This window comes from Lutjanus erythropterus, chromosome 1 (genome assembly GCF_056507025.1).
Source record: "Lutjanus erythropterus isolate fLutEry1 chromosome 1, fLutEry1.hap2, whole genome shotgun sequence".
Lineage (NCBI taxonomy): Eukaryota > Metazoa > Chordata > Actinopteri > Lutjaniformes > Lutjanidae > Lutjanus > Lutjanus erythropterus.
In genome coordinates this window covers 41314062-41386150 of record NC_139317.1, presented here as the reverse complement: position 1 = coordinate 41386150, position 72089 = coordinate 41314062, and the positions used below count along the sequence as shown (strand labels likewise).

General features: G+C 41.3%; 1 protein-coding gene across 1 annotated transcript; it reads right to left on the bottom strand.

Annotated features, from left to right (window-relative positions):
- Positions 1-28344: 28344 nt before the first annotated feature.
- On the bottom strand, positions 28345-70927 carry mmp15b (matrix metallopeptidase 15b). Its single transcript, XM_084722061.1, has 10 exons — positions 69916-70927; positions 53968-54116; positions 53154-53276; positions 52250-52557; positions 45450-45611; positions 44181-44386; positions 39679-39817; positions 33438-33588; positions 31842-31960; positions 28345-30375 (listed from the first exon to the last, which is right to left on the bottom strand). The coding sequence occupies exons 1-10, from the start codon at positions 70036-70038 to the stop codon at positions 29861-29863; spliced, it is 1995 nt and encodes a 664-aa protein (XP_084578187.1). The 5' UTR covers positions 70039-70927; the 3' UTR covers positions 28345-29860.
- Between the last annotated feature and the right edge of the window lie 1162 nt (positions 70928-72089).

Genomic DNA, 72089 nt, shown 5'->3' with positions numbered 1-72089 from the left:
TGAAGCCATCGCCCTGGGCTGAGATGAGACGGAGGCTGGAATGCATGTAGAGGCGAGAGCCAGGCCACGCTGCGCTCGCTGTGCACAAGAATCCTTTATTCTGAGGCGCACATGAGAGAACGGCACAGTAGTTATTAGGCCAGTGGAACGAGGGGGTGAGTGGAGACTGATAACCAGGCAGAGAATGAGTGAAGCTGCAAACATCAAAAACAGCGAGGGACATCTCTGAAAGAGGGTTAGGCTCAATATGTACTTTGTTCAATTAAAAGTCAGGAAATAGAAATTCAAAAACCAGACTACATTTTTGTTTTATTTCCAATCTATAAAAACATTACTAAAAGAAGAGTTTCCCATTATGTTGTAATTTGCTGTTTTAAATTTAACAATCCAAATCAAGCAAATTGAAACTGAACAGCCAACAGGGACCTGACACTTCGAGTCGCTCTGCGTCAGATGCTCCCTGCGCCTCACTGACTTACAGCCTTTCCTTCTCTCCCTTTCATGTGTGCCAGTGTGCAGGCATATCTTAACTTTGAGGACGCTATCACAGGAATCCTTCTGGCCCCAGGCGGGATCTGACGGAGAAGCTGAAACGTAGACAGAACAGACTCGTCCCGACAGCGCGATGAATGAGCAGGAGTGATAGAGGGAGATGAAGCGAGCCGAGAAGTGATTCTGCCACGGAAAAAAAAAAAAAAATGAAAAAGAGATGAAAATGGGAGAGAATGGGAGCTGAGATGCAGAGACCCAGGCTGAAAAGAGTTCTTATCTTTGTCAGCATGATGATGAGCTCCGTCTTACGATTGCATGTAAGGGCTGAAGAAGCCATTGTTGTAGAATCCCTGACAGTTCATTTGCTAAAAGTAGCATTAAACTTTCCAAATTAATTTAAATACCTTGGTTTAATCACAATAAACAAATGAGGCTGTGGTCTGAATGATAACTATGTCATGGCAGCCAGTGTTGTTCATGCTAATGTCTCTCAAAATAGAATCATATTCTCTGAAACCCATAGCTTGTTATAAACAGGATGTCTGTACTTGGATCTATTTATGCTGAAAGTGCAGTACATCTTCCTGCTTTGTGCCTTCAAGCAATCCTGTGCCATGCAGCAGTAGATATGCTCAACAGTGAAAAATGCCTAAAATGGAATAAGATGACACTCTTCAAGGCTCTTTTTTGTTTTTCGTGAATCCATGTCTCTGTTTGAATGGCACATTATGTAAAAATACTTAATATGGTCCATTATACTGTCAGAGGAGACATAGTTTGATAGTTAAAACTTAATTGTGTAACAGTGCAATATAATATCCAAAAGTATGTTTCCTTCAGTGTATAACTGCCTGAAAATAATGAGCCCTTCATATAAACAGAGGGAGTGGTTTCTCTTCCATGTTGTACCACCATGTTCCTACAGTGGCCCAGAAAGGAGAAGCTATTTGGTTGTAGGTAGGGCCTTTTGTGTTTTTTGCAGATTTTGTGGGCAATGTAAGTCCTCCTACACACTCGGAAGGGGTGGATGAGGCGAGGTGTTTGCACCCCCCACCCCCCCCAAGACTGCTGTTCTCTGATTGGCAGTTTAGCAAGGCAGTTTTTGGCAGATGAATGAATCATAAACAGGACTTTCACTGGTCTTTGTGTCCCATGTGAAGCTAAATGTCACTTAAGCTTTTTTTTAGACTTAGTTATTTTCAGTTTTCAGTCACAGTTTGGTCAGGTTTAGGCACAAAAAGTACTAGGGTAGGTTTAGGCAAGAAAACTATTCAGGTAGGTTTGGGAGTAAAAAGTATGTGGGTTTATGAAACAATCATGGTTTATGCTTAAAATAGTCCCTTTCCCAACATTAGAAAGGCTCTCTTGTAATCACATGAATATGTCGTTGAGGCAACAAGAACTAGCCAATCACAGCACAGTAGGGTGGGACTTGATGGATCTGCCTTGGGGAAAAAAATAACACTTCCCAGTTAGGGAGGGACTTTGTGGACACTTTGTGTCGCGTTATGGACTGAGCGCTCTCAGTGATCATGGCTTAACTGGGATCAACAGAGGCCAGTTTGATGACAGGGAATAAGATATAGTACCAAAGTGATGTTGCTGGGAGCCAAACCCAGTAAGACCACCACCTCAGTGCAACCTCAGTACTGTATTCTCTGACGGTCTCAGAGGCTGTGTTTGTCAAGGTGAATGGTTGTGTTCAGTGGGAAGCTGCTGTACCGGATTCTGTTGCCTGCTAACTGCAGCTAACGGCTAACAGTCACAATGAGCTACATTAGCAGCAATGCTGAAGCTGTATTTGTCTATCAGAAAACTCTATAATTAAGTCACTGAGAGTTGAAGCTGAGCAGCCGGAGGGGATCAGATGGGAAAGCAGAAAGTATTCTCTCCATAAAATGTGATCCAGTTTCACCCAAATCGGTTATAAAGTGGTGTCTTTGTACACTGATGCCTGTTCCCCAGAAACACTCCACTCTTGCTTGAGAGAATGAATATATTTGTCTTCCATGCTCCCCTGTGTCATAAGTGAGAAAGCGTTTCATTAAACAAAAACTGAGTAATGCCCCTGAATGCAGGATGAATCATCAACAGTTTCAGATAGGCAAACCTTGAAATATCTTTACAAAATACCACAGAATATGACTTTTTTTGTCAGTGTTGGAGCAGATACCGGTGTATAGGTAACATATAGATCAGTACATATGTGATAAGAAGAGGTTTTGAGTAATACACTTATTTGCCTTCCTGCTGAGAGTTAGTTGGCTCAGTATCACTCTTGTGTTGGCTGAGGCCTGGGGGCGATTTAGTAACAATAGCATGAAGAGAAGAAAGAGGTAGCCAGTCCTTCTCCAAAGTTGAAAAATGCATGTGCTTCCTCTACAGCTCACTAATTAAAGCAATGTATCTTGTTTGATTCATACACAAAAGAAAATGCACCAATGACAGTTTAGCTTAAACTCACAGTGAAAGGCAAGTTAAAATGTAAAAAAAAAAAAAAAAGGGGGGGGGGGGTGTTTAACGGAAAAATGTATATTTTTAACCTGTAGTACCATTTATCCATCCATCTAAATCAGAGTACTGGGTCTAGTTTTGAAGATGTGCCACGCCCGCGCACGCAAAGCTGAGATCCAGTACCAACCCGTTAGCCACAATTATCTCAAAGTCAAATCCTCGCCCACCCAAAGCCATGAATATAAGTCTTGGGACCCAACCCACACCTGTAATTAAGAAACATAGACTCACTTGTATTCTCAGCTGGCGCAGCATGTATGCTCCTGCAGCTGTCGAGATGTGTTTCCATAGGAACTATGAGCCTAGCTTGCAGCTACTAAAAGCTTTTTTTTTTTAAACAAAGAACTTTTTACAAGCAACAAAGCCACTGACATTATTCTCACACTCTTTTAGCTCACCATAATCATCCCACGTCTAACTTGGACCTTGACGAAGTATTCTCCACAATTTGCTATTCTCCGGTGGCTATTTTTGCCTTTATATCATCCATTTTAGCCAGCATTTTGCCTACATTGCTGCCAGATCAAACACTGATGTCCAACTGTTTGGCAGGAGTCAAAGGTTGTGTCATAGGCTTTCACAATAACATTCTGCTGGCTGCTTAGGCTTGATATTACTGTATTAGCAGATTCAAATGCTCAAAATATTGCACAATCATTTTCATTTCTGATCTCTCCAGGCAAAAAAACCCAACATTTTATTGTATTGCATGTGTTATATTATTGTTCTCACCTGCTGCCTGCTCACAATTATTTCATTCTGACCCATGCACCCATAAATTTATATGAATATATTTTTTTCCCATTATTTTACCCATTACAATGTTTTTGCAGGCCATCCCGCAGCCATAGAGATGTCTGCCTTCTCTCGAATATAATGGAACTAGAAGGCACTCAGCTTGTGGTGCTCAAAGCATCAAAAAAAAAAAAAAAAAACATTTGAAGCACTAAACAGAAACGTCTCTGTCCAGAAACCATGGCATGCTTACTCAAGATAATTCACAGACCTTGTTGTGAGAAGTTTCACGTAGTAACTATCGTGTGCATCTACACATGGATGAGAGGCTCAGGCTTGATTTTGGGGTGAACTGTCCCTTTAGATACAGTGAGTTGTGGAGTTCAGAGTGGTAATGCAAAGATTTTGCCAGCTGACATCCAAACTCTTCCTACTGTTCTGCCAGCTACTATAACCTGAGGCAGGAGTTATTTTACATGATGGGCAAGGTAAGCTAGTCGTTCCCCAAATCACATCAAGATGAGTGATTAAAAACTATTATGATGTTTTATAAGATGAGAGAGGAGAGATAACTTCACCATTGCCACAGGGAGGCAAAATTTGAACTCTGAAAATGTATTTCTTATTTCACTTACATACTTCCTTGAGTCCACAAATTGTTGCTTTTACATTTCTGTTTGTGTGCAGATTAAACTAACTATTTGAATTGTGTGAATTACTGAGCTTTACCGGTGCTGAGAGGTGTATTTGGCTTTCCTAAGCTCTCTGAACTGTAGACGGAGCCAGGATAGATGCTTCTGGTCCTTATGCTAAGTTTACCTCCCTCCTGGCTCGATACTTATGCTTCCTCATATGGATCTTCTTATGTAACTCTTGAGTAATGTGAACAAGTGTATTCCCCCAAACACTGAACTATTATTTTAAATAAAAGTGGATTAAAGTGCAAAGAGAACTCTTGTGCAAAAGTGTTTTTTAACCCAGCTGCAACTGCTTACCATGCTGTAGTACCTTTGATCAAGAGCTCTCAGTGTCATCAGTGATTATTAATGTTTTGTTGATTCTGGATTTAAATGCTTTTTATCCATTATTGGCTACAGTCCAGATTTTTTCCCCCACAGCAGAATTAGGGCAGTGGGACTTGGGAAACCACCTGGTGCATAAAAGTTTCTCATTTCCTCACACAGACACATGCACTTGTGCGACTTCCATTCCATTCTCCATTTGGCATCTGTTTGTTTTCTGCTTTTAGCGAGGTAGTAGCCCGCCTGCCCCAGCTGCCTGGAAAACATGACGGCATCTCCAGAGCCTCTCCATGACCAGGGGCTCCCCTCCTGCTGTGTGGCCCACTAACGCTGCCTCTCGCTGGACTCCACCAGCTCCAGATGTCCCTGCCCTGATGGAGGCAGTTTCTCCACATGAAGGTATTCTGTGTGTGTCTGTCTGTATTTGTGTCTGTGGGTGTGTGTGCAAGCGACAGATGTTTGCCTGCCAGAATTCATGGACAATGTTTGACTAATCTTGCATCCAGATGCTCATTGTGTCTGTTTGTTTTCTGCAATATCAGCTAAATTACCTGCAATAAACACACTCATTACAGACACCGTTTCAACAAACACACAATGCATTTACAGCCCTGACCCTTTAAAAAAAAAAAAACAGTATTTGAAAGTAACCATGGCAGAACAAAGACTAATAAAGAAAGAAAATACCACGGTACAACTTGGCTCTCAACTCAAGTCCAGATACGTTTCTTGATTTTGTTTTCCACCGCAGAAAGGGCCCCCTTTGATAGGTGGGATTCTTAGCTGAGCATCACAGTGACGCCATGTGAAAAGGCCTTGACATCATTTTCAGCACAGCACAAACACAGGAACAATGGAGGACTTCCATGGGATGGCTGTTTGTGACAGCAAGAAGACGAACTTAGTTACACAAAAGGTTGAATGTAGCAAAACAAAAGACGTCTGAAAAATAAAGAGAGCTTGGGAAATCCTACATCAAAGCGCAGACGACAAAGTGATTCTTCTGTCGATTGGAGCCCAAAGTGAGGTGATGCTAAAAAAAAAGTACCTGGTATTATCCATAGTTTTTTACAATGAACTCAGCAGCCCAACCAATATACCCTCACCACCCCACCCGCAAGCATGCACAAGCACAGTCGTGACCTGTTGCTGATCAGCTGGACTGGTGTCATGTGCCACTTTATTGTTTCGCACTTACAGAGTCAGCTAATCTTGTGGTCATGTTTTGGAGAGGGGCCCTGTGACAATTCTGCTCGGACCTTTATTATTTTAGTTTATGGTGTGCTGCATGTGGTTTGTTTTTCTTAATAAAATGTTTAATAAAGCTACCACACAATGTAGGGCCAGGGAGTCTGCCGTGTGCAACGTGATCAATGGGAGCTTGGAGTAACAGGGTACATACTGGGGACGCAACCAAATCTGAATATGTTATTTGGGAAAGCACAAATAATGTGATGGAAACAAGTATTTTATTTATCTATCTTTGCAATTACTGACTTATTGCAGGTGAGGAGGAGGTGGACTTTAGACAATTCATAAAACAAATCAGATAAATAAAAAAGACAGAGATAAAATGTAAAGTATACGGATGTGAAAGTATATTTCATATTTGATCAGAATTAATATGCATGTCAATATGAAAACATTTTGACACTTTGTAGTTACAACCATTGCATTGCCATATCCGGTTACAAAAACATATTGCCCAAACTAATGTGATCTCTGGTATAAACCACGCCCACTTCTGGTCTTCTATCTGAATGCAGAGATAGAAACAGATCACTTTATTGGTTGAATAGATACAGAAGCAGATACTGACACATCTGTGCACTGAGGACTGAAGGTGGGGTGGGGTATTAATAGTGGCCAGTACTAAGTTTTTGCCCAGGGTTGATCTGGCCTTGTACCCCTTGTGACCCCTGAAGTGTTGTCCTCACACACTCCCTGCGTCGTCTAACCCAGTTTTTCTTGAACTTTTTACACCACGTACCACCTCAGAAAATATTGAGCTGTCCAAGTAACACCTAATCCTTTTGTGCAGTTCTATGAGGTGCTGTGGACACTTGTCTTCGCCTCACAGTCATCCACTTCATTTTCAACAAGGCCGCTTGAAATATTCTCTTTTTTATCTGCCCTTTTCTCCTTAATAGTTCCTGTTGCGTGATTGCAGTGTTTTTGAAACAATCATATTCATTTTATGTTTGTTTGCTATTTTCTATTGCTGTTTGGCTCATACCTACCGTTAATCATGGATGATGTAGTGTGCATGCTACATGTGACTACAGCAGGCTGATATTTAAACAAAAAATCCTGAAAAGACAAAACTTATTTTGAATTACATTTCAGTGATCTTATATGTATTTTCATTCAAAGTTTGTAGAATGTTGATATTTTTGTATTTTTAATCTTTTTTTCTTCTTTAAAAATATATTTCTCCATATACCACTAAAGGGAGTTTGTGTACCCCCAGTGGTACACGTACCACAGTTTGCAAATCTAGCATTTGATATACCATGATATACCTCTATAGCCAGCTAAAAAAACATAACAGGTGGAAAAGAAAACTTTTGAACTTACTTCACTTTTATGTACTTTTTTGTATTCAGCTAGAACCTTTGAGCATATTTTGATAATGTGTTTGTGTGTTGTTGTGCAACACTTTAAGTATGGCTCTTCCTTTCTCATGTTGGTCATTAGCCTGATGAGGACCCTGCAGGGCTGAAACATTGCCCAGTGTGCAGATATTCTCCATTTGTTTTCCAAGACAGTAAACAACCCAACCTACCAAACTGTTGAATGAACAAAGCATTATTGGAATAAGAAACTCTAACCACTGCGCACCCCTCTGTTGTGTTGTGAAGCCTGGTCTCTGATAAACAGAGCACATCTTCATACTGCAGCCACTCTCATACACACGCGCACACACACACACACACACACATGCACTGTTAAAAATGCGCGTGCCATTTGTCCCTTGTGATGTTTTGCTCATTAACTTTATTACATCCCATAATTTTATGAGCTTTCTTGCCGGTTGTTATGATAGGTTTAACATCCGTGTGAAACCAGACTGAGCAGGTTCTATCTGCACACATATTCTGATGCATGCGCTTAAGAGTGTAAACACATATTCCTCACACACATCCAGGTTTTATTGTACAGATGGGGGAACTACATATCATAATAAAACACACAGACACAGCAGGTTTGTATTAAAGCTCACCACCTCATCTGGGTTCCCTTTGTAGTGCACATCAATGCACAGAGCTGCACTGCACAGGGTTGATGTAGGATGTAATAAAAGTTTAGAGACAGTAATATAAAGACAGGAGAACATGATGACCAGGTAAGTCTTCCTATTACTGTTGTGCGATTTCTCTGGGGTTTTTGATGTGCGAGCTGAATGTAGAGTTTGACAGCTCTTCTCTTAGGCTGCAAATGTTCCCCCGCAGGGTGAGGGATGTTCTGAATATTTCGGTTCATCAGAGATACAGTGATGTAAGGGTATAATAATAAAGACCTGGGAGAATGGCAATAGATTTTTCCCCTCAAAGTTTCATCAAAACAAAACTAATCTCTTTAATCACGGTTATGTAATTATTATCAAATGAGCCATTTAAAAAGGCTGTGCTACCAAGTTGTAAATTGGCCAACATTTCTTAATTTTCCCAATGCTAAACACATTAGCTTCAGAGATATGAGAGAGAATTGATCTTGAGAAAATGTCTTCTGCTATTGTGCCTCGTGTCTCCTGGGTCTGTGCAGGTCAAGGGTTTTGTAATGCAAGGGGTTGTGGGAAGTGAGGAGCCTGCTTGTCGTTTGGATTCAGCTGCTGTGGAGACGAGGTCACAACTTTCTCTTCGGAAAAGGAGACAGATTAACTGGAAGTTTTGTTGAGACATTTCTGGAGCGACTGCACCAATCAGCCCCACAAATCCACATCAACACACAAACACTTACGTGAGCAGTATCTGTAATGCTGATTGTTTTGAGTTTTTACAGATTTTTTTTCTAATTTTTTCAGATCCTTACCTACATTTCATGTCTCCACACACCTGCTGGATGTTATTTTTCCTGCTCCAAGATGATAATTATCTAAGAATAAAAGAAGAAGCAGAGCTAACTCGCCTAATCTTCTCTGGCATGTTGTTCCAGAGTCGTGCTTTAAAAATAATCAGTACAATTTTAAAATCAATTCTTAAACATTTCTCATTTTGTCCGCATGTGTGAGCTCACTCTTTTGGTCACTCATGACCATATGTCGGGGCTTTGCCTTCCAGCTCAGCTCCCATTTTACCATGACAGCCCAATACAGTGCACACATTACTGCTGATGTTGCACCAACCCCCTGACGATCTCACGTTCCATCCATAACTCATGAACAAGACCTTGAGATACTTAAACTCCTGGGGCAGCAACTCTCTCCCAACCCCGAGTGAGCAATCCACTATTTTCTGGCAGAGAACCATGGCCTCAGGTGAGGTGCTGACTCTCATCCAGGCCCCTTCACACTCGGCTGTAAACTGCCTCGGTCCATGCTGAAGGTCACTGTCTGACAAAGCCAACAGAACCATGTCGTCTGCAAAAAGCAAAGACACCATTATGAGGTTCTGGGAACACTCTCTTCACCGCGGCTGCACCTTAAGATCCTGTCCATGAAGATCACAACCAGGATCAGAGACATGGGGCCACCTTGGTGGAGTCCAGCATGTGCTGTAGCAACAGCCCCGGTACCCCATAATCCTGCAGTACCCTCCACAGTAGTTCCAGTTGTAAGTCCACAAAACACATGTAGACTGGACAGTCAAACTCCCATGACCCCCCCAGGAACCCTGCAAGGGTGAAGAACTGGTATACTGTTCCATGGCCAGGACAGGATCCACATTGATCCTCATGAATCTGCAGTTCGACAATTGACCGGAGCCCCTTTTCCCTGGAGCAAACTGATACCCTGACTGGAGCACACCCTCCGATCCCCCTTTTTATAAATGGGTACGACCAACCAGGTCTGCCACTCTACAGGCACCAAAATGAGTTTCCTCTGTAGGGTGGGCTAAACCTTAGAGACATCTGGAAGGAACTTGGAGTAGAACCACTGCTCTGTGTCAAAAGGAGATACCTCAGGATCCTCCAGGAGGAACTGGAAAGCAACCTAACCCCCAAATAATTGAAAGGATGGATGAATGGAATTCTAAAACATACAGGTAGCCAGTATGGAGATGCTAAATAAACATTATGTGGACTCGTATCGTGACACAGGAATACAGCAAGTTACGTAGTCTAAACAGGATGTAACTGAAGGCTTGGATGACAGTTTCAAGAGTCTGAGTGGATAGCAAAATTGTATTTTTTCGATGTTTCAAAGTTGCAGGAAGGATGAAGAAAACGTCTGACTTCACCTGTTGGTCAAGGTTAAGTTTGTTATCAAAGATAACACCCAGATTTCTGCACTGGGTTTTGATACAGCAGGAAGTGGGAGGAAAAGAGCTCGGTGGAAGGGGTCTGGACATATGCTGATGGCTTCTGATTTATTAAACTGAAGAAAGTTTGCAGAGAGGCAGTTTTTAACATGTGTGAGCCAGGATTGTATTTGGACCAGTTGTGTTGTATTGTTGGAGTCATTGATCTGACTGATGGGCTCACTGATCACCATAATTCAGAGTAAACATTGTCCTTGTGCATTTCTGGCATCTCATAAAATGCCTCTGGTATTAGAAAGTGAAGCAAATTAGCAGTTAATTATACAGCAGAGTCAATTTAAGTAAATAAAAACATGTTAACAGATGGTGAAGCCATTTGTGCTGCAAATATTATTTCACTGTCACTCAGATTTTTGGACTTTTATAGTTTTTTAACTTTAATGTCCAAAATAAACAGTCCTAAGAATCTGTTATTATTTACCACACGATGTATTCTATCAACTCTATCTGAATGTGTATTTAAGTTACTCATGCACCTGCGTGTGTACATGTTAATTCATGAATTCTTTGCAATGTTTGTGTGTCCAGATGGAATTTGTAAGCACTTCCAGGTGGTGTTTGTGGTTGCATGCTGGAGCCCAGCTGGGCTTCCTTTGCAGCTGAGTGGGCTAAACATCTTTGCACAAGGTCAAGCACACAGAGATTTAATCTATAATTTCACACAGGTACATGCAACATGGGTAAGAGTCTCGATGTTGACCAAAGTTACCTTTGGCTAAATGATAATAATTACATAAGAGTGACAAATGGGCCAACTCATCAGAGGAATGACATGAAAACGTGACTTTTCTCTGATTGCTCTAACACATTAGTGATCCAATTTTGTTGCTAACATAATTATCATTGATGCTAGCTGTAAAACTGACCTCCAGGAGGGGAGGCTCTGAACTTTTGAATAAAATAAATTAAGATTTGTTTGGTGCTTTTGCATCCTAGAAATGCTCTGCATGATTTGGGAGTGATTCCACATTTCAGAACTTCAGAACTATTGAGGTTAAAGGTACGGTTCACACTTTACAATTTGATAGCCTACTGTTGATATCTAGCAAATGAAATTATATTAAAGTTAAAAAAAACATATCTGCTTCTAAGATGTCTCTCTTTCTATCTCCCAGAGGGCCTGATGCCTTTCAGGTACCCAACCAAAGTTTTGTTTGGTTTGATCAGATTTAGTTTATCCTACATTCATGCCACATGTAGCCTAGTCTGAGGCTGGTTACAGTTTCATAGCACCAACACCCGCACTTTAACCTGTAGCCTTCATAAATTACTGAATTCAACTGTCACCCTACTTTGCTATGGCCTGAACAAGCTGATAATAACAAGTATCACGATGTTGTAGCTATGACCTCCACAAGGTGCCATGCCATTGTTCCAACATCCCATTATTCCGATGTTCTAACTATTTGTTCCTTCCTGATATTGATTCTGATACCTGAACTTTACATATCGGTACCGATTAGTGGCAATACCAGTTACTGAGTTAAACTGAGATTGAAACCATTTGATATACAGGACATTACCAAGAAGTAGCAGGTTCCCATTTTGAAGCCAATAAATTGTGCAATATTGGATAAGTGCATAGAATCAGATCCTCCCATTTTAGGCTGTATTGGAGGCATTTCCGGTATTGGCATTGGAACAACCTTAGTTCTGAAACCCTAATAGACTGAAGGATTTCCCATTGTACCAAAAGAACCTTTGTCAAACAGCCCATTATCGCAAAAACAAACAACCATTGCCCCAAAGGCCCATTGCTCCTTAAAATACACAGTCTCCCTGCAGTAACGCACTGACCCGAAACCCTAACCCTACCAACTGCAGGGAGAGTGTATTTTCTGAGCAATGGGTGTTTCTTTTTGGAATAACAGGCAGCCAGACAACTGGGCTTTCAGATGGGACATTTCTTGGACTGTTTTGGAAGTTTTGGAGTAATGGGCTATTGGAAAATAGGCAGTTGTTCTACACATCTGCCCCACCAGCATTTTACAAGCATCGGGAGTATCGTGGAACTGACCAAAACACTGGCAATCACGCCAGTAAACCCATCCTGCCCTGCAGCAGTATATCCACACCTTATGCTGTGGTGACGTGCGCCAAAGCTAGCGCCAAAACACACTGAGCTCTATTACAGCTCCAGATGTTCCCTCAATATTAGCTCACTGTGAAACAATAAAAGTGATGAAGCATAGGGGGATGTGAGAGAGAACAGTAAAGGAAATGTGGCAACTATGTTTTTATGGTGAGGAATTTAGACCAGATCACATAAATGTTAACTGTCTGAAACAATACTTGTATAAGGACCCTTAGCACATGGCAATAGATACCACACGTTTTTGTTTTAATTTTCACATGTTCCATCCCACATCTGTCTTAGTTTCTATTCTTCATTATATGGTCGCATGCTGTAATTCTGAACATCCTAGATTATTTTTTCTGTTTTCAGTGTGCTTAAATAGTTTTACTGAATTGATAGACGCTCATCTGCTCTATTCTTATTTTTCTTTGCTGCATCCCATTATCTGCTGCCTCAGATCACCCCCAGCACTCATTAAAGTTTCATCTTATCTAATCAGCTAATCTAAATAAGTTATGTTCCACCTACAGAAAAAGTAAAATAAAAGAACATTGGAGTAATTTGGATTCATAGTACATTCGCTCATGTCTACATCTCTTTTACATTTCTCCAAACTTTTTTACACTGAAAGCTATATTCAATTAAATTTTGACTTTTTACTTTTCAACACTGATTTTGTGAAAACGTGAAAAATTGAGATTGTTGTCCAGGGAGGATGTATTTCAAGAATCTTATAATCATAAGTGCTAGTTAAAGCTCTCTCTCTCTCTCTCTCTCTCTCTCCCTCTCTCTCTCTCTCTCTCTCTGTGTGCGTGTATATATAAATATACCATATAATGTACCACATATGGACATTGAAGACTTTGCCATTTCTCAAGTTGAATTCTAGAGTTCTGCTCCATCATGACAACTTTTGTTTTACTTTACTGACTGAGCAGAGACAGAGTCGACACCGACTTTACACTGACTTTCACTGAGGAAACCACAGAAAAACTACAGCATTGAACATACTTGACTGCACTGCGTTAAGTTATCCAGAGGGATCCTGCCTGTTGTTCATTTTGTCAATGAAAATTTGGACAAGAAAGATTAATCAGTCTTTTTATTTCATGGCTAAATTGTAATGACAAGGTAAATAATATTGGCTACAAAAAATACAGGAATGAGATAAAATAGTTGCCTTTTTTTGGACACACTACCTAAGTTAGATCACAATAGTAGAAGAAAAGACACCTGATGAAACACCGTCCTGCTGTATCTGCCAAGGCAATTATCAATTATGTAAGCTGATTGATCCTTTAAAATTTATATATGTTAATTCCCTTTAAGGGCTGAATTTGGAGTCAGTATGGCTCAAAGTTCTTTGTGCATTCAGGGCATGTCAGTGATTAGCTTGGTTTGATCTACTGCTTCATTAAAGTTCTGTTAGAGTAAAGCTGAATTCATTAGACCTCAGTAATATATAAAAAGTGTGTTTTGTCACCTAATTAGTGTCATCAGTGTTTGACAACCAATAATGACACAGTGCCGCTAAAGGGATGTGTCCTGGTTCGGCCTGGTACCACATCTTTTACACTTGACCTGAGTTCCATTAGTCTGACTCACAGGATGCACACTGCAGGTATAAGCCTGCTATTAGTTGCTTGGTTTCTGTCGGCATGAAAAATAAAGAAAAAAATCAAAACTTTGGTTATAATGATCACCATAGTGATCATTTCGCTCTGGATGGATGTGATCACTGTGAAGACGTTTCCACTGTATAGTGTTTGCCATATTTACCATAGTTTAGCATGTTAGCATGCTCACATTTGTTAATCGGTGCTAAGGACAAAATACAGTATACTGCGGTATTCAGTCAAAAAAATAAAGTATTGCAACATTTCAGTCTAGACCAAAGTGGTGGACGTAGTTTCATTATGTGCCATTATTAGGGCCACATTTACCTTGCAAGGTAGCTGGATTCGCAAGATCTCGCGATCACGTGAGAAGTCATCTTGTCAGGCTCCAAGCTATCCATTTGTATCCACACCAGAGGTACTGCGAACCAGTCAGTGACATTGGAGGGACTATTGGCAGCTACAGGCGTGATTTTAGATGTGACGACAGTGAGAAGCGTCCATGAAAGCAACTCATCTCAAACAAACAATAGTGGCTCCTGAAGGGGTTAGCCTGTGATAGCATCAGCTATATCAGGACCAGAAAGTATTTTTTCACTGAAAGAAGAGCAAAGGACGAAGACTTTTCTCAGTGGAAAAGATGTTTTCACTCTTCTTCTGGCCAGCTTTGGTTAGTGTGAGTTGATCTGATTGGCTGAAGTTACCCCATGTTAGACTTGACAGCTGGTTCATCCAATCACCTGCAAAGTAATTTTTTTTTAAAGTGCCTGCCCTTTTCCAAACAGTTTCTATGGATGGCTTCCCAGATGCCCAGATAACAAATCATCTGCCATGTCAGGTTAGAGCCACACCTCTAGAGATAAAAATTCCACAACCCTGAAGATTTTATTTTATTAAATTTTTTAAACAAGCTACAGAATACTCATTTCTGATGACTTTTAGGGTTACTGTTAGGTTAAAAAAAAGGTTTCATCAGATCTGCAAGAATCATAGTGACCAATGTAGGATTCAAAACATCGACTTTTGCCTGAAGTGCATTCCTGACTACGATAAACGTATTCTTAAACAGGTGGTTCAACTTCACCACATTCAGACATTTGCTGCTCCGTCATTAGTAGCTGCTAGTGATTAACTTCCTCTGTGTGTGTGTGTGTGTGTGTGTGTGTGTGTGTGTGTGTGTGTGTGTGTGTGTGTGTGCATTGTGGGGATAAAAGTGAGTTAATTCTCTACCCAGAGGAGAGACATCACTGTAACTAATTACGGTACTCCGCAGGGTGTACCTGGTGATAACTGTAGCAGATAGATTTAACAAGCAGTGATCCAGGCCAGACTTCACATACACACACATACACAGCAGGAAAACATTAAAAGCATGTAAACACAGCGCAAAGCAGGCCAACACACTCAAACACTGTGTACACACACGACACACACCATTTAGGATGTTTGTTTACGAAGTGCACAGAGGTATGTCCAACTTGTAATGGTTGACAGTGCATCTAAAAGTAGGTCATGGTGGAGGAAAGTTGCACTGGTTGTGCATCCATCCATCCTCCTCCAGTCTTACAACAGACCTGATTCCAGTTATTTGCTCAGCAAAGTCAATATAATCAAGACAAAAACACAGACACTGAAGTTAGCTGTTGGAGGTAACCAGTTATTGTAAAAAATCTTAGTGAAAATAGTACATTTCTCAGCTAGACTAAACTTAGTAGCAGCCATAAAAGGCAGGAAATGATTGTTCCACAGGGTACCAGCAGGATATTTGAAGTATTAAGTTCATTCATTGTCATTCATTGTCCATACCTGCTTAAACTTGATGGGTCACCGGGGGCTGGAGCCAGTTCATCGCAGGGCTGACAGATAGAGACAAACAACCATTAATGGTCACATTCACACCAATGGACAATTTAGAGTCACCAGTTAACCTAATTCATGCATGTCTCTGGACTGTGGGAGGAAGCCGGAGTACCTGGAGAGAACCCACACGGACACAAGGTTGGGGGATTCAAACTCAGGACCTTCTTGCTGTGAGGCAACAGTGCTAACCGCTGTAATATTATAAAAGCCAATACTTTATCAATGCACCTGTTCAATGAGCGTAAACATGGCGGCGATGATGTGTCAGTCTGCTCCAGGGTTTCTTACTATATGTGGACTATACAGTTGCAAAGGGCTCCCAGCCACCAGGGGGCCCCAAGCAATGTAATGTAAGTCCAGAGATCAGTGTGGAAACTGTGTCACATGACACGTCACTATGTCATTCATGTGAGCACACGTTGAGAGAATGATCGCAGCTAACTGTTAACACTGTAGTTATGATAAGTAACCTTAATTAGTTCATGTCAAAGGAAATTTGATTATATTTAGTTATATTTAGTTATAATTATATATAACTTTGCTGACTTTTTCTCATTTTATCCGGTCAGGAAATAGAATGAATGGTTACGTTTGGAACAAATTTGTTCCCAACATTTAAATTCACATTTTAAGGAAAATACAGCATCTGTCTCATTTATGCATGTATGGCAGATGTTAAAATGCAGATTCTGTAAATCCTGCAACTTTTCAAGAGTTTCTAGATGCAGGGGACCCCTGATGTTTCCTATTTATTTGTATTTTCAGTAGGTTAAATTACAAGGGAATGTAATGGAAAATGTTTGATATGAATATGAAAAAAAATATGTGTTCTAGCCTCTTTTCCTCTTAAAGTGCACCAGATTTGGAATTCCCCCATTATAGTTTCACTAAATAGGCCCTGCTAAATAACATTTCACATAGGACTCCCAAAACACTAGGGATGGCCCTGATCTGCTCTGTGCACAGTCTATCATCCTTAAATCTTGTCCAAATTTGTTAAATTACTGTAAACTTTGCTACTGGCTGAGACAAAGCGGCCCCTCCTCTCCCTGCCAAACATACCTGTTAATCACATCAGAGGAGGACAGAGGACATGATGAGGACACTGACTGATCTCTGTGTTCTTCATTCCTAATTAACTTCACTCAGTGTTTCAGGGGAGATTATATAGAGAGAGACTTTGCTGTGGTAAACATTACTATTGCTCCTTTAGAAATAACACTTAGTTGTGTATATTTAAATTATACAATTTATAATCCTGTTCTGAATTTATTATATTTTTTATGTTTTCAGAATAATATATATATATATTGTAAAGTTATTATTTAGTTATGAAAAAGAACCTAAAAGTGCTGTTTTTAAAGTGGCAGCAGCTTCCAAAATACGAGTGGGTGAAACCTGTTCCAGGCAGCATTAATGTGAATATTATAATGATCGACTTAATTCAAGTACTTAATAGATAATTGTTTTCTAGGGCTTAAAATCCATACTGATTTTCCATTATATTTTTAATGCTTTTGTCTGTATTTCTGTGAAGTTAGCATTAAATTACATACTAAGTGGTATTAAAAAGGTCATAAAAAGTTTAAAATTCAACTTTGAGAGCCCTTGGGGGACCCCGATTAAAGCTGTTCTGATCAATGTTTTATATTGACAATGGTTGAAATCAATAAATGCTGGTTAAATCACCAAAATTGTTGGATGAAAAATGGGACGACAGCCTGCTATTGAAAAAAAACTTGATTTTTTGTACTGAACCTTACAGTCCTGTGTGTAGGATTTAGAGGGATCAGGCAGAATATAGCAGGAATGAAATATAATATTTATTAGTGTGTTACCTGAATATAAGACTAGTTTTGTTTTCTTTACCTTAGAATGAGATGTTTATATCTACAGAGGGCTTGGGTCTTCTTCCACAGAGGCCGCCATATTGAATTGCCATGTTTCTGATGTAGCCCAGAACTGACAAATCAAACACTGAGTCTAGAAAGGGTCTTTTGTGTTTTTCATAAGTGTCACAGCCACCACAGGTTGTCCTGCACATGGGGAAGGCAAATCAAGTAGTATTCAGTTAGTTCCAATCTATAAGCTTACCGCTAGATGCCTTTGAAACCTACACACTGGTCATTTAAGTAAACTTAGGCACAGTGATATTCTTTATTTTCCTTCTTTCATCCAGTTCCAAAACATGCAATCTGTGTAAGCCTGATATATCCTATTCGCCTTTCCCACAGAACTCCATTGTTGTCCAGACTGCTACACTGGATGCTCCTTCATTATCCTGAACATGGAAAACTTATTTTAAGTCAGTCCCACATACACATATGTGACCTGTTTTTTAAAATTTATGTCTTCACTAGGAATAAACCAGCATGAATCTAAGTACTGCAGACAGAGCAGGGGAGGAAAGTAGTGAGAAGACGGACTGATGTATGTTTGGTTTTGGTATTTTTATGGGATCTGTTGACATCCTTTACGTTAGGCTTAGTCTACTGGAGACCACTCTTATCTGCATTAACTTTAAAGGAACAATGAATGTGTGTTCTGAGTTTGTGGCATGACAGAAATTACTAACCACCCAGCCAAATATGAATTATTTTTAAAAATCGCTAAGCGTATAAAATTAGGTCTTAAAATCATGAAAAAAAATGACACCACTATGACCTGAAAATGACCTAAAACATGGATGCTCCGTCTAGCGGCTTTATTGGACACGTCCAGACATGTTTGAGCCACCAGAGCCAGAGGACGGTGACAGAATGGTATGTTTTTCTTCTGTGTCGGGTTGTTGGAACTGATGCGAGCTGAAGTGAACTGCTGGGCTGATTTGGACTGAGAGAGTCTCTGAAGATACGTTCGTAATTGACCATTAGGGAGCGTGAGGTGAGTGGGAGGTGGTATCGTTCTTGTGTCGGCTCGTTGGGCTCATATGGTGTTGGGGGACCATGGTTCCAGCACATCAGTGAGCCATGTTTCACCCAAAAAATCCTGAACACAGAAATTGTGAACTAACTCCACAATTCATTTCTACATAGTTATCAGTATTTTCATGATTTCAGCAACTATGTTCTATCATGTATAATGTATATAGAAGAAAAACTTCCTTTTTCCTTTACAGGGACTTAGCTGGGAGATATTTCACTCTGAATCTGTGTCAGATAGACACTGCCACCCTTAAGACATCTCTACCATGTCTTATTCCCTTCCTCTCATCTCAGCACTAAATACATTTTCTTTCTATTTAAAGCTTGCAGTCCTCAGCTGGCCTCCTCCATTCATCGATCACGAGGACTCAGATGACGACAAAATAACTATCATTTGGTGTCAATTTTGGCCAATTACGCCTGCGACGGGATGTGAGTAGGTGTCGCTTCATTTTCAGTCTTGGAAGCAACTTGCTCTCAGTCACAAAAACATCTCATTAAAGCCGTCAATCTCTGCCGTGTAATTTTGGTGTTTGGATAAAAAACCATGACAAGAAAAAGCATTGTGGTGCTGTGAACAATGAATTTCCTCTCAGTGTGATGACACTATCGCCCGCTCGGTTTCTTATAGGCTCTGCAAGCTGCATGCTAACTTCCTCCCCGCTCATGTGGCTTCCTGGCCATCAGCCAGACCTTTCTCTCTCTCTCTCTCTCTCTCTCTCTCTTTCTCTCCCCATCTCCCCATGTCCCATAAAGCCTCTGTGCTGCCTGTCCCGTGTGAGACAGGAAGCAAGGCCCTATGGACAGTGACCTCACCGCAGGAAGAGAGTAGAGGGTGTGTGCACTGTATGTGTACATGTGTGCACAATTGCAGGGTGTCTACATATATCAGCAAGTTAGATTTCAGATTTTAATGCCACTGTTTCCTCAAATTTTAGGCCAATTTTGCAATAAAACCGAACACAAAAAAAATATGAGTAAATACAGAGGCCTATATTATCAGCTCAAAATTATAAGTGAGGCAAAATGACAATAGCTGGTGTAGTTAAGAAACATTTGTCTAACTATGTTCATTACTGGGAAAAAATCTCTGTCCTTAAAGGAGAAATATGTAATACCATAGTGTTCAAAAATGAGTACTGCAGTCCAGATAGTGAGTTGAAGCCATCTGCAGTATATTACACAGGTTAAATCGCTATTCATCTATATACGAGCCATTTATCCTGGAAACAAAAGCCTGCTGCTCTGAAAATATATGTTTACACTCTGGAGTTGGAGTTCAGTGACTTCCTGCCAGACTCCATTAAAATATTGCTCAATTTAGCTGTTATACACATCTACTCCTCCTGACTTATGATTTCTCACAACTCATTATCAGACAGTAACTCATTCGGTGAAAGTTTGACATTAATTAAATTGACTGGGATAAGTGTGAAACAGGCAAAAAACAAAAAAAAAACAAAAAAAAAAACAGATGTTCTGGACCTGAATGGAAATTTCAAAGGAGATCATGCCAGCTGTAGCTTTGTTGTCACAGAAGACAGTATTTCAGCTTAACGTGTTTCCTGTCTGATGACATATGTTGCTCACTTCATGATTTAGTACAGCAAGCATATCACACTTTTATGGAGAAATTGAACAGGTTAATTAATTAGCTAGCTGTTCTGTACCATCCACACTGATGCCATGGTGGTCACCAGGGGACGAAGTTTGAGATCACAAATAGCAAAACTCTAAAAGACTGCAACAGGATAACAGGCATTCAAATTCAATTCTTGTTGATTTCACAAAAGATTAAACAATAAATAAATATTTAAGATTAATACTTGTTAATAGAGATGTTCTGAGACCATTTTTCCCTGCATATTTGGAAAATGATACTAGAACTTTGTTTATAGACTACCAGTTTGTTTAAATATATTTTTTATTATTATTATTTTAAAAAGCTGTATACTAATTACCCCATATGGATATGATACTATTTCTGGCTCAAATTAAACCCTCTGTGAAATAATGTCATACACTGCACTGCTGGCAGGGTCCCATTTCAGGGTTAATAACATGGCATTGGAAGAGTGCATAGACTAGCGTTCTCTTCGATCCCGATACCAACATTTTCAGCAGAATCTCAGGCATTTTCTGATACTGGTATAGGATCAACCCTACTTCATGAGGCTTTTTATTAGTAAATGTACATTTAAAACAATTTAATTGTAATTCTGTAGATAGTCCAGAAAGTGTTCTGCTGCACCCCTCACTTTGTCAGAAGCAAAAAACAACACAACTTTAAATATTTTCAGAGCAATTTTTAATGTGTACATGTCCAGCATGGCTTGTTAACACACTCAACTAGAGGTGAACACACAAAAACACAAATGTATAAAATCTTACGTTTTCTACAGAAAAAAAAGGACTAACAACCAATCAAAAAAACTAATTGGAATGTTATTAACAAAAAATCAAGTTTGGAGAGAAAAAAATGCACAAAATAAATCAAAATAAGACAAATTATCAAAGACAAACAATAATCTCATGTTTTGATCAACTGCTGCTTTTTTTGTATTTTTTTCCCAACTCATCCCAGCCAGGGATGATGGTAATGATTTTTTTTTTTTTTTTTCAGAAAGTAACTGAACCATTACTCAAGTTCAAGTGTGAGATGCTCAGTTCCACTATTGATGGTCAGTGCAGAATCGACTGAATCCAACAGAATCTACCCTCTACTGTAGCTGCAGTTAGTGGCTGAAAACAGTTTTCTTAAGTAGGCTGCTCAACAGTCTGAAGCACAATGAGAGCTGATCCGCTGCAGCGACGGCACAGACGCTGAAAGTCATTTGTCAGCCGTCTTTTCTGCTTCATCCCCCGCGGTGAGTAGTCGAGTTAGTCAAGTGGTGATTTTGAAATGAGTGGTTTCAGAGTGGATGGGCTCAACGAGCAAGGTGAGATGCACTCCAGGAAAAAAAAAAGAGAAGCCGGACGACCCATGATCCTTTGCTTTTCGAGCCGTCATAAGCCACAGAGTTGACCCAAGTGGAACTGAAACAGAACACAGTCTTATATTTTTTTTTTCTTTTTTGCTTTCATCTTTTCAGTCCATTATTTATTGATCAGGTTTTTCCCAGTAGAGTTCGGACTTTGCAGAGGGCTGATGCAATGACTTTTTGAAGCTTGTGGCTTTTAGGCAGTGCAAGGATACAAAGTGACTGCAGGAAACACAAAAAGTGCAGAGGGGAGAGCACAGACACAGCTAGAAAAATACCTTCTGAGTGATTGTTGTGATTTTAAAGGGGCAGTTCATCCCTAAATCAAACATGTATGTTATTATTTTCCCTCCTACATGTAGCATTATTTATCCATCTACATTGTTTTGTTGTGAGCCGCTGACTTTTAGAGACATCAGCCATTTTATTTCTTCATTCTACACAAATAAAAGATAACACTGTTTTTAACTAAATAAATGTGATGCAGCCTTTAAGACAGAAAAAGACAACAATCAAGCTGTTCGGGCTGTAACTAATGATTCAATTTCATTTTAGATTCATCTGCAGATTAAGGAACAAAATGTCAAAGAATTATAGGAAAAGCTCATCACAATTTCCAGGAGACTAAAATGATGTCTTCAGATTGCTTCTTTTGTCCAAACAGCAGTTCAAAATGCAATCATTTGCATCATAAATGACTAAGAAAAGATGTAAATCCTTGCATTTATAAAGCTGTAATTTTCAAATGTTCAACATTTTTGCTTGAAAAATGACTGAAATTATTAATCAATTATTAAAATAGTTGGCAACTAATTTTATTTCAATAGATTAACTGATGCAGCTCTCTATATAACAATATTACTGAAAAGAAAATCTCAGTAGAGTTTCTCAAAACCAACATTCCATAATTTATTTCAGCTCTGATCAGTTGATGAACCTTGCTGTTCTGTCTCGCTAAAGGTTTGGTTCATTCACGTTTGTTCGTTTGTTTTCTATGACTGTTAACTGTAATTTTTGATACATATTACAATCCACAGACCTGGCTGTCAGCAGTTTCATGTAGGAACTATACTATACTGTTCCTATGGTAGAAATACAGTAGTTTTACATGAAACTGCTCACAAGGTCTGTGGATTATCTAGAGTAACCAGGTCATGCTTTCTGGAAAGAGACACTGCTGCTGAGTTGAATTTTTTGGCGCTTTGAGCCCCACAAGCTGAGTGCCATCTAGTTTTATTACATTGGAGAGAAAATCTGAAATCTCTGTGGCTGATATTTCCAAAGTTCTGTGACTCACACCAAAACTAACACCAAAACTAGGCCAGAGGAAAAATGTGATGTTTTGATTTTGGCTTGAACTGTCCCTTTAACAGAGATGTTTATTAAAAAAAACAAAAAAAGAAAAAGTTTAAAGCCCATGCTCCAAGCCAAAACAGCATGGCTGGATGAGGAACGCTGATCATGCAGTGTTTACAGAAACACATCCTGAGTGAGATGAAAGCTCAGACGAGCTCAGCGATGTCCTAACCTCACCTAAACTTTGCATCAAGGCCCCTGCACTTCAAAACGAACAAGGCATTAACATAAAAGGAGCTCTGAAATCTGAATGTGACGTCCCGTTGCCAAGGCTGCGTTCAGCGGACTCGAGCCCTGACAGGTACAGTGTTTTTGAAGTGCGTGTTAAATGTTGCTGAACAAAGGAGGTGGATCTAAAAACAGGCTCTGCTGCGTGAGGCTGGACCTTGGCCTGGACTAGTTTCCTAGGACGGGAGGAGGAGGAGAAAGGGGGGAAGGTGAGGTTTTGGGAAGACAATAATGTGTTTGTGTGTGTATTAGGGAGAGAGAAAATAGGGGGGAGGAGAAAGAGTGTGAGACAGAGAGAGAAGGCCATTGTTGTTGTTATGATCCCCCTGGGCTCGGAGGGCTGGGCTGAGTTGTAGGCGGAGGGGAGGGGAAACAGAGAAGGAGTGTGGGAGATTTACAGTCAGAAAACAGGCCTCGCTTATGGAGAGCAGAGCTGATTAACTGAACACCTCGACACAAACACAAAAACACGCATCAATCAGGCCTTGACAGGTTTTCTTCCCCAACCTTTTCGATATTTCTCTTCCGCTCGGCGTCCAGAGACAACGCACTGTACTAAATTCGATCCCTGTCAGAGCATCCCTCAAACTGCTGAATCACCTGGACTGCGATTTTGAGCGAGACAAAGTCGACTTTTTCAACTTTTGAAGTGGTTACTTTACAGCTTTGAAGTGGTTGACTCCCTGTTGGCTCTGCGCGGAGGTTACAGAGGAGGGAAAAAAGGAGGTTTGATAAAGATGAACCCTGTACACAAGCGCGTTGTCTGGTGCAATGAGTCGGCGTTTTCTGAGCCTGTCCAGACGCTACGCTGTCTCGTTGATGTGCCTGTAGGACTGATGGAAGGAAGAGCAGGACAGGAGAGGAGAGAGAAGAGAGGAGAGGAAGGGAGGAGGGGGTTGGGGGTTGCTTTTAACGCTGATTAGCTGCGTCCGCCAACCGCCAACCCCTCCCCTCCAACCCTGATGATGAGGAGGTGAGAGATGGACACAGGACACCGTTTCCTGGCAACCGCCATCGACTGGCCACAGATCAATCTGCAGACTTCTGGTGACGGCTGATTATGCGCTTCCTTTATCTTCCTTTCAGTGCAGGTGTCCTGTTAACTTTGCCTCCGTCTGCGTAGGTGTCTCACCTCAACCTGTCCTCACACAGCTCAGCAGCAGCGTTATATATCTGCACCGTCTGTCAACATACACTCTGAGTGGCTCGAAAGAAAGACAAACAAAATAATCCTGCTACTGCTTGTGAGGCACAACTGGAATCAATATGCAGGCTTTAAAGGGATAGTTTGGATTATTTGAAGTAGGTTTGTATGAGGTACTTATCGCCAGTCAGTGCATTACCTACAGAAAAATCAATATCACTTTAAGTGTACGCTATATTTACAATATTTTCACAGCTTTATTTTCCTGTCAGACAGCCTTTTCCAATGGGAAGTGGTTGTTATATACGCTAAAAACTCCACAGGCAAAATCACTAATTTTACCTTACAGAATATGGGAGTTGGTGGTCTACCACTGTCTCAATCTGTTGGTATAGTTGGTAATTTAATATTTTCAGTTGCTACCATTCATTTTCAAGTACCTAAATAATGACAAATCGTGTTCACAGCTCATGGTGAACAGTTTGTTTGGCTTTCTAAAACTCAAAGATTTAAGGTCATCTCAAGACGAAAAAATAAATTATCTTGGCGAAATATATATGGATAGGAAAACTTTATTTCAAAATTTTAGAGTTTGTGTTTGATTCAAAACTCAAAAATTTAGTGGAAGCAGTTGCCTTAAGTTATGAGTTTTCTCAACTTTTTTAACAGTACACAATAACACAAACAAACTAACTAATGGAGGCAGTGGTAGACCAACAATCCTGTTTTCTGTGGGGTAAAATGACTGATTTCATCCATGGAGTTTGGCTGGGTTGGAGAGAGTGGTTTTTGCCTCATATAATGTTGGTTTCCTGCCAGAAAAGGCTGTCTGATGACAAAGGCTGTCTTCTGCTGCTGACCCTGTCCGCAGCAGCGCATTGTTTAGCTTCCGTGCTGGCTCTCCTGCTGCTTCTCCAAACTGGCTACATGCAGACCACCATCGACTGCGGGTAATACCATGGCTACGGTTAAGTACCTCATTCAATCCCGCTTTAAATAATCCTAACTCTCCCTTTAAAACAAGCCATGAGGCACTGTATATACACAACTAAAAGCAAAGCACTTGCTGCAAGCATTCCTAAAAAGGGACTGTCACCTACTGTAAGCTAAAGTTTCCTCTTTGGCGAGCACTGCTGTCGAGCTAACGGGAGAATTTGGGTCACATGAACTGTTGCCAGAGGAATAGAGCCATCAAAGTCCACTCTCTCTATTTCTCTCTTCCCACCCCTCCTTATTCCTGAGATCCAAACTTTGCAAGCTCAGGGAGTCGAGGTCAGCCTCCCCTCCCCCTCTTCCTTCCCCCCTTTCCTTGTCTCAGCTGCAGGAAATCTCTCCGTCCACATCTGTGTAACCTGAGCCTGGTGGACCGAGTCCCCTCCGGTCAGTGTGGCAGCTTACTTCTTAATGCCACCTCAGATAAGCCTTCCTCCCATTCATATTTGCAGTCGCACTCTGAAGTCGTCCTCTCCCACAACCTCCCAGTGTATGGCTTAATGCCACTTGACCTAATAAATTCTTGAAAATGTATTCAGAAATGGGTCATGTGATATTATCTTGTTTTTGATGAATTTAGTTTCTCTTCTTTTAAGAAAAAAAGATTTAAGATTTTAGAGATTTTAAAGAACAGCTCCACTGGTTTTGTGCATTTTAGCCCCTTTACTACTATAACAATGTAGCAACCGTTTCATCTCAACCATTTTGCAAAGCAGTGATTTTTTTAGATTGTTCATTTTAAGTTTCAATGGCAGCCACTGGTTCCATTAATTTCAGTTCAATATCAAAATCAGTAAGCAAACTAATAAACTTGTTTGAGTTATATAATCCATTCAAGAATTCATAAAGTCTGCATTAACTTTGGTCAAAGTTTTTGCACTCAAATAGTCTGATAGATACAGAAGCCAAGAACAGCTACGCTTACAATTGTTTTTTTTGCTGTAATCTCAAGATCATGGGTGAATTATTCAGTTATTTTGAGATGATGATGAAAGCACATTTTCTTGTGATAACACATTATGTTGTTATTTCAAAAAAAGTGAAAGGCCGATTTTTCAAGATAAGTAGACAATTCATCACAAGAAAACTGCTTCTGTTCTCACAAGATCATACATTACTGATTTTGTTATCCCGAGATAACACCACTTGTTTTCTCATGATAACATGTTACAGTATCTTATTATTTCAAGAAAACAAGAGCTGATTTCTATTTTCTATCACAACAAAACTGCTTTTGTTTTCATAGACTTGTTCCCGATCTGCGGAGGAGTAAACTGATATGTAGCCAAACTTGTTGTTCTGGACTTGTTCTGGTTTAGCATCAAAAAGTGCAAACACGGCTGTTCTCAGCTTCCATATCTGGGAGATTTTCAACTGTAAGGCTTGCATTTCAAAATGGTTGTCAATGATTGGCATTTAAGTAGCTAAAATGTTCCAAAACACTGGCATAGTTCTTTAACACAGATATCAAAGTATTTAAGGTGGACATCTGACATTTTCCCATCTCTGTTCCTGCAAGATGAAAGGGGAGAGGAGTGTTTTGGTTCGGAGAGTTCAAGGTTTACTTTAGGGGTCGCACGGGGTTAACAGCATTTGGACACACCTGCTGTTTTTTAATGAAGAGGATTAGTGTGTGTTCACATGAGCCTGCACGGACAGAGCCCACCCTGGTGCTTACATCTACACTATATTTACAACAGACAGACCACAGGTCATCGGTGAAGTCTGTCCTTTCAAAAAACACGAGCAGTAAAAAGTCCATTATAAACTGCATGGTACATTAGCTGCACCCTGCCACTGCTGTGTTGCACTTGTGGTGTTACATCCTGTTCTGAAGTTAAAGGCCGCGGCTTTGCTTTGTTTCTCCCTCGTTTTATGTCACCTTCAAACACGCAAAGATGCAATGAATGCTCCCTCTCTTGTGTTATTTCACAGTGAGCTGGCTTTCTACCTTAACTATTAGTCTGCCTCCTCTGTAGCACAAAGAACAGGTCTTATTGTTGACAGAAAGGAGGCTCTCTGAGAATTAGCTACATAAATGAAAGCTAAGGGAAGAGGTCCGCTTTAAAGTCTGTTTACCCTTTCAGCCAAAGAGGTCTTTAAATGGTTTCCAAATAAGGAAAAGAGAGAAGGTAGACCCAACTATGTGAGCACAAGAAAAAGAAGGAAAACAGGGCCATAGTAGTCTGAATTTAACCGGAAATGACAAAGGATAATTTTTTATTACAACTTAGATCTTATTTTCATAGCCATCATTTTTATCTGTTATGATAACACTGTACTCAGAAAGAGTAATTGCTGATATAGAGGAACACAGCAAAATGGCTATAACAACGTCTGATGGGGAAAGACTTATATATATATATATTTTAAAATGTGCTTATTTGGTTATTTGGTGAGAGTTAGATGAGAAGATTGATATCACTTGTGTCTATACACTTCATATAAAGCTAGAGCCAGCAGCTGGTTAGCTTAAAGACTGAAAGCCTATTAGCACCCCAGATTTTTAATAGTTTTTTAGAACATAATAAATTTACAAAAATTTAGAGGTGCTGGTAGAGCCAGGATGATTGTCTTTATGCTAAGGTAAGCTAATTACCTGTTGGCTGTAGTTTATATATATTCAGCATGCAGACATATAAGATCCTGCTTAACTGTCCAACAAACTGTCATCCCTTCAACATTTTTATTTTGAAATGCATATTTTTTGCTACATTTATGCCTCGTGTCCGCAGTTCTTATGTTCTCTTATGTATGTAACCCCTGAATTTTTTGAACCCTATTTTAGTTTGAAAACATGTTAGTTTGGGCAGGCGGAAGTGAAGACTTTTGAGAACAATCATGCTAATACTCATGTTCACTGTCTTATCAGTCATGATATCCTTCTGTCTTTCCCTGATTTGTCACGCACCTATCATGTGAGCCTTTACCAGAAGAAAAAACAAATGGCATCAGCTCTACTACCAGTGGGGATTTTAATGAACATGGATGACGAATTGCAGGTGTTGCTGACCTTGTTGCCTGTGTGTAACTTTCAGTAAAACCACCTCATCAGTGGTCCAAGCTAAGAAATTTCTGTTCTTGCTTGTCGCCGTTTCTGTTCTTTGTTCATATTATTTTCTGCAACTAAGCTTTCAATTACAGAGTAGGCAATCTGGTTCCTGTTTACACCAGCATGCCAATGCTCAGTGTACATCAATGGTCATGTGATATGTGTTTTCAGGTATGTTAATATGGATGGACAAAAACGCTTGTTTCATTTTAAAATGCCATTTTCATATAAGAGCCTTTCAGTGCAGGCGTAGCCTTAGACAGACTATCCAATCTGGAGTTAAGACAAAAGTAAGCATTACATGGGAAATATGTGCACAACTGTGGCATGACAGCACCGGGAATCTTGTCTATAAACTGATTTAGGTTTACAGCAGACAGTTTGACTAATTATTTTTTTATTGCCCTCTTCATTTTCTCTTCCGAAGAAGTTTGGCCAGCGTGGGGGTTTGTTTAAAGCCTGCATGATCCATATCTTTTTAGCAACACCAGACCTCCACAATAAACCTGATGAATACAGTGTTATCATTACGATTAAAATAACCATTAAAAGTAAGATCTAAGTAGTAATAAACTGCAATTATCCTTTATGCATGTAGAACAAACAAACTGAACCCTGATCCAACTTGAGGGAGTTAAAGGGAGGATACTATCTGAACTCAGAGCATGCCTTTAAAATACCTTGTAATGTAAACTACTCTGAAATGTCCGTTGTGACCAAACCCTGTTTCTCAATAATTCATCTCCCACTGCACGTCGCACTGGGGAAGAGATGGTGCAATATGAAGCAGATGATGAGAGGAAGAAGGAACCCTGCTGAACACCACTTGAAACATAGTGGGGTCTGTATATATATCGTTCTTTCTTTTCTAACCCTTTACATTTCTGCCTTTTGTGGTGACTGTGATAGCATAAGCAGATGTCAGGTTATCAGCGAGGAAAAAGCCCCTACTGAGATGAGGGGAAGGAGGCGGGCGGTGTAGAGACGGGAGCGAGAACGGAAGGGCCTTCCTGGTTTAGAAATAATAATAATAACAATAAAAAAGTCACACAAAATGAACCAAAACAAAAACAAAAAACAATGTGCAAACTTCTCTCATATAAATAGACTACAGTCAACGCATTGTAGAGCACCATGGGAGACAGGAGGAGGTTAGGGTGGTGTGTGTGTGTGTATATGTAAGACATAATTTATGCTTGCTTCTCGTGTGTGTGCGTGTGTCAGTACAGTAATGGATCTACTACCATGTGTTCTACTGGTTGCAGGAGCCACTGAGCACAGAGACGTGAGACAGATGGATTATGGGTGGAGGAGGGGTGGATTAGAGAACGGTGGCGTCTAAGGTCCAATTTAAGTTCAAAGTTCAGTGTCCCCTAATGTCTGGGGTCAGACCCAGTCCTGCAGTGAGCGCTTGCAGTGCACCAGCAGCCGCGGTGCCCCTTTGCTCTGCAGTGTGTTGATGATGGCGTAGATCAGTCCCAGGATGCACAGCACCAGGACCAGCGGGATGGTCACCATCAGGATGTTCATGGTCCGTTCCTCGTTGTCGTCCACTTTCAGTACCACGTCCACCTCATTGGTGTCTTCCTCGCGACCCTCGCGGTAGTCTTCGTCCTTGTCGTTGTCCGACCCTCTGCCCGTGTCCTTGTCCGTCCCGCCGCGGTCCGTGCCGTCCCGGTCTTTGCCCTTGTCGCCGTCGCGTCCTGCGTCCGGGTTGAACGGAGGGCGGTTCACGTCGGGGTATTTGCGTCCCGTGTCCGTGTCCGTGTCTCTGTCTGGATCCAGGTCCACACTGCAGCCCATGAAGTCTCTCAGGATGGACTTGGGGTAGCCGGGTTCGCTCTTCATGCGGTGGTTATCAAACTTCCAGTACTTGGATCCCTTGTAGAAGAAGGTGTATGCTGGAGAAGTAAAGGAGAGGAGAAGATGTCAGCCAGCATAACAATTTAAAGGAATAATTCAACATTTTGGGAAATACACCTCTTTGCCCTTTTGCCAACAGTTACAGGGGGAGACTGATACTACTGTCACTATCTGTTATCTATTAGCTTAGCTTAGCATTAAGACAGGAAACATGCATAGACTTAGCTGATAAGATTGATGCCACTCTCATGTCTGTCTATCAGTAGTCAGTTATTTTAGCTTAGCATAAAACAGGAAACAGAGAAATTGGCTAGCCTGGCTCTGTAAGTGACTGTTCCAGACCAAGCAGTTGTCCTGAACATAACACCACATAAAAAACACAGTGTTTCATTTTAAACTTGCTTTGGTCAGATTTAACTACGTATGACTCAGTAAACTATAATTCCGGCTGATTTGTTGCCTTCAGACAGAGCCAAACTAGCTGTTTGCCCCAGTTTTCAGTCTTTATGCTAAGCTAAGCTAACTTACTGCTGAGTGTAGCTGTCTGACAGGCATGAGAGTGGCATCAATATTATCAACTAACTCTCTGCAAGAAATAAATCAGTATTTCCACTGCAAGGTGCGGTTTGGCTTGACTCACTCATTTTTTGTTTTCCATTGTCAAAAGTTGTGGATACTACCTGGTGCTTTTTTTGCTATCACCTCAGTCAAAGCTCCAAGCAAGTTGAGCCAATACTGCAGATCACTGATTGGTCTGAGAATCGCCACTTGTTTGACACGGACATCCTGCACACCGACCGCAAATTGCAACTGCATTTTTTTAAATTCACTTAACCCAGATTTTAAAAAATGGAAGTCTGTAAAATCACAATGTGGTCATTTGATGAAATGCAGATGTTCCTCTCTTTGATTGCTCATGAATGGATCTCAATCGGAAAGGACATCCCATTGTTCCTGTGTTTGTGTTACGTTGAAGATGATGTCATTGCAGTTTCACCAGGCATCACTGTGAAGGTCAGCTAAGAGTCCCGCCTACATTTAGGGAGTGCCAGGTTTAATGGAAAACAAACTGAAGAAAAGTACCTGGTACCAAAAGTGTGCAAGAGCTATTCTGTGCAGTGGAAACACAGCATAAATGGTTTTCCCAAAATGTCATACTATTCCTTTACTAAATTCCTTTTTTTCCCCAAAAAATTGTTTAATTTATCTAAAATAATTTGTTGTGTGAATGGGAAAATGTCCGTCACTTCTATCTGTCACTCTTGTATTTTCACTTGAATCACTGTGCAAAGCAAAATACACTTTACATGTGGGCTCAGATTCCCTTTCTGACAGAAACACACACAGGCCATCCTCTGCTGATGATTGCATGACCACACCCTTATTCTTTGTTTCAGGCGTGTCTGTCTGTCCCAACCCCTCCTTTCCCTTTCACACACACACACACACACACACACACACAGAGGGAGAGAGAGAAAAAAACATTCTTCTTGTCTCAGCTCACCCCCATCATCGCTGAGGAAGGCCCCCTTGGGAGTAGAAGGCACTGACGATCCCCAGACACTGATTGGTTTCGGGTAGCCTCTGTCAGCCAAGCGTGACTGCTCGTTGAAGCGCCAGTACCTGCAGACAGCAGCGGAGAGGATGGTTGTTACTGTTTATCAACTGTCTAAACAAGAAAAGAACAAACTTTTCACACAGCATGGTGAGCCTATATATAAAGCCTATATATAAAACAATCTGTTTTCCACAAAACTGAATCCAAATCTGTTCTGAGTGTAAATTCACCAGTAAACCTGAAGTCACTCTTACCGAGGACTTATTAGGTTTGCAGACCTACAGTGCAATTATTTTTCTGTGAGTGCTTTCATAAATGTGTTATTCTTGCATAAGCGTGTGTTATTTTTGTTCTACAGCAGTGCAAAGTTTGTTCAGTAAGTTTGTATTGTTCACAGAACTTCCTAACTTTGTTAACAAAGAGCTCTACAAATACAGCCACTGCTACACTCAACATTGCTTTATACTTACACGGCAATGCTGGCAAATTCTAACTTGAATTATCTCAGTCATTCCGGTCCATATATTTAATATAAAAACAAAAAACTCCAGATGGACAGACATTCAGACCTTCATAATATTTTGACTTCCTCATGCCAACTTATTTTCTTCCTCTGTTTAGTAAAATGTAAAAATATACATCAGTAAAAATACAAATGAATAAAGGATTATTTGAAGCCAAATTCAGAAATCAATCATAAAGTTAATCCATTTTTTTTATAGTATTTTGAGCAGTGGTTTTCTTTCCATCAAGGAGTTGTGGGACTGGCTACACATGCAGTGCTCGTACGGCATAGGGTCACAGGCAGAAAGGAGCCAAAACAGTGCTTTGAAACTTCAACTTTTTCACTGAGTTTATGTAATATGGGTAAGTTAACATCTACAGAATACAGAAGACTTTATAAGCGATAAGGTTACTAAGCAACTACCAGCTGGTATTTCTTTCCCTTCCTGTATACCAGGAGTCGAATTAAATTAAATATGGACACTTTATGACCACTTTCTGTGTAATGGGGCCTTACATACCTTGCATAAGAAAGATAAATACAAGACTTGCCTATACACCTTTGTTGACCAGATAGATAAGTGCATACACACTACTGGTGCAGCCAGCTTCATTTATTATAATGGTAGGGTAGGGTTGCAGCAGTCGCTCCATGTAACATGTGTTATGTGTTCATTGTTCAGCCACACTAGCTGCTGTGTGAAGCTGTGAGGCACAGTGGTGCTCTGAGCTCAATACTAACATGCTGATGTTTAGCAGGTATAATGTTCACTACATTCACCATCTTATTTTAGCATGTTAGCATGGTAACATACTACAACTGACACAGACATGCATTCTGTATAAATCAATCTGGATCAATATATCGAGAGCTGCACCACTGGAGGTTTATTTCATGGAATGACAAGAGTTGCAATGACGCTCAAAAGGCTGCCTTAAGTTTCAGCACTAATCTCTATATACTGATATATTATACATTAATACACAGGGTAATTAGAGGGGTTTCATGTGATGATGACAGGTTGTAGGCTACGTTACCAGTCTCCCTGAAAGAGGTAAGTGTAGCCGGATGGCTCCCACCAGATGGCTGTGTCTATTCGGTCGTAGGGAATATCTCGACCATAATCAACCAGCTCCAGCGGATAGCCTGACTCCAGGTTAGCCTCCCTGAAGAGCCAGAATCTGTTTCCTGAGGAGAGGAGAGGAGAGGAGAGGAGAGGAGAGGAGAGGAGAGGAGAGGAGAGGAGAGAAGAGGAGAGGAGAGGAACTCTTAATGATCCTTTCTGGTGCATTCATCGGGACATTCCCCATCCACTCCCACTCGTAACCATTCAGGATTCTGGAAAATGTTAACAACACACACAATAATACTGTATATATCATGTACACTTGGTAACACACTCTGCTCCTGCTTTAATTGCTGGCACAGAATATGTTAAATAATTGAAATTGAATGAGGTATAAAAGGAGAACAATAAGAGAATCCAAACCAGCATTTACACACTTGTAAATTATGTGAAGGCAATAATGATTTGTTGGCAAGCAATCAAAACACAGAGAACTGCATCATTGACTGAGGAGTTTGGGTTTTGCTTGTAAGTATCCATTAGGAGTGGCTTGTCTCATGTCAGGCTAAAGCAGGCTTCTTGCTGGTTTTATTGTTTGCACCGTGTCAGACGGGGGGGGGGACTCTGTTCCTCCTGGCACCATTACATCTCTCCTCTTGGCTTCAATACGATTTTCACGCCCTCTTTCACCCACGCCCACCCATCTATCCACCCACCACCGGCCCCTTGCCCCTCATTTAAAATGAGAGCTCTACACTCAGCATCTGGAGAGAACAAGTGGTTGACGCAATGCTTCTCAGGGTTCCTGCGGTGCTCAGCCCTGATGTAAAATCCCATGACTTATTCCATGACTTTCCTTAACTACAGCAGAGCGCTTCAGTGACCTGAAGATCTGATTCCTTCCTGCTGTGTAACTGCTGTTTTTCTACAGGGATAAATGGTGCGGTTTCTGTTACAGTTGGGCTTGTTTGGGATAAAAACAGCTGTGAAACCTCTAGATAATACAACAGCTGTGTAAGAGATGAAGGTGGGTGAATACATTTTTGTATGTTACTGTACTGAGAATTTGTTAGTCTCTGATGTTCCTATACTTTCCCAGTCTGGATTACACCAGTCAAAATCCATATATTCCAGATATTTGATGTCTAATATGTCCACCCATCCATTCATTTATCCTTGTTAAGTATATCCCCCGTAGGCCTTTCTCAGTACATGGTATGCCAAGTTTGAACTTGCTCTCTAGATAGTTGGTAAGTTGAACTCAGGAGTCCCAAGAGGGAGGAACTCCCAAGAACAGAACAGCGCAGTATGCTCAATTTACACTTGACACAACAGTCCTCTTTGTCCTCTTGTTGACACCACCAGCTCAACTATACCTCACTATTATGTACTGTATATTTACAATGCATTGAAATCTGGTATCATACACTACACTGTCAGTTTCCATTTATATGTAATTACTCATTTTTATTGAAGCTTAAAGATCCAGTGTGTAGAATTTAGTGACATCTAGCAGTGAGCTTGCAAACTGCAAACACCTTGTCTTTTTTCTTCCTCCAGTTGTGTAGGAGGATCTAAAGTGGCAGCGAAACTCGAGCAAAGAGCAAAAGGCCATAGAGCCAGTGTTTGGTTTGTCCATTCTGGGCCACTGTAGATACATCAGCAGTGCAACATGGTGGGCTCTATGGAAGAGGAGCCTCGTCCTCTGTAGATATGAAGCACTCATTCTAATGTTATGAACACACAACATTTCTGATGGATGTGGCATGCTGGTGCAGTGGTTAGCACTGCAAAGCGAGAAGGTTCCCAGTTCAAATCCTGGGGACTGGGGAGTTTGTGGCCGAGGCAGGGCATTTCTATGCAGAATCTGCACGTTTCCCATGTCCCTGTCTGGGTACTCCAGTTTTCTCTCACAGTCCAAAGACATGCAGGTTAACAGAAAATTGCCCATAGGCGTGAATGGGAGTGTGAGTGGTTTTCTGTCTCTATGTCTCAGCCCTGTGATGAACTGACGACTTGTTCAGTGTGTGTCCGGCCTCTCGCCCAATGACAGCTGGGATAGGCTCCAACCCGCCCCACGACCCTTCAAGGATAAGCGGTTACGGATAACGAATGACCGAGTGAACAGTTCTTATGTTCAGCTTATCACGCACTAATGAAAACATACTTGTGAATATTATTTTCCATTTCTGCCATAGTCTGCCAATAAAACCTCATAAATCTTACACTCTGGACCTTTAATGAGATAATGATGTTTTCAGTGGAGATCACTGTGGAAAAGACCAGATGGCCTTCCACCACATTTTTAACATTTCTCAAAAATTTCTTAAAAATCCCTAAATTAATTTTCGGAATAACAGTTAAGGGTTGGGTGAATATAGTGGCAACTGGCTGAGTGTCGCAGTTTGTTTTTTGGGTTAGGGTTAGTACTTAGGGACAGGCTATAATTCATGGCACAGTACACATCAACTGAGCTGAGGAAAACAGCCTGTAGACCCAGAATATTTTCACATCTAACTCAGTGAATTGAGGTTTTATTTTGACCAGACTAAATTAAGTTTGTTTTATGACGAGTTAACAAGGCCATTAAACAAGTTATAATTTCTTAAAAGACAGGAACTTGGATTCAGAAAGTCTACGGCCATTTTTTTCCCAATTTAATAAGGAAAACAGGTGCAAGAATAGTTCCTTTCTTGACATTTTGTGAGTCTATTTTGTTAGTTTATTTGATTTACCGTTGTTTATGTGCCATACTTGACGTAGCATACTTTGCATAGCGAACACACTGCTTGCACACATCTCGCAGCTAAAACTCCAGAGGGGTGCACACACACACACACACAAACACACACGCACACATTTGCACAAATATATCAGCAATTGCCAGTCGCTGGGCTGACACGGACGATTGGGAAATTTTAACATATCGCCTAAGTTCAGCCAGCAATCATGCAAGGAAGGGATTATGCTGTCAATGTAAATATGTATAATGTGGTGTCTAAACTCCCCATAACGAAACACTCCCCATTCAGCACAGCAGGGAACAGGGAGTGACCATAATAAGTTCCTCCGTAGGGTACCATAGATTATGATAATTGTGTATTTCATTGTCCATGTTGCATCACCATCCAAGTCCAGGAGAACAGAGAGACAGCAGATTGAGAAAGGAGAGCTGTCCTCATGCTAACAGACAGTGACCTTGTTGACCGATCTGACTGGTCTATCAGCCATTCGGACCCTCAGGTCTACCAGTCCTTCCTACCTTCCTTTTTCCCCCTTCTTCTTCCTTTCTCTTGCTCTTTCTTCACTAATGGCTCACAGCCAAGTGTCACACTGAGAGGTTTGCTGATGACATCATCCTCCTCGCCATCACCAACAGCTGCCCCCAAAGCCTGAAGCTCCCAGAGTCAAGCTGCATGAAGGACTGACTTCTTTCTTTTTCATTCAACAACTTTATCCACCGTTATAAAAGACAAGCTGCTCTCAGTGACTCACAGTATAAATAACGACCTGTGCTAAAAGAGATTTATACTCTGCATGTAGAATACATTATGCACCGCTGCTTTCTTAAGGAGGTGGGGATATGAACAGTATATCTTCAACATTATCTGCAGAAGATGAAGAAAGTCCCAGAATCTCTTTTTATTGTTAAAATATGAAAGTATTAAGACGTGGAGCGGTTTAACTGTATTACGGTTGTAAAGGAGAAACCAGATGGCGGATGGTTTTCTGTGCTGGTGAGCATGTTACAGGGTGTATTTATGTTCCATATGCTCATGATAAGAACCCTGCACGACAGAAAAATTGCAGTATCTTATCTATAGAGATGAAAACCAAAGAATACTTCACCTCAAATGGCTGACATGCTGCTACATACGGAAGACTTATGATAAAACCTCCACAGCATCCTGTGAATCCAGCCATGATTGTGTATCTGCCTGGCAGAGTAAACAGCTCTGCTTCCCTGGAAACTGAATCCAAACACTGGTGTTGTTTGTCATTGTCTCCACTGAAGCACAGCAGTGTTGTGACACAAAGTTTGTGTGTTACTTTCCTGCTTGCTGTAAAGCAGCTACTGCCTTCATATCAAAATTGTGCTCATTCTCAAAGGCTGTTGTCGCTACTGGAGGTCTGTCATGCTCTAAGTGACAGCTAGTAATACCAGAAGAAGATTATTTCGAACAGGGCCTGTTTTTACAGCAACAATAACCAGAAACGAAGATGATATGTGTTCATTCTCTAAAGGAGATGGAGTGGAAAGATTGCTGTTTATGAACAAGAGAAAAGGACTATGGATGAAGAGATGAATTTCTGTTGGTCAGTTTAATGATCTTCCAAAACAACTGACTGCTTTTATGAAAAGTCTTCTGTTATTAAGCTTGTAAAATTATCAAGTACTTTATAATACACACAAAACAATATATAAGAAATGTAGTTTTGACGGTAGATTTTGGCTTAATATGTGTTTCAAAAACATGATTGTAGGTTTATGTTAAATGTGATTCTCCTTTGGGCTGCAAGGTACAAAGTAGCTGATACAGATGATGGGCTTCTCTCCAATCGTTTGCCACTATTAGTTTGCCACTATTAGTCCATCTAGCCAAAGTGGAGATAATATAAACCACAAGTATACCAGAAACATTTGCTCCAAACATAAAACTGGCCAGTTTGGGGCAACCCAGAGGGAAATCTTATTTCACACAATCGTTTTTTCTTCGTCTTTGTCTTTTCTTTATCTTCTTTGTCTTACTCAAGAATCACCTGTTTCTGCCCCCCCCATAGCGGAAAAAAGGAGCAAAACAAAAGAAAAGCAGATCTTTTGTTGAGATCACAGGTGTCTCAGAGGTTGGAGAAACAAGACTTTAATTTGACAAATTTAAGATCTCATTTAAAGACAACTGAGTTGTACTTTTAGATCTCACTGTTATCTCAAGAGCTGATTATTTAAGACAAATTTAAGATCAGCACAGTGAGACAAGAAAAGGAGCATTTTAAGATGTTCAACTGGGCTCAAAGTCGTCTCAGACTCAGACGAAACAAAGGCTATTTCTCAGGAGCCGAATTGTGGTCTTGGTAATGGTCTTATATTGAGCTCATTTATGTCTAGGAGACAAAGGCTAGACAGAGATGAGATCTTATTTTGAATTCTTTCTTTCTTCTTGGAATGTAGGGCTTCTTTAGCTTAGTACATGAATGATTTCTATCTTTGACAATGTACAGTGAGGTGAAGACCAGTGTGAACTTCAGTGTTAATCCAAATCGTACGACACTGCGAACTCTTAGGAACTCTAGGAACCAGGCGAATCTGCAAGCTCATGTTTCATTTCCTCTGGCCGCCCTCCCCTTCAGACAGATTTCCACCTGAGCTGGCTATTGCTGAGCCACTCACAACAGTTTATATAATATGGTGTGGGTTTGATGTGATGACTGACAGTGCACCGTCACCGGTCCTGATTTGAAATGTCACACATTTCAAGCATGATGAAGCTCTAAAACTGTCAAACTAGGCAGTGCTGATCGAATACGAATCACGATCCTGATATGAAATTGCCTATTTCTCACCTCAAGTATTTTCAGAAACATATTTTAAGGTACCGTTTTACTGAAATCTGAAGTATGTGACCAAGACCTACTTTTTTTCCTGATTGAAAATGGGCCAAGCATTGCCTCAACTTGCATGCGCCACTTAGCGCTACATCACATATTTTGTTGCTCTGAGTGGTTGTAGGTCACATTTCATTGCTCTGATTGGTAGGTCTATCTATAAGTCTATCCAGTTGCTACAAACTACAATAAAGAGCAGAGGTTTCAGACTTATTCAGTTCAATATTATTTGTTTAACACCAAATCATAACAGAAGTTATCTCAGGGCACTTTTTAAATAAAACGTCTGGACCATACTCTTCATATACTTTTTTAGAGACACAATAATTTCCACATTGGTGAATAACCCTAATTCACATTTGTAAATTCTGCAGTACACCATTCCTTATTGACCCAACATTTCAGCTGCCTTGCCTTCATCAGAGTGGTAATCAAAACATTTAGTGAATAAAGCATGGTGTGCTGAATTTTCTTGTGTTTAAAACCCACCTTTTATCAATAAGAACATGTCATTTTAGTTTTTGACTGTTGAATACTGAGAAAGTAACCATCTTCTGGGAGTTATGTGTGTTGAGGAGCATGTGTGTGCGTGAGTGTTTGCTGCTTACCTTTAAAGAAGACGAACCTGCCGTCGTGTCTCTCGTAGGCAGCATCTATGTCTCCAGGCAGACCTCTCCAGAAGTGGCTGATGGGCATGGGGTAGTTGTCCAGAACTCTGTTCTTACGAACCCGCCAGAACCAACGACCCTGAGGGGGACGAAATTGGGAAGTGTATTTTGAGTGTGCGTCATTTCTCATCATCAGCTTGAAAAACTGTCTCTTCTTGTTGTCTTTGTAAAATCCTGGCTGAAACTCAAAGCTTGCAAATACATTCAGAGTAAACCAATGCCCAAATGAGTTCAAAACATACAGTTTGTCTTCATCTTATTCTAAGTATATTCTCTGTCCTTACAAAACATTCCTTTGCACAAGAAGGTATTCACTTTTCATTAGTCAACTGATTTAAACTATTTATGCTATTGAGGTCAGACAGCACTTTTGTAATGCTTGATGGTCATTATGTTAAGCAAACTGGGCTCTGCAGGATAACTACACCAGAACGTACAATAAACTAACAATAGTGGAACTCTAGCAGGCTAATAATAGTCAGTGTCCGCTCTAGTGGCTTTATCATGTCCCCTTATTGCACTCTCCCTCACAGAACAACTTTTATAAAGAACTGTTTGATTTCATGGTCAAGACAGCAGCAAAACAAGCCAAATCACTAGCAGCACATGTAGATCCAAGCCCAGAAAGACACTTATGGCTTGTGAACATTCATATCAACTGTATATTCTGTGCACACAGGCCAGTAGACAGATTTACACCAGGAGCCCTCAGACTCATTCATAAGTGGTGAGTCAGTAGCCCTGCCTGTCCTGGATAATGTAACGGTAAAATGCTCAGTGCTGCTTCTTTCTGGCAAGCATGCCTGGTTTTGTCCTTCACGCAGGACACGCTGGCAGACAGGACGGCGCGGCTCGGTACGAAATGGAAAAGACTGGAGACGGTTTGGCTTGAGCTGAGAGAAATGGAACAGGGCCGGAGCGAACAGACCCTTCAATATGTGTGGTCTGACAGCTCCTCACGTTGACCAGATTAAGACTGAATTGACCATATTAGTCCTCAGCAGAACGCAGCAGATCTCGGTGTGGGAGTTTGGATATTGAAAGCAGCTCAGTGGTTGTCTTTACGTCCGGCCCACTGCTGTGAAAAAATACTCTGAGTGAATAAAAGAAAGGAGAAATTTCCCTCCAGAATGACAGCCCCTTTCTTCTTTTAATGGACAAGACTCTGTGGAGAAGAGAGAGTGGTGTTGATGTGCTGCAGAGTACTCCCACTCATACAGTACATAAAGTAAGTCATTTTGCCTATGCAGAGTAATGGCAGAGAAGAACAATGTCTACCCTTAATGACGACAATTTGTGAACAGTGGAGGCGTCACTTCCAAACTGACATGAGGACAATTTGAATATGAACAGCACAGTTGGAAATCAGTCCCAAGCCAACAGTCGATGCTGATAACATTTTGAGACAATAATATCTGATGTGAGCATGTCACTTGTCAATCTGCGTCCTTTTTGACTTATTCTCTGTCCACGAGACTATCAAGGAGTGAAAGAGGACACAAGGCTGCAGCATCTTCAGAACTTTTCTTGTTTCTTTCTTCTATGCATGGTGTTTAAAAAGCCTAAAATTAGATCAAGTTAATGCTACTGGTGTGCAGATATGTGACTAGCAGTCTACAGCCATACTGGTGGCTCTATGAGCTGTACTACACAAATTGGTGTTTTGAACTAAATGCTAACAATGCTAATGCTCACAATGGCAATGCTATCATGCATGTTTAGCAGGTATAATGTTTAGCGTCTTTTTTAGTGTGTTAGCAACCCGCACAATTAATTGCAATATGGCCAAGTGCAACATCCAAATCACAGAACCAGAGCCAAATCGCAATTTTTCGAAAGAGAAAAAATATGTGATTAAACAGTATTATAATTGAGTACTGTGGCGTTGCAGAGATGCCTTGACCTAAAAATCTTGTTCTCCAGATGTTTTTAGTACAGACCCCAACAAATGTCACATCATATAGTTTTTTTTCTAGTAAAAAATAAAGTTCTAATGCAAAAGTGATCACTCTCACCAATCGTATTCATTCATTGTCCATAACTGCTTCTCCTTGAAGGGTCATGGGGGGCTGGAGCCTATCCCAGCTGACATTAGGCGAGAGGCGGGGTACACTAATTGAGGCTGATGGGAATGTCAGTAGGTTTACAGGTGTGCAGTGCTGCAAGAATGATAGATTTTTGTAGGCCAACCTGGAAGTTAGCATGGCACTGGTTCCCAGGACATAAAGCCAGTGGCATTTTCCCACTGGATTTTGGAGCTTCAAAATTCACAAGTGGGGGATTTACTGATGTATTTTATGTTGTGGAACAAAACACGAAAATCTGTTCAGCTGGTGTTAACCACAGACCTTATTTCAGGCATCTAACCAAAAACCCATTCAAAAAAACATTGACTTTGAGACAAGGAAATCAGGTTTTTGGTTCCAGGTTTTAGGATTCACTTCTGCAGCACCATAGTTGGTCATAAACCAAAGTTTTATATAAATGTTGACCTGATGATGGTGCTGGATGAAACACCACATAAGTTATTACAATAAATCCTGAGAGGGCTGTCTGGACCTAATTTCATGGCAATCCATGCGCTAGCTGTTGAGAGAACCCAAAAATGTAAACCTGCTGGTGACACTAGATGAAAAGTCAGGGGAGTTATTATGATTCATCTTCTGAGATAAACGAAAGCCTGAACAAAATTTGATGTTCATCGATCTCATGAAGTTATTTCAGTCTGGACCCCAGACGACTGACCGAGCGACCGGCTGACATTGACACACGGAGGCACACTGCTGGCCTGGCTAAAAGTTAGGAACAGAGCAGTGAATGTTTGAGCACTGTGAACTTGCAATTAACTTCTGAACTCAGCTGCAAGGGGCCAGTAAAAAGACATGTAAATAAATGTTAATTAAATAACATTAAATGTCCTCATTAACCGGGATGCACTTTGCTGTTTGGCACTTAGTGGGTGTCTGTTTTAATTTTTCACACAGCACATGATAAAAGAATATCACAAAACTGAACTGACCACTAAAAGTTTATTAATTGCCTCAGGTCATTCGTATTAGTTTAACACCCACTGGTAGGTCATGGAAAAAGTTAATTTTGGACACTTATTAATATTATCCAGACTAGCTTAATGACTGTGGATGAAACCCGAGACATTACTGACTGAGATGAAACCTGAGACTTGAGATATAACTGTTTGCCCGTGTGCAGCACATGTCCAGGCAGCTGTACAACAACTCTTATAACTGCTGGTCAGTGTCAAACACACTCACAGCCTGAGATAGGAGATATTCATAGACTGATCTTTGTGTGTTTGGAGGGACAGGCCGCTGTCACATTCACTCCAACGATGATAATAACACAAACAGAGCCCAGCAATGTTTCACGTCATATCTTCTTCAGCTTAAAATAGTTTCGTATTCCATCCTTGGCGTGTCAAGAGGTTTACTGGTATCAAGTGAAAGATGTCATTGATCGTTTCATTCTGTTGGATATCTTCAGCTGTTTGAATGCCTACTGCTGCGCGTCACTGGTAAATGTCAAAATTTCAGACATCATGACAGCATTTCTGGAAGTGAAGCCCCCTCTCCTTTACAATAAAGCCTGGGTGTCCTCAGTCCTGCTCTGTCTACTATCAGCAAACTCTTCAGTGCTCAGCAGTGCCAACACCAGCTGCCTCCCCTGACCTCTCCCACTGAAACACATCATTACTTATCTTTGTAAAGCTGCACTATGTATAGAGTATCAGGAAGGAATTGAGTCCTATTTGCTGCTGAAACCTCAGTTAATTTAACTTAGAGAATGACCACATAAGTTTATTACATCAAGGAACCATTACCTCCACCATAGGCAAAACACTTAGCAGATATATGATAACAAATGACCAGAGGGCTGAGTTGCATAATACCAAAAGATCTTAAATATTAAATAAATAATAAAAGCCAGCTGACAGCAACTGCAGCCAACAGCTAAATGATCAGTCCTGGCAGGCAGTTTTCTTCGACATCTTAAAGGTAAAATCCCCACTAATAGCTCACTGCTGCTTCAGCCCTTATGAGTGTTAAGTGTGGGTCCAGAGGCTCTTTAAGGCAAACACCTGACCGCACCCCACCCTTTTAACAGTGCTCTGTCTCATAAAAAAATGCCTGCCCTGTTGGTTTACAATCCACAAAGACCTGATTGAAAACAGACCCCTCGTTGGCCGCGCACACGCCATTTGTCTCAAACTGATTCTACAGAAGGGGAATAACTAATTTATTGACACAGTTAACTTGTAAGGACAGCTCCTCTGCTGGAAGCCGGCTGAATTTCCAAGCAAGGACACATAATAATCCATCGCGAGGGTAAACATATCACTCCTAATTTTTTATGCTCATAACTTAAATCAAGTTAGGAGGCTGCAGTTAAAAATGTCCCTGTTTGCCAATCCTCAAAGCATTTACCTTGAAAACAAACATCTCTCCTCGGAGCATAGCGACCGTGTCAAAGTTCCCTTCACAGATATTGGGTCCGTAGTGATCTGGTCTTTCCGTGGTCCTGGGGCGGTCGGGGCGGTCAGGATGCCGAGGAGGTGACTGAGGTGGCCTGGGCTCTGGGCGACGGGGCGTCACGGTGGGCAGTGCCTGGGTGGGGCCACTGTCTGGTTGACCTTCAGGAAGGAACAAAACAGGGTGGGTTAAATTAAATCAACCTATTGGGATAGGGCAGGGGTTCCCAAAGGAGAAATGTGGTGTCTTCTCAGGACCCAAACGTATAAAAATACATCATGAATTGCAATTACTGTATAACCTACACACACAACAAACACAACATTTGCTGAGTTTAATGTTAAGTTTCTCACCATCTCATAATGAAGTTGTACTGTCCATTAAAATTCCACTAGAGTAGGGCTGCAACAATTAATCAAATGTGACTGATTAATTTGTTGGAATAATAAGACAAAAAAGTCAAAATTCTGTGTACAGTTAACTGAATATTTCTGAGCTGTGGTCAAAAAGAGACATTTGGGGTTTGGGAACAACGATCAACATTTTTCACCATTTTCTGACATTTTATATACCAAACAACTCAATTAAAATAATAGAAAATAATCTACAGATAAATCGACAGCGGAAATAATCCCTGCAGCCCTGCAGTAGATGACTTTTAATCTGAAATGAATACAGGAAGTGTTGAGCTTGTATTAACAGCATAATGCACAAACTTTAATGAGTGTGAGCAGATCAAAACAAGTATTGTTCCTAAAATATTGTAGTGACAGATTTCCCAGCATGCCTGGACTGAGTAGTTTATTCAGTTAGCTGTTTTATGTTCCAAAATGCAAATGTTACTTTTCGTTAGTGTCTATTTTCATAGTCTAATAAATGTCATTAAAGGGCTGACATCGGTGAGAGCTGATTTCTGGCTCTCATTCTGCGCTGCCTGCTGCTATTTAAGGAAATATGGTAGGTATTTTATTCTGCAGACTGGCGATCCAATAAAAAAAGGTCCATGACTCATTCTGAGTCACAATCCTGAAATTGTGAAATGCTAGGATAGGGTTTTAGGATAAAAATGAAAAATTGTCTTCTTTGACAGAACGATCATTTTGTGTTGGGAAAAAATAGTTTTCAGTTTTACAGAAAGTGCAAATCACCATGTCCTCATGATTCAACACACTGTAAAGATTTAACACACTGGACACCAGCAGAGTCATCCAGGAAAAATCCTACCATAGATCTGTTGTATGCCCCGCCGGTCGTCCTCAGGCAACTGGAAGTTGTCAGTCTCCATCCACTGGTAAAAGGGAGCCATAATGGCCAGCGGGTTGTTGGAGTGCTCTAAACCCAAGGCGTGTCCTAACTCGTGGACTGCCACCAGAAAAAGATCATTACCTGAGTAGATATAATGAAGCAAAGACACAAGATAGTGGAGAAAGTTAAGTCAGACAATATGCACTCATTTTCTTTATATATAATCTCTATAAAGGGATTGTTAAATTTCTACAGACAGAAAGAAATAAAACATGTGATTCCCTGTGGTCATTCATGTATGCCTCATGAATAGCACACGAGGACTGCAAAAGCTGCAAGCCACAGAGAGCAGAAAGTCCTAATAAATCAATGCAGTCAATGTATAAGAATGGCTGTTCATTGTTCTCTCCCAGTATTGATGTCAATAAAAATCTCAGAGATCTGTCAGATAAATCACACACAGGCAGGCTAGTGACGGCTGATATGAATCAGCATACATTTCTAACATTTCTAACTAATCAAGGGATGCTGTTGTCCACTGCCACCACGACAATTATACACTGACAAGGCCACGACACAGCTGTGACACACTGACCACCGCATCAACTTCCTCTCTACACAAAGGACCTCTTACAGATCTTTTTTAGAAAAGTAAAGCCAAAGAAAACCGAGTTTAGAATTGACCAACATATTCCTATAAGTTCTCGTCTGAAGCGAAGCCAGGGCACATTTGGGTACTTCCCCTCAGTCAATACCTCTTTGTTGTCCGGCCCTGCTCTCTGTGAACTTTGAACTTGCGAGCTGTTTCGTCTGGCGCGATGGCCCGTGCTGACTGATCAGATTCGTGCCAGTGACATCATGCTGAGGGGGTTTGGGACTTGGTGATGTCACTGCTGTGCATACAAGGGAAGGGGGGTGTGCTCTAGATGTGTGTCCTTGTGCAGCTCCTCATTTCCTCTTTGTAAAACACACACACACACACACACACACACACACACACACACACACACACACAAGGACACAGTTCATCTCCCACACTATCTATAATTTCAGAGTCACATGAATGTCCTCATGGTGTATTAAGCTGCAGCAAACACTGAAGGAGAGAAAACAGCAGAGGGTAAGACTACACTCTTAGAAATAAGGGCTCCAAAGGGGTTCTTCCTGAAGGCCTGAAGTTCTACCCAGAACCATTTGACTCTGAAGAACCCTTTTTTGAAGAAAGCCTCCCGTCAAGGGTTCTTTGTAAGACTAAGGGTTCCAGCAGGATTTGTCAATTGCTGTTTGTATATGCACCAGAAAGATTGTTGAGTCTCACTTCAGGAACATCTAATACCAGTGTTTCGGGTTGGTAAAACGCCCCAAGAGGGGTTAAAATTTTTTCTGCATTTTCCTTAACCGATGAATCAATTAAACATTAATAATTTATAGCATACGAAACATGGTTTCTTTTGCTCATTTTCATGTTTTTCTTGTTCTTTTTTCCCCCTCAAATCTCCAGTGTGAAAAGAGGAGAAAGTACTGCCATTTCTAAACTATCGATTAATTATGGATTGATGCATTTTTAATTCATTAAATTCTTAACATCCATGCATGCATGAAATATGTCAATAAATAAATTTGATTATTATTATTATTTAAAATAAAATAAAATCAATAAATGATTAATCATTAACATCCCCAGCTAAACAAAATAATGAGAAAATAAGAATGTCCTGGCAGAGGGTGGGGTCTCTGCAGATGTGGGCTGCGCCACATTTCTGGTGGGTGATGGGTTAGGATAGAGAGGGATCTTTTATATGAATTTATGCATTGTTTTTGGGAAAATCCTGCATAGTATGGCTTCAAGTCTGATGTGTAAGCCAGGACATCTCTGCAGCATGACACTATTTAATTATATTACTTTAATATCTTTATTTGCCTTGAACAAGTACTACACCTCCTGTGATTTGAAAGTTGCTGTGGGCCATAATGTGATTTGGATAAAAATTCAATTCAATTTCAAATTTAATGTTCAGCCCTACAAAGAACACTTATTGGAAGAAAGAGTTGTTCAAGGATTGTTGAAAGCCTTGAAAAAAGCTTTTGTTGAGGGGTAGTCAAGGGTTCTTTGAACCATTATATAAAATGGTTCTCAGTAGAACCCCCTGAGTGGGTTCTTGTTGGTACCCTTAGAAGGTGGAAAGGTTCTGGATGGAACCCTCAAAGAGAGTTCAGGGTGGAATCATTACACCATGGAAAGGTTTTCTGTAGAACCTCTCATAGGGGGTTCGGGGTGAAACCCTTTATGATGGTTCTAAGTACAGCCCTTCGTGTTGGGTTCTAGTGTCTACAAAGTGTTCTTTTATGGCACGGCTCACAATATAGATTGCCTGCTTGCTCAAGACAAGTAAAATGCCATCTTGGCAAGTAAATCTAGCAACTTGCGCAACTGGGCAAGAAGTAAAACAACAAACTATTTGATAATTGATGAATTAAAGTAATTTTTCATGCAAAAATGGCATTAAAATGTTTTTTTCAGCCTCTCAAATATATACATCATATATATCACACATTTATTATGATATTAAACTGAATATATTTGGACTTTGCACTGTCAAAACAAGACATTTAAAGACATCACCTTAGACTTTGGAAAACAGGGATGGACATTTTTCATTATTTTTGACAGCCCTAGCTTAAACATAACAATTAACTTTAGTCTTTATTGTCATTTGATACAATGACAAACAATTGTTCAGCGGAAAGTAAAAATGGACATGCACGCCCTCACCTGTGTCTTGTTTTCCTCCCCCTCCCTAGTGTATTTAATCCTCTGTCTTGTCCTTCTTAGTTGTTGTCTTTAGTCAGTGTTTCTCGTTGTATTTTGGTGGCATGTGTTTTTTCTTCTGGATGGATTTGTTTGTTTTTTTTCTTTCCTGGACTTTGACTCTTGGATCTCCTGGAATTTTAGTTTCCTTTATTTTACCTGCCCCCTCAGTAAGTTTTTTGTGTTTGTTTTTTTCCCTGCCTTGTTTGATATTCGCTTCCTTACATTGGTGTAAGCTTTTGTATCTTTTTTTTATTTCATTAAATTTCTCGGAACTGCTCTGCTCTCTCTGTTGTCTGCATTTGGGTCCAAACCTGAAAACCCCTGAGTATAACAGGACAAGCCAAAGAACACTTTATGGTTCTAGTTAGCACCCTTATTTATAAAAGTGTGGTGTGCTAAAGAGAGCTGAGGATGAATAAAGAAAGGCAGGGAGCACTGAGAGCAGATAAAGAGGCCTTTGTGAGGTAACTGTGACAACCATTCAGCTCGACAGAGAAAAGGAAGAGTAAACTTCAAAAGTCTTGGCAGAGTTAGAAGTTCAGCCAACACATTTTTTGCTAATTCTGACTGTCCTCTATACACACACGCACACTCACACACACATTTTGTCATTCAAGTCCTATTTCAGCTCTCTGAAGCTTTGTTCGCTTGTTTACCACGTCTCACACCTCATTCATCAGCAGTAAAGGAGACTCCCGGGGAAGAAAAGCCACTGTTGAGCAGCACCCTGACAACCAAAATGCACTGTCCAAGTTTGCTCAGCCTTTCACCAGGGCCACTTATTCACATCACTCTCATCTGACCACAAAAAGGCACAAAAGCTAATGACCCTTTCCCGCTACAAATGCCTACAGCGTTTCATCTGTGTAAGGTGTGTTTGCATGTGGATGTCAGCAAGTTATCTGGATAAAGAGCTGGATCTGTTTTTGTTTGAGCATCTGAGCCAGAAAGGCTGATTAATCACATTGTGTGTCACAAGGTTTATACCAAAACTATTTACTGACAGATGAAACAGAGGTCACACAAAGGGGAAGAAAACACTGTCCCTGCAAGGAATGGATGGAACGGATTTCTGCTTTTACCATCAGTGGCTGTCATTAATTTTTTATGTGTAACTATTGATCCATTTGCTTAAGTCTGTTTTTGCTTGACCCCAGCCAAAAGGAGGTCAGAGGTCAGAGCTGATTCTCTCTCGGGACACTTCAGCAGGGCGGATGCTAACCGAGGCTTCAGAGTGGCTCTTCAAGTCTCACTTCTTATTTTATGCAATTCTGCTGCTTCACATTAGTTTCGGGTACAGTTTCCTGGAGCTGTTACAATACCCGAAATTTAAACTTCAGAAAAAAACTGGTCTAAAAAAAAAGCATACTTGACACCTCTTCCGATACCACGGCAAATAGAAAAAATGTCCTGGGCACACAAAATAGGATACTTTTATTCATTTTTTGATTAAGAACCTGGACACAGAGCTGGTACTGAAAAAAGTCTCTGAACTCTGCCAAATCTGAGGCAGGACAATAAAGACTGAACTGTCAAAGAAGCACTTGGGTCCTTTTTGACACAATATTGAAAAACTATTGATATTTTGACAAACTTACTGTTGTTTTCAAGATGCTATTAAGACGGCAACTAAGACTTCTTCCCATATTTCAGCAATAAACTGCTTATTTTTTTATTCACTGATTAGTCAGTTAGTCGGTTATTAGTCGGTTATTTTCAAATAGTTTGTTTAGTTCAACTGACACTGTAAAACCTGTTATAAAAGATATTTAATTTGTAATGATATATAACTGAGAAAACCAGAAAATTGTTATGTAAGAGAGGCATGGATAGGGCTGCACGATATGGTAAAACAGATATTGCAATTATGATATGATTCATGATTAGCTTGATAATTGACTTAAATAATTAACCGAATGAAATAAAATTGTTATTGTGCCAGCTCTGAATGCTATCTAACAGAAAAAAAGATCTGAATGAGTTTTGCCAACTGAAAAAAAATATTTCATCCAAATTTCACAAAAGGCTGGGGCCTCGTTCAGCATGAGCGTAATTGGAAGGCAGTAAAAATGCCACAGTTAAATGAAGACTACATCTGTGAAAAGTCAAACTAATTGGACATGTGTCTAACTGAAGACAGCCAGTATTGTAATTTGTTTGTACTTTGCTTTTAAGCTGTGTAAGTAGCGTGGTGCAACAAAGGGACCAGTCTACAGATCTCCCCGAGTGGAACACACTCCCACTTACTGTGGCATTTCCACCGTCCCTGTGATCTGTCCTGCGACACATCCCACACACAGCTGATCACACAGATACAGGCACACACACACACACACACACACACACACACACATAAAGTTTAGCTGTCTGTCTCCTGTGTGTATGTAGATAACAGGGCAGGGAAGCCCATTGTTGCAAAAAATCCCTCTCTACTCAGCAGGGTTAATGGGTGCATGGCAAGAGGAGGAACTCTGAGGACTTCTTAAAGATTGTTAAAAGTTTTCTTAATCCTCTCTCCTGCATGTGATTAGTTTAGTGTGAGACGTTGGTGTTAAGAGTTGTAATTGGGTTTATGGTTCATCTTAAAGGTCCACTGAGATTTACTGGGATTTATTGGGAGAATATAGCAGAAACTGAACATTATATTTCTGAGTATGTTTTCATTAGTGTATAGTCACCTGAAAATAAGGATCATTGTGTTTTTGTTACCTTAGAATGAGCTGTTTATATCTACAGAGGGCATGGGTCCTCTTCTACAGACAGGGTTCCTACACCTTTTCCAAAGTCAAATTCAAGCACTTTAAGAATTTCAAAGGTGTATTCTGACACTTTTCCTGCACCGTACACAGTTATACAAAAAATAATGTTATTGTGCTATACACAACCAAAATTATGTTTCCTGATATCATTCTACAGAATGGTGACAAATTAAAGGGAAACACAAGGAAGTTTCATGTTTTATCTAAAAAGCAAACTATTCAGTTAGATTTATTATGAAGGTAATACAGCTACAATTTCAAGCACTTTATCCAAAATCCCAGCACTTTTCATACCTTGAAATCACTACATTAAATTCAAGGATTTTCAAGGATTTCCAGCACCTGTATGAAACCTGCACAGAGGCTGTTATGTTTCTAAAGTAGCCCAGAACGGACCAACAAAACAATGGCTATAGATAGGACCCTGTGCATTTTTTGAAGATTCTCCCTCATGCTTGGAACTGGATGAAGTGAGGTGAATACAATCTGCAGGCTCATTGCTAGCTGCCACTAAATTTCACATGCTGATCCTTTAAGCAAAGTGTAAAGCACAGGTGTACAAATATCTTGCATATGTATGTGACTAGTGCACCTTGTACAGAGTTCAGAGTTCATGGATTGCTGTGTGTCAGTACAAGTTCTTTGCAACATAACTGGAGATCCATTTGAGAAGTATGAGGAGGTGCAGTTGGGGTAAAGGCTGTCTGTCACCTTTGAACTTTTTCAGAGGTAAATGGAGTAGCCCAGCCTGACAAATGAGAGATGATGTAGTGAGCTGAGCCGTGCCAACTCTAGTTAGGAGTGGAGGAAAGCGATGGGGACAGCTGTTAGCAATCTATTACATAGATCCATTACAACCTCCACAACATGACATAACTACAGTGCTGCAAAGGTTGCATCGGCTGAACGCTCAGAAATGATAACACCTCTAAATCTTGTTTTTCTACCTGAAAGTTAAGCAATGGTTCCTTTGCATCATTCAAGCCCTCAAGAAAAAAACAAGCTGCAGACTGCTGCACCCATATGAACACAAACATACTACGCACCAACTCAACTCAGCTTTTAAGCCACCTGAGGCCACATAAGACTGTTTCTTCTCTAAAAAACTTCTTGTTGTTTTGTCTATAGCATTCGGTTGTCACTAAGGAAAATTAGCACTGCTCCCAAAATCCATATTACATCAGGAATTACAAATGATAAGCATTTACCTTGTACGTTCTGGTTTCCTATGGTCCATGGTTCATCGGAGTCAAAGTGTGTGTCCCCGCCCATTCCAGGTCCAGGGAAGTAGGCATGAGCTAGGAAGCCCCCCTCCCCATCAAAGGGAGAGCTGTCTCCATGAAATCCAGAAGCGAAGAAGATCATGATGTCGGGCTCCTTGCGGCGTCCATATTTGATCTCCTGGTAGGGGATTTCATCAAAGGTCAGTGGGGTCACCCCCTCCCAGACTTTAAACGCCCGCCGGATGGCTTCGTATGAGTTATACTCTCCAATCTTGGGAGTGTAGTTCTGGATGCTATGGGAACGGAGAGGGGAAGAGTGGAAAAATATTACAAAGGCTTGTGTCTTGTACAAGTTTCAGAGAAAAAATATCCCTTTCATAAGCAAACCAAAGAAAATTGTCAGACCAGCAATACTTCAAATTTCAAAGAAATTGTGTTAATCAAAAATAGTCAATTTATTTGTGTGTTTCCATAAAAACAAGGCTTTAAAGGGAAAGTCTGGATTATTTGAAGTGAGGTTGTATGAGGTGAAAATATTCTAATAATAATAAATATATGCTAATAAATATAGCATACACTTCAAGTGGCTAAAATACGTTATGCTGCTGACTGTCTACAGCAGTAAATTGCTCAGCTTTAGTGCTTTTACTCCTGCCTCTCCAAACTAAGGGTGACCACCATCAACTGTAAGGAATACACTGACTATTGATACCTTATAAAACCCTACTTTAACCAATCTGAACTTTCCCTTAAAGTCTTCTCAAATCAATTCCAAGCAACTGAGATAATCTAACTTAACTGTAAAAAAATTACAAACAAAGTAGAACTTTGTGTAGGTACTGTGCATTTGTGGCAGGTTAGATTTTCTTTAGAACTTCTTCTTTGTTACCTGTAAGTGAGATGGTTCTTGTTCCATTTATGTCCGGTGAGGGCATAGCGTTTCCGCCGCACGTTGGTTTTGATCTGGCCTCCAAACTTGTCAGGCACCCCGCAGCGGGGTCTCTTCATGGCACTGAAGGAGTTGAAAGAAGTCAAGAGCGAGTGAAAGGTATGTGCGTGCGTGTTGAAAGGAAGGAGCACCCAGGAGAAGAGATGAAGGAGAGAATGACATTAAAATGTGAACGAGAATGACGTCTCTCCTCTTGATGTCTCTGTGCTGTGTTTTTTGTTGTTTAATTTAAAGTGTACCTGCGAGCTGCCTACTGCAAACAGCAGTTACTGAAGAAGGGAAAACATCTATACCACAGGGGATCTGACCAGTAAATCTTGTCCTGTTTTAAAGTACATATTTCCAAATTCTAGGTCAAATCATCCTTTTAAGAACATTTTAGGGCAAAAGTCCAAAGTCATTTAATTTTGGGTTGCAGGACAGTGTTTTGGGGACTGGTCTATGTTCTTTTAACAGTGAACGTCTAACACCGCATATACAGCTGGTATTAAAATGCCATTTGTATCAAAATACATCAACCTGATAAGGAAAAAAGCATGTTTAATGCAAGGTGTAAATGCTTCGTAATCTGAATGTGATCAGATCTGCTGATAACATCTGGAGGTAGTCTGGCTCAGATTATGTTCAGATCTTAGGCAGGTGTAAATGTAATGCGTACAACAATCCAGACAGTGTATCCAGTTACAGATCCCATTTTAATACCAGGTGTAATGGGGTGTAAATGTACAAAAACATTTTTAAAAAACCTACTGACCTGATGGTTTGTGCATCCATCTGTCCAGTGACCTCCAGGCCGTAGAACCGCTGCATGTCACTGATGGCATTGGACAGGATCTGAGCCGATCGCATGGTTGACATCTGTCTGCTGGCCTGAGGCAGGTAACCGTACATCCTCAGCCATGACTGGAGGAAAAAACATAAAGGAAAACTGTTTATGAAGTATTATGAAGTACCATCCACTCATGTAATGTGCTGCTGATTCACTTGAATCAGAGCTCATCAGGTTTACATTACTGAAGCTGATAGCAAGAACAAAATAAAGATTTACTCTGAGACGGAATATGTTCACATTAAGCCTTTTATCCTTGACAGCTTATTCTACACACACATGATCGAATCTTAGAAGCAAGAGACGTTTTATGCAATCAAGATGTGAATTATGACAAGAAAACTGCAATAGAAATGATGGAAACAGCAACAGCTGTTTTATGAGCATATGGGCAATTTGTGTTGATTACAGCTCAGAGCAAATATCTGTCTCCTCAGCTTCAGCTTCTGTAACATGATGACATGACAGAGATTTGCACTGGTACCCAGGATTTGTGGGGAAATTACCCATATGTGTTATTTGATCCTGAATGAGGGGAATGTGGCATGTGTTGCTGAGCAGTTTTTAGTGTTTTAAGAAAAGTAAAAAGTGATATAGTGCCCCCTGAAAGTCGAAAATGCAAATTCGACTGAAATTCTTCAAGTCAAGCAGTCATTTTTTTCTTGTCAGTCAGTGTGCAGGTTACTTCTGGGGACATTTTGATCAGAAACAGACAGCTGCACGGACACGGAGTAGTTCTGAATCTGAAGCAATGCAGCTGCCTGGATCAAGAGAGGCCTTGCCCCATCAGGCCCCTGAGATAATGTTATCCTTTGCCTTCTGCTTTTATTTCCAATCCGTCATTAGCGTAGCTAGCACACATTAAGTTGGAGGGCTAACTTGGCTTGTTTACTATATTGCCTGAATGTTGCTGTCACTCTAAACATCCCACTGAACCCTGTTCAAATATCTGACAGTTCAAGATAGAGCTGCAACAATCAATCACCACTTATTATAATAGATATTCAATTAATCATTCATTAAGTCATTTTTATATAAAAAATGTGAAGATTCTTTAATTCTTTGATTTTCATATATGAATATTTTTTGGTTTCTTTACTCCTCTATGACAGTACACTGAATATCTTTGTGTTGTGGACATTTGGGGACACCACCTTGGACTTGGGGAGACAGTGATCAAAACATTTCACCATTTTCTGATATTGTATGGACCAAAGTGACAAAATAATAAAGATTAATTGATAATGAAAACAATCATTGGTTGCAGCTCTAGTTCAATAGTTCATGACAAAAAAAGGAAGAAACTTTTTTGTTGAACGGCCAAAATGCGATTCAACTGACAAGATTCTGAGTATATGCAATACTGCATTTTCTGAAGTGTATTCTACTGCACATTAGGTTGCATTTAATGTCTTGTATATAAAAGGCAGAAGGCAGGCAGCTTCAGACCTCAGTGAGAACACTATGAGCTCTTGTGTATCTGACAGTAGGAGTGTGTAACAGGGAGGGCTCAGGGGGGTGGGGGTTAATGACAGACTTGAGAGAGAAAACGTGATACTTGACCCAATCACAGATGACGCAAAGTCTGTCCCACCTGTTATGTAGAAACCTAATATAACACACACACACACACACACACGCAAACACACACACTTGCATTCTGGCTAGTCCGAGATACCAGATACGCCTACACATGGACACACTCCCCACAGCGGTGTGGGGAATGTAAAAGGGTGTGTGTCTCATTGTGTGCTCACGCATGTAGCTGTGTGAGTGTCTGTGTGCGCAGGTCTCGCCCATCTTTCACAACATAAAATACTGCTTGATAACATGTATTTACTTACCCACTCCCGTAAAGCCATAAAAACCAACTTACCTATTTCAGTCTTTCTCTCACCTACACACTCATATACAGTACAAACATCTTCTAAATATAAATAACTAGGACTTGATGATTTTGCTTACAGATAAAATCTACATTTTTTTAGGCTATTCCCCAATGTACGATACATATCTTGATTAGGGCTGCACAACAAGGTGAAAAAAATTCCCAAAATCTTTATTTCCACTTAAAATAAACTTAAAAAAACATAAATTATGATGTTGTGACATTTGTTTGGCTCTGTACCAAACAAACACATCTGGAGAACAAGATTCCCTGATTGTATTTATTAGAGGTAATCAAATAACTACAAAGACTAAAGTTAATTGTCAAGTTCCAATGTCTATAAAATGTAAGAAAATAGTGAGTCTCAGCCCAAGGTGGGGTCTTTAAATGTCTTGTTCTGTCTGGCTAAAACCCAAAGATATTCAGTTTAACATGATGATAAACAAAGTAGGAAATCACTTCACTTCTGTAATTTTGCATAAAAATTACTGAAAGAATCAACTGGCCATCAAAAAAGTTTAATTGTTTAATTCTTTTTTTAACACTTGGCCAACTGAGTTGCCAGATTTACTTGTCTGACGTGGCATTTTATGAGCCCTTGGCAAGTGGGAAATCCTTATTGTTGACAATATTGACATTTTCTCTACAATAAGATACCATATATGATGGTCATTCAGAATTTAAGGCTGGTTGTAGGGATGGCTGTTGGTGCTGATTTTTGATTTTAAAAAATATAGATATAATGACTGAGTGAGTGAAGGCAAATAACAGAACAGCTTGACCAGTGGTAAGTTCATAAAAATACAAAACCCTTTACTGTAATGCCGCCTTTAAAACCAGTAAAAGATAACACTTATGCCATATCATGATATGGTAACATCCGAAATCTAACTATGTATAATAAGTGTTCTGGTCACATTCATTCACTGCCTACAAATTGGCTCGTGGTTAGTGGTAACCACCTACCCTGAAAAGAGTTAATTCGCTGTATGTGTGTCCCACACAAACAAAAAGTCCCCACAGTCTAATAAAAACTAATTAAAAACGGTCTCCCAGACCCTTCTTGATTTGCTCTGTTACATCTCTGCCTGAGTGTCCTACACCATCTACACCGTCTAATATGACAGGATGTAATAAAAAGGTCAAAAGGGTGAAGGTGTGGGCCTGTGCTCTTTCTTTTTAAATCAACTGCTGCTGAGAGGAACTGATATTATCAACACAGAGCTACTGACATTAAAAATACAAGGCCAGACCTCAACGTAACTTCACCCTGAGCACTTTACCCCCAGTGTTCCCAGCTGGAGAAAAACAATAATTTGCCTGCATGTGTTCTTCCTCCACCATTAGACCAATCCTTCCAGCGCTGCTGTGATTAATTATCCCGAGGTGAACGCCTAGCGCTTGATCAATCAATCACTGCCAATTGCTGAGCTGAGTCTGACAGACCCTGATGCCATCTCATCCTTTGTGATCAATTAAGGAAGTAGATGACAACTGTCGCCCATTAAATAAATGGCCTTTCTTGAAGTAGCACCTCTTCTCTTTTTTCCTGAAGGTTTTATATCATGTAAGTATATTAAGCGCTTCTGACAGAAGTAAAAAAAAGACTGCAGGAAATCAGTAAGTTGTACAGTATGCTCATCTGCAAAAAAATGCACTAAAATAAAATATTATCTAATGTTAAAAGTAAAAGCAGATGATCTATATAGCTGAGCAGGGTGTTTCAGTGACAGGTGCAATCAGTTTATTGCCCCTCAGGTCAGCCTCTGGACTTGTTTTGCTTGTACTGGCTGGCTGTCTGAAAATATATTCATAAAACTATATTTTAAAATGAAATGAAGCCAATGTTGAACATTTCTACAATTCAAATATTTTTTTAGTGAAAACACAACTCTGAGATACGGTGCCGTGAGGCATAATCCTTTGTGACTGTGCGCCTGAGACATGGTGTCTTTGTAGTGTAGCATTGACCATCGGGAGGTCACGGGTGAAAACTGAAAGTGTTTGAGCCCAGAGGCCGTGGAGGACTTGGCCTGAGGAGCTCAAAACCTTCAAAATCAGTTTCATCTAAAAGTTACATCTCCAAATACATTAGTGGTCTGTTGTTCCATCAGTTTTCGCCCTTTTCATTCACTCCAGTGGGTTTTAACTGATGCATGTTGTACATTTATCATCTAATTCATAATCTTATTATTTTCTGTATAGGTATTAATTTAATTTATTTGTGAGTAGATTTCCCCCATTTAATTTTTTTTTCTATGTTTGCTGTAGCTTTTTGTGCCGACTGTACCAGACCTGTTCTTCTTGTGCTGCTGTAACACCTAATTTCCACCTCAGGGATCAATAAAATGGTGATATGTTGAAGACCATTATATATATATTATTTACACCTCTGTTATTTTCTTTAGTAGGTGTAAAGCTGTAAAAAAAAATACCATACCATTATTCCCTCTGTAGCCCTTTTTACACAGATATCCCATAATACTGCTGTAAAGAACACTCATCATTACAACAATTTCTCTTTTTTCACTGAACCAGACCACCATTGTGTCTCCCAGTGTGTTATTTTAGATAGCCATGTAGGAAGGTAAGGAGATCCGGGACCTTGTTGTGTCCAAAATTTGCAGACACTTTCAGTTGATGTTCTTCTTTGGGTTACATCAGAGTAGCTGGCTCACCTTTTTTACACGTATGTTGCTTTGACTCTGTTACGCCCACTTGCCTATTTCATGTTTACAACATTTATGCAAAATGCAACCCTGAATATTTGAATTCCCAGGCTTTGTTAAACTGTCTCATCTTTATCTGTCTCTTTCTGGCGGTGGATGAGCTGCCTCCATCAGCTCTGTGAGTGTGTGTGTGTGTGAGTGTAGGAGCAGGAAGAGATGTAGAGAGGGCTGAACTCGACCTGACCCTGACCCACCTCTGCCTTCAGATAAGAAAGCTTCAAACACGCTGACACACAATTGCATGTACACACACACACACACACACACACTCAAACACAAACATGCACTTCCTGAAACACTATCTAAGTATCTACATGGTCTTTTTCTCACTTACACACACATTCACACAATCGAGGCGAGGGAAACAGGTGGCAGGGTTCACAAAACACTCTTTTCATCTCAAATACCTTCAGCATATGTTTTCACCGTTACACAATCACTAAGAAGAACCCAGCAACAATATCAGTACATCAGGTGAACAATTATTCACCACAGCAAACCGATTGCCAAGTCTCAGCCCTCCTAGTTACTGTTGCTATTTCTGTCCAGATTTCCATTGTTAAAAAGTGACTGTCATTGCATCAAAGAAACTTACAATTTAGCTAATTTGACAGCGACACTAAATGGATAGCTGACGTCAATAACTTCATGCGTCACAAACCATGACAACAACAACAACAGGCTGTGTGCATCACTTCTTAGTCTCCCACAGAAGCAGTTTCTGTTCTCATCTGTCCTATCAGTGCGATGACCTCTCAGGGTAACTGTTAAATGCTATCTCAGGTAATGAGTTGTAGCTTAAATTAAAGCAAAAAACTTTTTCATGCATTTCTTACACATTGATTTCACCGGGCACGGCTGTGTAGCTTCACATCTATGCTGCTTCATACCCCAACAGAAGCATTTCAGAAGAGAAGCTTTTTGCCTGTTCAGTTTACTTGACTTGCTCACATTTTGTTGATCTGTTCAATTTTTCCTTCATTTTTGGGTGTTTACCATGGTTAAGTAAGTTATTAGTTAATGATTTCTTCATGTCTTATTTTTCCTCTCAGGAGTCTGCATAGGGTGTTTTAAAACTGACTGGTTCCTCTACACCGTTCCAGCCTGGCTCAGTCTGCTTTGTGCAGCTTGATGTGGTTTATATCAAAAATAGAGGTGCTTATTTGAAGCAGGGCACAACGGAGAGCCGCTTATGAAGCTCAGCATAAGTTCAATCAGGAAGACTATCTTTATGCCTCATTCATCCCTAACTGTCTTTCTCTCCCCCTCTGCTTTTACCCACTTATTCTCAATTAGTTATCCACAGGCGTTCACTCTTTAAGTCAACCGACCACATTTAGTCTCCATCAGCCTATCATCCCATTATGTCAGAACATTAAATCTGTTCTCCTCTCTGCCGCTTTCAGCTGTCACTTTTGCACAGAATTGTTGCAACCCTCCTCCACCACATTCTCCTCCAGTTCTCTAATCCAGTGCCCTGGTTGAGCTCATCAGAAATCCAGTCCTCATCTCATCCAGATCTTCAGCCATCCCTTCACCACCACCACCAGTGACTCCACTGGGGGGGGGGTTCCTTTACTAATCGCAGCTTCTTTATACATGGTGATGTCACAATGGAGTGTAATTGGCAAAGACTTTTCACGTTTGTCAAATAAATATATTTTGTACACTCAACCATCAACCATGGAATTAAGCCGTCTGTGTTTTCTCTTGTCTTTTTGGTTTTGAAAAGGCCTAACCTACCAGTTGGTGAGGTTTGACAGGACAACTGCTGTTTTGGAGGACGGTTTTAAGAAATCACCAACTGCCTCAAAAAAGTTTTTTAAAAAGTTTCAAATACTTGGAGAGCAGCTTACTAAAGAGATCTACAACACAACAGCTGGACGTGCATTTAGCTGCCCGACAGTGTTTTTTGTTTGCAAAATGCTAATTCCATTTGGTTAGATTCCACCAGATGGGTTGAAGAAAATAAATGGATTTCCTAAATGACAAAAACCATGTCCACAAAAGACAGAAAGTCTTTCAAGAGCTGATTAGTAATGAGTGGTATTGATTGTCGTTTCATGTCAGCTAATGCCGTTCATATTTCATGCTGCCCGATGATAAAAACAAAGCACTTGCTCTAATGTACCCACTAACGGTCATCCAACCACAACAGACACTGTGGGAGAAACAGCGGAATAAAATTGTAATTCCCATCAGAATTCCAATAAAAGTAATTTAAAGAAAAAAATCCAAGCTATTGTGCTGTGTAATCTCCAACATGCATCTTTCCTTATTCCATCCACTTCCTCCCTCCTCCACTGTAATCAGCATCTCCACATGGCTGTCATTGCTACTTGAAAAAAGAGGGAAATGCCTTCATGTCTGTTGACATTTGTTTCTTTGTGTATATCCAGGCATCTGATGTTGTCTCTCCACGCTCTTTCTCTGCCCCTGCCTAGCAAGTATTTACAACCAGCTGTAGTCTGGTACAAGGGCAGAGCTGCAGTGCTGTTGGGAAGATGTATGGAGGCATATGAACCCATGCCACCCCTCATCCCCATCGTCTAAAACACTAAAGCACTTCAGTCTGGCCACTCACCTTTCCTCATCAGCTGGGCTGAATACAAAACAAGTCTTAGACAACAGGAGGAATAAGGGAGTGTTCGTCTCTGTGTGTGTCTGAGAGAGTGTGTGTGTGTGTGTGTGTGTGTGTGCGTATGTGTGTGTGTGCGTGTACGCTAGGCCTCGTCTATTAAATGGTCTTTCAAAGAGTCCTTGAGCTTACCTGCCAAAACCAGACCCAGCAATATACAAGGAGTTGTAAAACCTGCCAGGAGTGTGTGTGTGTGTGTGTGTGTGTGTGTGTGTGTGTGTGTGTGTGTGTGTGTGTGTGTGTGTGTGCGCGCGCAAAAATGTGTGTGAGTTTGTGTGTGTGTCCACCACAATGTCAGCCAAGATACTAACAGAGCTTTTATTCCGAGGCTTGGTGTGCTGCCATCTCTTACCCCCCAAAAGTCCTACCAAGAGGAAGGATAAGTAAATGGAATAGTGAGAAAGAAACAGACACAGGCAGGCAGGAGAAAGAGAACTTAAAGGGATAGTTTCAATTTTTTTGTACTAAGGATTGTAGGCACTTGTCCATAGTATTGCCTACATTAGATGGTGGTCAGCACGCCCCAAGGTTGGAGAAGCAGCATGAAGACTGGCATGCAAAGCTAAGAAATGTAATGCTGTGGACAGGGTCAGCAGCAAAATGTATTTTAGCCACCTGAAAAAATTTGGGATAATTATCGACTGATGTTGTTCTGTCCAGTTTTATCAGTATAGTTATTGGCATATGTTAGCCAATAAATAATAGCTGTATTAACATTCCAAAGCCCCCTATGGAAAGTTCAACACCAGGGTCAGTTACGTCGCCCGGATTGGCGTTACCGGGGCCCCACCCTGGAGCCAGGCCTGGGGTTGGGGCTGGCAGGCGAGCGCCTGGTGGCCGGGTCTTTGCCCACGGGACCCGGCCGGGCCCAGCCCGAAGGAGCGACGTGGGCCCGCCCTCCCGTAGGCCCATCACCCGCGAGAGGGTTCAGAAGGGGCTGATGCACTGTGATTTGGGTGGCAGTCGTGGGCGGGGGCCCCGACAACCCAACCCCAGGACATGGAATCTCACAGTGGGGACATGGAATGTCACCTCGCTGGGGGGGAAGGAGCCTGAGCTGGTGCGGGAGGTTGAGCGGTACCGGCTAGAGATAGTCGGGCTCACCTCCACGCACAGTCGGGGCTCTGGAACCCAACTCCTTGAGAGAGGCTGGACTCTTTTCTACTCTGGAGTTGCCCACAATGAGAGGCGGCGGGCTGGTGTGGGCTTGCTAATAGCCCCCCAGCTCAGCCGCCATGTGTTGGAGTTTTCCCCGGTGAACGAGAGGGTCGCCGCCCTGCGCCTTCGGGTCAGGGATAAGTGCCTCACTGTTGTTTCGGCCTACGGGCCAAACGGCAGCGCAGAGTACCCGGCCTTCTTGGAGACCTTGGGAGGGGTGCTGGAAAGTGCTCCGACTGGGGACCCCATCATCCTGCTGGGGGACTTCAATGCTCACGTGGGTGGCGATAGTGTTACCTGGAGGGGCGTGATTGGGAGGAACGGCCCCCCCGATCTGAACGCGAGTGGTGTTCTGTTATTGGACTTCTGTGCTAGTCACAGTCTGTCCATAACGAACACCATGTTCAAGCATAAAGGTGCCCATCAGTACACGTGGCATGGGGACGCCCTAGGTCGGAGGTCAATGATCGACTTTGTGGTCGTGTCAACTGACCTCCGGCCGTGTGTCTTGGACACTCGGGTGAAGAGAGGGGCTGAGCTGTCAACTGATCACCACCTGGTGGTGAGTTGGATCCGCTGGCAGGGGAGGAAGCTGGACAGACTTGGCAGGCCCAAACGTACTGTGAGGGTCTGTTGGGAACGTCTGGTGGAACCATCTGTCAGAGGGGTCTTCAACTCTCACCTCCGGGAGAGCTTTGACCAGATCCCGAGGGAGGCTGGAGACATCGAGTCCGAATGGACCATGTTCTCTGCCTCCATTGTGGATGCAGCCATTCGGAGCTGTGGCCGTAAGGTCTCCGGTGCCTGTCGCGGCGGCAATCCCCGAACCCGGTGGTGGACACCGGAGGTAAGGGATGCCGTCAGGCTGAAGAAGGAGTCTTATCGAGCTTGGCTGGCTCGTGGGACTCCTGAGGCAGCCGACGGGTACCGGCAGGCCAAGCGTGCTGCGGCCCGGGTGGTTGTGGAAGCAAAAACTCGGACATGGGAAAGGTTCGGGGAGGCCATGGAGGAGGACTACCGGTCGGCCTCGAGGAGATTCTGGCAAACCATCCGGCGCCTCAGGAGGGGGAAGCAGTACCCTGCCAACACTGTTTACAGTGGTGGTGGGGAGCTGTTGACTTCGACTGGGGATATTGTTGGACGGTGGAAGGAATACTTCGAGGACCTCCTCAATCCCACTGACACATCTTCCGTAGAGGAAGCAGAGGCTGGGGACCCAGAGGCTGACTCATTCATCACCCAAGCTGAAGTCACTGAGGTAGTTCGGAAGCTCCCCAGTGGCAAGGCACCGGGAGTGGATGAGATCCGCCCTGAGTACCTCAAGTCTTTGGATGTTGTAGGGCTGTCTTGGCTGACACGCCTCTGCAACATCGCGTGGCAGTTGGGGACAGTGCCTCTGGACTGGCAGACCGGGGTGGTGGTCCCTCTATTTAAAAAGGGGGACCGGAGGGTGTGCTCCAACTACAGGGGGATCACACTCCTCAGCCTCCCTGGTAAAGTCTATTCCAGGGTACTGGAGAGGAGAATTCGGCCGATAGTCGAACCTCGGATCCAAGAGGAACAATGCGGTTTTCGTCCTGGTCGTGGAACACTGGACCAGCTCTACACCCTCCGCAGGGTGCTTGAGGGCTCATGGGAGTTTGCCCAACCAGTCCACATGTGCTTTGTGGACTTGGAGAAGGCATTTGACTGTGTCCCTCGTGGCATTCTGTGGGAGGTGCTTCAGGAGTATGGAGTTCGGGGCCCTCTGCTAAGGGCCGTACGGTCTCTGTATGATCGGAGCAGGAGCTTGGTTCGCATTGCCGGCAGTAAGTCAGACCTGTTCCCGGTGCATGTTGGACTCAGGCAGGGCTGTCCTTTGTCACCGGTTCTGTTCATTATTTTTATGGACAGAATTTCTAGGCGCAGCCAGGGGCCAGAGGGAGTCCGATTCGGGGACCACAGGATCTCATCTCTGCTTTTTGCAGATGATGTTGTCCTGTTGGCTCCTTCGAACCTGGACCTTCAGCTTGTACTGGGGCGGTTTGCAGCCGAGTGTGAAGCAGCTGGGATGAGAATCAGCACCTCCAAGTCTGAGGCCATGGTTCTCGACCGGAAAAAGATGGCTTGTTCCCTCCGGGTCGGAGAAGAGTCCCTGCCCCAAGTGGAGGAGTTTAAGTATCTTGGGGTTTTGTTTACGAGTGAGGGGAGGATGGAACGCGAGATCGACAGACGGATTGGTGCGGCGGCAGCAGTAATGCGGTCGTTGCGCCGGTCTGTCGTGGGGAAGAAGGAGCTGAGCCGAAAGGCGAAGCTCTCGATTTTCCGGTCAATCTACGTTCCTACCCTCACCTATGGTCATGAACTCTGGGTCATGACCGAAAGAACAAGATCTCGGATACAAGCGGCTGAAATGAGTTTCCTCCGCAGGGTGGCGGGGCGCTCCCTTAGAGATAGGGTGAGGAGCTCTGTCACCCGGGAGGAGCTCGGAGTAGAGCCGCTGCTCCTCCACGTCGAGAGGAGTCAGCTGAGGTGGCTTGGACATCTATATCGGATGCCTCCTGGGCGCCTGCCTAGGGAGGTGTTCCGGGCATGCCCCACTGGGAGGAGGCCCCGGGGAAGACCCAGGACACGCTGGAGTGACTACGTCGCTCGGCTGGCCTGGGAACGCCTTGGGGTCCCTCCGGAACACCTGGAAGAAGTGTCCAGGGAGAGGGAAGTCTGGGTGTCCCTGCTCAGACTGCTGCCCCCGCGACCCGGCCCCGGATAAGCGGAAGATAATGGATGGATGTATTAACATCTGACTTGAGAAATTATTATGTAAAAGCACTTAATTTGAATTCTTAGGCAAATGCTCTTTAAAAGCTAAAACATATTTGTGAAGTTTTTTTATGCAGTTTACTAGAAAAACAAAAAGAACAAATGAAGAGTCAGAACTGTTCTTTGTTTTTGTTGTCATTTGGTTTGGTCAGAGCTGTGGAACATTACATCATTGATCCTTCCATCCATCAGCCTTTCTTACACTCATGTTCAAATGCTACAGGTTACGTGAACTTCTTTGAAAAAATAAAAAATTCTAGAAATTATTGGGTATCTTATCAGTGTACATATCAATATGTACACTGTATTTTGAATATTTTCACTGCTTTACCTTGCTGCCAGGGAGGCTTTCCCAATGTGAAACCGTCATAATATAAGCCAAACATCTCTCTCTCCAAAGACACCAGAGTCCCTTAGCAAAAACAGTCATTTTACCTGGCAGAACACAGGAGTTGCTTGTCTACAGCTGCCTCAAGCAGTTACTTTTTTTGTGTTATCATGTGACTTTGGTGAATTTGAATTAACCCTTTAAAATGCTTAAGTTACACAATAACATAAAAAAACTTAACTCCAGTGTTCTGCAAGGTAAAATTACTGTTTTTGCCAAAGGAGTCTGGCTGGTTTGGAGAACGTGAAATTAGGTTTATGTAATGGTGGTTTCCTTCTAGATTGAAGAACTTTATTGCCATTGTGCAGTCACAACAAAATTGCAGACAACATACATTCCTGACTACAAACGCTGTCTAACAGCAAGGTAAAACAGTGAAAATATTCCTAAAATAGAGTACACTTAAACTGATACTGTGAGATACTGTTTTTGTAGGTGTGCCTACAGTACATCGCTTAGCTTCATCATCTACCATAAGTAATACGCTCACTGTGAGTAAGTACCTCATACAACTCCACTTCAAAAACGCCAACACTTAAGGTCTTAAATTTGAAGATTTCATGAAGCACACATTAAGTTAGCAAGCCTCATTTTCTGCATGCAAGACAATCCACACATATGGATGGTTGCAAAATGAAGAAAATACTGAAAAGCGTATATATAGGCACACTAAGAGACAGCTCCCTTCTTATGGCACTGCCCTGCCTCGTCCTGTCACTGTAGCAACGTGATTCTTTGTGGACATGGTGTTACCCAATCACAGGGGAGCAGGGGGGAAGCGGCTGGAATGTGAAGAGACAGCACGCTGCAGATTAAATGGATACAAGGAGGAGGTTACGGATTGAGGAAGTTGTCTCGTTATGTGCTGCAATAAGTCACTGATTACCCCTCTCCTCGCTAATATTACTCTGCTTGAGCTGCAAATTGCTGTCGCACACTTTATGCATTCTGTCTGCACAGCCTGTCTTATCATGTTCAAGTTTCTCTCTGTGCTCTCTCCTCATCCTCTATCTCTCCTATTCACAAGTTTTCTCTCACAGCTCTCTCTCTTCAGACAAGAGGGTCCATTGTATTTCCTAAGATGCCTCGGAGTCCCAGGCCCAGCATGCCTGTGCACAGTGCGTATGTGTGTGTCCCAGTTAGAAAACAGCTGTCACATTCAGCCATCACATGCTGCACAGCTGAGACTGACCACTACTGTCCCCGTCAACTTTCTTTCTCCATTTTTGTCTCTCTCTCTCCACAGGGCAGATTTATCTTTACCGTTGCTGTGACATTGCTCCTTTTCAATCAAGAATTCTCAGATTCCTGTCACACTTCTATCCCTCTCTTTTCCCTCCTCCGTCTGCCCACCCACTTCATCCTTTTTGTCCAGACAGAGTGGGAGTTGAGGTCTCAGACCAACTGTTAAACACATGGATTGAACTACATTTGAGGAGTGAGGATCAGATTGAACTCAAGACAATGTATTTCAGTGTGTGAATAAGCTGCAGGGTAGGTGTATAATATAGTTTCAACACAATCCAACCAGATACAGGCTGTTTTGAAACAAAAGGTATCAGTTTTTCATGTTATGTAATTGTATGTATATGCTGATTATGCTGAGCTGCCCTTTTCTGTCCTCTACTTTAGACAGTAGACTATACCATATGTGCTTTCCCACCTATTCACCCCTGAAATTCCAGCATATTTTCAGTTCACACATAAAGAAAAAAAATCTATAAGCCCTATTATGGCTCTTCTCAGACACAAGCAAACATCAGCCACACTACTGTATGACCATCAGTGACTTCATAAAAGCAGAGTGCCGACCATAAAGATTATGTTAGGTCATGGAGATTAAAGGAATAGGTCATCCAAAAATGAAAATTCAGTCATTGTCTACTCACCCTCATGCCGACAAAAAGTCAGGTTTAGTTTTTTATTCCATAAAATCACCTGGAGCAAACGCACGTGAAGGTGGCTCCAAGCTAAGGGTCTACAGTGAAGGAGACTTAGATTAGGCCAGATAAGCAGCATGGAGGCCTTAAATGTTTTTTTTTGGTTGTTTTTTCCCTCTGAAAACTGGTTTGAAAATGTTTGGAAGATTCTCCATCGCTGTTTTCCTGCGAAACCCCAGCAGTGTTTTAAGGACTAGAATACAAAACTTGACATCAGGGTGAGTAGATAAGGACTGAATTTTTATTTTTGATTATATTTTTTAGGCTTTTCTGATTTAATGACAGGAGAGCTGAAGATATGACAGGAAGGGGGGGAAGAGACGTGCATCAAAGGGCCATAGACGTGAGTCGAACCCACAGGCACTGCAGAGGGCTCACATCCTCAGTACATGGGGTGAACACTCTACTAACTGAGCTACTAGGCCACTGTTAACTATCCTTTAACTTTTAACAACATTCTAGCTAACCTATCAGTGCAAACACTTTCTGATGCTGCTGCACATTAAAATCATCTCAACTTGTCAGATAAAAGGCTGCAGGCAACAGGTTCTTGTTACAGTTTGCTCTAAGGCAGCATGGTTACTGTGCTGTTCCTACCATTAGGAAAATGACTTGTCACATCACAGGCTCTGGTCACGGCTGCTCAGGACATGGCATGGCACAAGCACCCTGACCACATGGACATTTAGCATGTCCTCATATAAATGAAAAATTAGCTGAAAATAGTTGTGACCCAAATGTAAAGGCAGTCCTGACTCTGACACACAGTATTATCACTTAAATTCAAACAACAGTGTGCCTTTTTATTAAAATAAAAGACTTCAAAGTTTTTTAACGATAATTCTAAACTGTCAGAGATCTTATGGAGCAACCCAGATATTAAACAGACAACATGGGCAACGCAACTGTGTCAACTGACACACACAAACATACACACGTTTAGCAACTAGTGGTGAGGAATTTCTCACCAATCCACACACTGTGTAAACCCTCTGTCGCTTGTCTCAGTAAGACACATGAGCACACACCTGCACGTGCGCACACACACACACCACAGCTATGTTAATAGCCTGTCCGATTATGTTGTAACCTGACTTACAGCCAGACCCCCTGGTCACTGAGGTTGGTAATGCAAGCTCACCTCTAACGACCAAGCGGTCTGTGTGTCTGCCTGACTGTCTGTTTCTCTGACAGTCAACCACTAATCCCTTTTTCATATGTCTAAAATGTAAAAGCATTAAAGTTCACACAAACTCCCATTATGCCCACTACTGTGTCACTGCTGAGGATGAAGTTTGATTTTTGTACACCTGCTACTCAACATCCTCCAAAAAACAAAATAACCACATGGGATAATAAGAAGGTGTTAAGGGTATTGTAATAATAATGTAATTAATAGGAATTTAAACCAGATGTTGTGCACTAGGTAGTTCTCGATCAGTCGTGATCAGCTGGATCGTGTTTGAAACTATTACACAGGCAAGTATCATGCCTTAAAGGCGCAGTAAAAAATTAAAATACCCCATAAAATTTAAATATATACATACATTTTTTCCCTGGCTTGTAGTGCTATTTTTCTATCTAGATTGTTTTGGTGTGAATTGCTGAGTTTTTTGGAGGTATAGGCCATAGAGATGTCTGCCTTCTCTTGAATATAATGGGAGTAAATGGGACTCGGCTTATGGTGCTCTAAGTGCCAAAAAAATACATTTGAAAAACTCAACAGTAATGATTCTTCTGCAGAAATCATGACCTGGTAGCTCAAGATACACAAACCTTGTTGTCAGCAATTTCTTATAAAAAAACTATTGTCTTTCTATTTTAGAATTTACTGTAACTACTTTCTTTCTTCCAGAACTACTTTTTTCCTACCAGAAAGAAAGTAGTTCCCACATGAAACTGTTCACAACAAGGAATGTGAAAATGTCTTAAGCAAGTGGGTTATGATTTCTTGACGGTGTTGATTTTTTTCCTTTTTTGTCGGTTTCAGTGCCATTTGGTCCCATTACATTCAAAAGAAGGCAAGCATCTCTATGGCCCATATATCCAAAACTTGCCAACTCACACAAAGACTATCTACATAGATAAATAGCATTACAGTATTATGTTTTTGATTTTGGGGGGAACTGTGCCTTTAAAAAAAACACTAAACTATAAGCTAAACAGAACTAATGAATTGCTTGTAAAGTATTGCTGCAGTATTTTAGGAAAAACATTTGAAATGCAGTATTTTAAGCGTTATTTATATTATACCTCTATATACCTCTGGTTTCATCGCAGCTTGTTAAATCAAGAGCATTACTGAGTCAGCAAGAAAGCTGCTGTGTTTTTACCTCTGCGTTGAAGGTGCTGTCCTCCTCCGCTCCTCGCGCCCCGAGCGCACACACGGACAGCGCGAGGAAGGTCCGTCTCCAGAGCAACCAGAAACAGCTGTTTCGCGAGCTGGTGGAGGCCATGGTCTGGGCGCGAGGGGAATCAGTCGGCGTTCGTCGTGGGTCAGTCTCGACGGTGTAATTCTAGGTTTTTAGCTGCTCTATTGCTAGTTTATGGGATAAAAGCCCCAATAAAAAACTGTTACTACTGTATAGTGTCCTACTCCCTACAGCGGTCTTCAACAGTGCACCTCCATCCTGAGAAAGAGCTCCATTCTAGTTTTACAGTCAGAGCCGCATCACAAACTGACCCTCCATAAATGTCGGTGAGTTTCTTTCACTCATGAGTCCATACAACTGTTGACAGACCGCCTCACCTTTCTTTGCTTTACTCTGTTATCTGTAATTGCCCACAAGAGCGCACGTCTCATTTAATTAACATCAAAGTCGCTGCCTAATTAGTAACCTTGAACGTGCACTTTACAAAGGAGCCACACCGTCTCCAGCAATGCCCACTATCAGCAAAGTGGGTCCGCCGCAAAAATGCTTTAGTAAATCATTTACTGCTAACATGTTCAACTTAAGTCTCGTGATGATGCCTAATGAAGTGCGGTTCAATTTACCCTGAGGAAAGTTGCAAACTATAAAATAACAACCAAACGAAAAGCCCAAAGTTCACCGCACTTGACCGACTCGTTCAGCAGTAGCATCAAGTAACGTCAGTGTCGTTGCTGTGAAGCGAACACCGCTGTTTTAGACTGCAACCTCTCTTGTAAAACAATATATTTGACGATTTCTTCCACCTCTGTATCCAGTTTTTCCCTTTTCCCAGAGGAAATCTTCTCGGAATCCGGTACTTATCTAGTTGTTATCAGTCATGTCCCGAGTCAGAGGTTCTGTGTTGTCTCCCTATCCGGAGCAGGACGGACAGTGGTCGGCTCCCCTTGCTGTTACGGTACCTAACGTAACGTGGTGGAGATGCCATCGTCAAGTTGAACATCACAAGAACGGGGTTTCCCTGTCATGGCTTTCAAAATAAAAGGGTAAGTACGTTAAGTAAGTAGAGTATGTACGTTTGTGTTTTTGTCTCAGTTACTTTTGGCATGTCCATTTTTTGTTTCTGTTTTTTCAACACTTGCTTTGGAAATGTAAACGTTTGCCCCCCCCCCGCCAAAATAGATAAATTGCACTGAAATGAATTGAACTGAAATTAAATTGTATTCAAAACCCGATTATATTTTCCTTTCAAGTATTGTCATATTACCAGCAAATATTAAAAGTTAAAAAAAAAAAATTAAATGTTAGGGAGTCCACGGAACATATATAGTAGCTTATCTGATCGATGTGATAAGTTGATATGGGCTTTAATAATATATATTACATTTTTAAAGAGGTTTCCACTAAGGTATAACTACTAGTCTCCTTTTATTTTGAAGGCCACTTATTTCCGGTCTCATCTTTCTGTTTTAGAATAACAGAGCTGACCACTAAAATGCTCTTATCAACCGGACGGATGGAGGTGGAAGTGGGGAGGGAGCGGAGAAAAAGCCCGAGGCAGGACGCCAGTATACATGACCCCCCTCCCCTCACAAAAGTGTTTTATAGCTCCACCACAGCAAAGTGATAGACCACATCACGTGCACACACACGCACACACACACACAGTCTGAATATAACAGGAAAGTACTGATAAGATATGAGAATTAAAAGCACCATTATGTGCGATAAACTGAAGAAACTCACAGTTCATTAACTAATATGGGAATTTTGTAGCCTGTTTCTCTCAGGCACCCACACAGACACAATAGTTTTACTTTATGTTTGTACTGGGATCTATTCTGTATGTTCCTTTTTTGCCATGTTTGTAAGCATTAATAAGCTATTGCACCATTAACTACATGATTATAGGGTATACAAATCTGTTACTTTCAAATCTTTATTAGAAATAAGGTAGCCCTGTTCTGTTCAAAGTGTAGAATAGAAAAATAAATCTGTGGTAGTCAACATGAGCTCAGGTGAGAAGGAGGCACCTGTCATCACAGCAGATGGGTTAATAGGTCAGCAGTTCCTCAGGCAGTCATTGTTCCCTGTCATTGTGTGGTAGAGACTGTGGAGAGACATGTCTATATATTAAG

Coding starts and splice junctions, on each gene's coding strand:
- mmp15b (XM_084722061.1), bottom strand. CDS start 70,038: ATGGCCTCCACCAGCTCGCGAAACAGCTGTTTCTGGTTGCTCTGGAGA. Junction 54,117..69,915: donor ACAGCACCTTCAACGCAGAG/GTAAAAACACAG, acceptor TTTTTCCTCCAG/TCATGGCTGAGGATGTACGG. Junction 53,277..53,967: donor ATGGATGCACAAACCATCAG/GTCAGTAGGTTT, acceptor CAACTCCTTCAG/TGCCATGAAGAGACCCCGCT.